The sequence below is a fragment of the Homarus americanus genome, unplaced genomic scaffold (assembly GCF_018991925.1).
Source record: "Homarus americanus isolate GMGI-L3 unplaced genomic scaffold, GMGI_Hamer_2.0 scaffold33468, whole genome shotgun sequence".
NCBI lineage: Eukaryota > Metazoa > Arthropoda > Malacostraca > Decapoda > Nephropidae > Homarus > Homarus americanus.
This window is the reverse complement of record NW_024714177.1, coordinates 7,510,347-7,582,435: the sequence shown is the minus strand read 5'-3', so window position 1 is coordinate 7,582,435 and position 72,089 is coordinate 7,510,347. Positions and strand designations below refer to the sequence as shown.

General features: G+C 40.0%; 2 protein-coding genes across 4 annotated transcripts; one reads left to right on the top strand and one right to left on the bottom strand.

Annotated features, from left to right (window-relative positions):
* Window positions 1-19,953: 19,953 nt before the first annotated feature.
* Window positions 19,954-21,263, top strand: LOC121877692 (tyrosyl-DNA phosphodiesterase 1-like). The gene is made up of 2 exons (XM_042383519.1): window positions 19,954-20,092; window positions 20,245-21,263. Exons 1-2 carry the CDS (start codon window positions 19,954-19,956, stop codon window positions 21,261-21,263), a joined length of 1,158 nt encoding a protein of 385 aa, XP_042239453.1.
* Window positions 21,264-21,347: 84 nt separating this feature from the next.
* On the bottom strand, window positions 21,348-54,542 carry LOC121877671 (E3 ubiquitin-protein ligase lubel-like). Of its 3 annotated transcripts, XM_042383510.1 has the most exons (7): window positions 44,230-44,427; window positions 42,849-43,189; window positions 25,578-26,698; window positions 25,274-25,436; window positions 24,884-25,074; window positions 22,937-23,071; window positions 21,348-22,710 (listed from the first exon to the last, which is right to left on the bottom strand). In XM_042383510.1, exons 3-7 carry the CDS (start codon window positions 26,664-26,666, stop codon window positions 22,477-22,479), a joined length of 1,812 nt encoding a protein of 603 aa, XP_042239444.1. In that variant the 5' UTR covers window positions 26,667-26,698; window positions 42,849-43,189; window positions 44,230-44,427; the 3' UTR covers window positions 21,348-22,476. The 3 variants fall into 3 exon arrangements, with proteins under 3 accessions (XP_042239444.1, XP_042239428.1, XP_042239437.1); XM_042383494.1 differs by lacking the exons at window positions 42,849-43,189; window positions 44,230-44,427 and adding an exon at window positions 54,058-54,542; XM_042383503.1 differs by lacking the exon at window positions 42,849-43,189.
* Between the last annotated feature and the right edge of the window lie 17,547 nt (window positions 54,543-72,089).

Sequence of the window (72,089 nt, the reverse complement as noted above, 5' to 3'; positions counted from 1 at the left end):
GGAAGATTAATTATGATAGGTTTGGTAGGTCAGGTTACGTTCAGTAGGTTAAGTAAGGTATAGGGCAGGGTTAGGTTAGGTTAGGTTAGGTTAGGTTAGGTCAGGTTACGTTCAGTAGGTTAAGTAAGGTATAGGGCAGGGTTAGGTTAAATACGATAAGTTAAATCAGTTAGGTTAAAATGGGTTAGGCTAGGTATTTTATAATAGACTGTGATAGCTAGGTCAAGTTTAACACAGGTTAGGTTGAATAGGAGATGACATGTAAAATTAAGTAGGTCAGGTTAGGTTAGGCTAGGTAATATATGTTATGTCTGTCCTACTTAAGAAATGTGTTATGAAGAAGCACGTGGCCTATCCTAACTTATCCTAACTACCTAAACCTATCCTAACTTATCCTAACTACCTAAACCTATCCTAACTTATCCTAACTACCTAAACCTATCCTAACTTATCCTAAACTACCCTTGACTATCCTAACCCAATCATAAATACACCTAACCTATCCGAACTCAATGCAAAACTAACGTAAAAATCCTATTCTAATGATAAACTAACCTTTTTCTTTTCGAAACTATCTCATTCCTATTATAAACAACCTTACCTATCCTGATTTAAATTTACCTATCCTACATCGTCCCATTTACAGTTGCGGACAAAATTATCTGGACACGTGACAGTATCTGCAATATACAGTAAGTGCTTGAGGTCAATTAGGTGAAGAGGATTGGAAATTTGACGTATTCTCCCTGATTTTTATTTCTATCGGAGTGTTTTGTTTTTTTTTCCATTTTGTGGTTCGGAAAAAATATGTGATGATGTACAGCGTTATTAGATATGTCAATCTTATATAACAAATGGCAGAGAAGTACATGGCAGATATAACCGAGTATTGGGGGAATTTTGTCCGCAGCTGTACCTCCACACTCATCTGCACCATGCCACAACTGCCAGATGTACTTACAATCTTGACGGTTGTGACGGTAGGAGTCATTCATCCACCTATGGGGCTGGTTGACATGACCCAATGGTAAGCCAAACTGTTATGACGTCATAGACAACACAGGTCACTGGCTGAGTTATTTAGAAGGAAGTATAAGGCGTGACTAAGACAATGTAATCCGAGCTTAGTTTATACCCCCCTTTGAAAGCTGCTGTCACTTGAGGTTGACAAATTTAAAGAATTTGCTATTACTCAGATTCAATATCTATACAGAGGACTAGACCACCATCCCGCTTGAAATTCTCGCTGTCTCTCAGTCTTTTGTCGTCATAAAAATATTTGAGGAGTTGAGGTTTATCTGTTTTGTAAATCGTAAGTTGTGTCCCTGTTCACTGGTGTGTAGTGTCCTGGTGTTGCTTTGTTACGTTTTCTTCCCTGCATGTAAAGTTGATTTATTCTTTTCTAATTTAATAGCTTTATTGGCAAGACTGGAGTACAATTTTGCCTAATCTGAGTAGTTCAGTCATGTCTTGGAAATGAGGGTACTGTCACCAATCACTGACATGCAGGGTAGAAGTTATACATAAAGATAATGAAATAGGTCATATTCATTATTTTCATATTATAGATGAAAAGCAAATCAGTGTAGACTAGCAAGTTTGGGATAAACTGCCAGGATACCTCCAAGGACTCCAGATTCAATACAGTAGTTACACAACTCAAGATACAATGATCCAGGCGGTTAGGTTAGGTTAGTGTCACTTTCTATGTAATGTTTAAGAGTTTGCTTTAAAGGAGTACAGTATCACTAAGTTTATATTCCTAGTGTTCCGGTACGGGGAGTACAGTTACGGAAATGTGTTCCTACGCCCCCTGTGGTAACCCGTGTCTCCAAACGGCCAACCTATATGACCAATAGCAAACCTATCCACCAATACCCATTCATTCATAAACAGTGATACTAGTACTGCAACGTTGCCGTTTAGAGGCACAGGTTACCACAGGGGGCGTAGGAACACATTTCCACAACTGTACAGCCTCACTAACTTCCCAGACGTTAACTGTATCTTAGCCTAATTATCGCTTATATATACTACATCACATTGTCTGGTGCTGGCCATACTGGTCCCTCTTACCACAAAATTTATCATGCTTAACAATACTACAACTACCAGACCTCTGCATTTCTCAGTTCTTTTAGAGCAGAGTTATTTTTTTAACTATTATGTTTTTAACTACTGCATTAGATAAGCTATACAACTTCCTCACATGGTATACAATAATGCCTTGCGTACTGGATGGCGACCCACTTTCCCATTTTTCACTGGGTGACAAAAAACGATCTAAAGTTATTTACCCTATTAACGACACCTCCCTAACTTCTCTCACACCCTCCTTTTAGTTCCACTTTTCTTATGATCAATGTGCAAATGAAGCCCAACTCATCATCTTCCTTCTTTTCAACCCGTCACAACAGTCTTACTCCATGCAAGCTCCTCCGATTCAAAACTCCATCATCCACATCCTTCATTCCCTCACTTCTTCCCATCAACCTACAATCTCTTGCTCTACAGATTTTTAAATGTAAAACATATACTCGCCTCTTTTCATACAAATGAACACATTTTAATCTTTCTCACCAATGACATACTAGACAAACCCAACTTAATATAGTTCACCTTATCAGTAGCAGTGCTCCTCAGAGGTCACACAGAGGACACGCAGGAAGAAACACTGCTCTACAGTAAGGTTCAGTGGACCAGTACTTGTTGAGCTACGACAAGCACTTGGCAGACTCATAAATAATACAAATGAAAAAAAAGCGAGTTTGTGTTTGACCTCTATTTTCTGAGATAAGAGTAGAAAGAGGAAGGAGAGAAATAGGGAATAAGTAAATAGGAAGTATAACGGGAGGCAGTAGGTGGATGGATGATAGCGTGGAGGAGCTTGGTATTGAATATGGAGAGGCACGCAGGAGGTTGTGTTAGCCTCTATACTGGCAAGTAGGAGAGTGACTACACACAGGTCAGTAAAGTGGAAGTGGAGTAACGTTATGTAGCAACAGTGAAGTTAGTCGCAAAAATAATGACTATGTGTAATAGTGAAGCAGCGGCACACGGCAGTTGTAACGGTAGTGGCAGCTAAAGCAGTACTAGGAGGCACAGAAGCAGACACAACAGTAGCGACTTTCGAGGGATTTGTGGCCAAAAATGAAACCTACATGTATCTATCAACAGCAATACTAACAGAGGCATCAGTAACGATAACAACAACAGCACCACCACCACAATCAGCACTGGCAGTAATAGATGTAGCTGTAGTTACTGTAATGTTGTTTTCTGGGTGGTCGTGGTGGTCGCCGTGTCTTTGTGTCTCCTCCAATAATAAATGTGAACACTTTCATCCTAGCATGGCCTTCATCTATGAATTCATAGCAAGATAAAGCTACATAGAGGAATCTGTGTGTGTGTGTGTGTGTGTGTTTTGAGGAAAGGGAAGCGGCGTGTGTCGACTGAGGGCGTCTGGTTCTGGGAGTGTAGGTGTGGGAGGAGTTGGTGGGGGGTAGTGGGACGCCACACCCAAGGTCAGGCGTGTGACGCAGCCAACCATTAGCACGTACGCATGCACCACATAAACACAACACCACCGCCACTGGCAGCCACTGTAACGTGCTCGTACTCTGCTAAGGGGGAATTGTGTCCAAGTGTCACGTTAACTCCATTCGGGTTTGTTCTCTTTGCACACATTTCCGGCTTATTGAGACAATCTACTGTAATATGCACTTAAGCATGAACAGTCATCCAAATTAACTAAAACAATAAAACAAACTTCATGCCTTCGGTTAGTACGCCCGGCTAAATAAAAAAATAATTAAAAATTATTTACTATATAGTAGGAACAGGCGGGCTGGGACACACACTCACACACACACGTATAAACATGCTAGCGTGCTGGGAACATCGATCTGAAGCTCCGATTACGGGATCCACAGATGTGAAAACCGCAATACAAACGTCCAATGTCTAAAATTTCAGCTTTATCTTATATCACACAACATTAAACTGTAGTAAAATTGCCTCCCAAAAACATAATTGAAGGGTTTACAATAACAAGATAAGACATGAAGAAGGAATGATGAATCGAGAGTAAAATAGAAAGAAAATGTATGAAAGGGATAACTCAAAGAGATGATCACACAGTGTTTGAGGCAATGTAAACAATACAAGAAGACAGAGTTATTCCTTCCTTTACGGTTTTTTCCTCTATCGTGGGTCAAATTTCTATACCAATCTGTTTAATCAAGACCTCAAATTCCCCTCTGAAGTGCACGAACGCATATTACTTGGGTGCGTTATTAAGCCTATGTGGTTGCATAATAATAATAATAATAATAATAATAATAATAATAATAATAATTAACGATTTATTGAAAAAGTTCTGCAGCCCGAAGGCAGAAAATATACATTGGACATGGACAAAAATGACTTATTTCATACAAAGACATGGGGTGGGTGGGTCGTTTAACAAAAGCTTTCATTGCTGAGAGAAGAAGGAACATGAATTGAACATACAAATTATTATAGTTTACAGTTGATGGCCCGGGCCTGGGCTGGTCATGGAGACATCGGGTGGTGAGGTCAGTTAGTTAGTGATGCCACGGGTGTCAATCGACGGTACATTAGGACAGGAACATAAGGAACATAAGAATGGAGGAAACTGCAGCGGGCCTATTGGCCCATACTGGGCAGTCCCGTTTACACCCAACCCCTATTGCTCATATAAGCATCCAACCCATGTTTGAAGCTATTCATCGTATTCGAGTTAATGATGATATTTGGTAACGTGTTCCATTCATCCACTACTCTGTTTCCAAACCAGTGTTCACCTATTTCACGCCTAAATCTAAATTTGTCTAATTTAATACCATTGTTACGAGTTCGCTCCTGGTTGGATAGTTTGAGTACCTTCGTAATGTCCCCTTTGTTTAGCCCTGACTTCCATTTATACACCTCTATCAGGTCGCCCCTCGCTCTACGTCTTTCTCACGTGACTCACGTGTACACCTGACGTAGGCCCAGTGGGTGTTGGCTGGGCTCTCGTATGCGGAACTCTGCTTAGCTGGGGGCGTCGTGAAGTCTCCCCCCCGACCTGGTGGGAGGGGTCGAGCGCGACTCTGTGCGAGTGGACAGACTGACCTCTCAATGACCAACCTCTCTGAATGATGCCGTATCAGAAGCGGGTATGATATCCAGTTAGCCACCGCTCCTTCACGTGGTGTAGTAACTCGTCCTCGGGTGTTGATATGAAGGACCTCACGTGGTCATGGAGACATCGGGTGGTGTGGTGTTCACGTGCTGTGGTAACTCGTCCGTAGGTGTTGACATGAAGGACTTCACGTGGTCATGGAGGCACCGGGTGGTGTGGGGTGGTGTCACAGTACCTCACTCTGTTGGGTGGTGTTGTTTTTATCTCGTAGTCAGGTGTGAAGCCGACCCACTATTGTCCCCATGGTGGACTGATTAGTACCTCCTGGTCAGAAGATGGTGGTCAGTTCCCAGGGGTGCTTATCTCACTGGTGGGTCACGGCTCTTACTGGTACTGTCTAGTGCTGAATCACTGGCTTAAACACTGTTCATCACTGTTCAACACTGATCCCACTTCTTTCCGAAACGAAATTGTCACTTTTGATTATGTTGATATCCCGGTGGTGAGGATGGTCGGGGAGAGGGACTTGAGGAGGGGGGCCGAACATGGCCAAGGGAGGCCGCTGCTCAGCAGCGCCTGGTAGGTCTTGACCCTCCGATGGTCAAGGATGTACTGTGTGGTTGCATGTGTGCTTTCATGCATGTAAGAATATTTTTTGTGCGTTACTGAATGTTTATGCATATAAACACATGACTCATATGTATTATACCTCCCAATGACTCCTATTTTATTAACAGGGAGTCTAAAACTAAATGCGGTAAGGGAAGGACTCAGAACACGACTAACTTAAATGTATACTACGCGAACAGTAGAAGTATGAGAAACAAAATGGATGATATTAAGGCCTTGGTATGTACCGAAGAAATCGATATAATTGCATTCACTGAAACATGGATCAACCTAGACACACGTGAATTACCAGTCGAATACCAAATTGCGGGTTACAAACTGTTCCATACCGATAGGCAGACCAGGAAAGGAGGCGGAGTAGCAATCTATGTTAGGGATAATCTGAAGTGTGAAATAAATAAGGAAATAAAAACTGAGAGGAATACAGAAACAATTTGGATAGAATTAAGCGACGGTCGGGAAAAATTAATCACAGGGTAATATATAGACCCCCAATCTTGATAGCGTCAATGAGCGACTTATCTGGGATGAAATGCGCAGGGCTTCCATACACAACAAAGTCTGTATAGTAGGCGACTTTAACCTTGGCCAAATAGATTGGACTGTCCTTACGGGTAACTCAGAATCAGAGGATTTTCTCGAGACGATCCAGGACTGTTTCCTAAGTCAACATATAACCGAACCCACACGGGGTAATAATATACTGGATTTAGTTCTGTCGAACAGAGAAAACCTCATTAGCAATGTCGAGGTAGGGAACGAACTTGCAAACAGCGATCACAAAGAAATTCGATTCCAGTTAGATTTTCAGGGCAGACGTAAGGAAAATTCCACTAAAGTACCAGATTTCAGAAGGGCAAACTTTGACAGTTTAAAGAGGCAGCTGAGAGAGAGGTGTCGCGCTTGGCCGTGAACCTGACAGATGACACCGACCTGATAACGAGATCTGAGATTGCCGAGTTCCACGACAATTTAAATAGTGAGTTACTTAATGCAAAGGCAGAACATACCATACAAAAAACTCAGATCAGACAACAATGACCTAAATGGATAAATAATTATTTAAAGAACATCATTGGCCAAAGGAAGGCTATAGGTAGAAGGATAAATCGTGGCGAAATTCACCTCCGGGACTATTATAGGGTATTGAGTAGGGTTAAAACCGAGATAAGGAAAGCAAAGAGGAATAATGAGGTAAGGATAGCAAGGGAGGCGAAGACAAACCCCAAAGGATTCTACCAAATGTATCAAACTAAAACACGAGAAAAGATTGGACCAATATGGTCAGACTCCGGCGAGCTCACTGATAACGACGGAGAAATGAGCAATAATTTGAATAAATATTTTTCAACAGTTTTCACCACCGAAAATTTAAACATGATACCCGAGGCACCGACTCTATTCAGAGATAGTGAAGAAAACAAATTAAGTGAGATAGTAGTGACTAGTAACGATGTTAGTAAGCAAATAGACAAACTAAAGCCTAATAAGTCACCTGGTCCCGATGAGATATTTGCCAGAGTATTAAAGGAATGTAAGGAAGAGCTTAGTATGCCCTTAGCAAAGTTGTTTAACATGTCCTTAAAAACAGGTGTAGTACCAGAATCCTGGAGGATAGCGAATGTAATACCGATTTTCAAGAAGGGGGATAGATCACTATCCTCTAACTACCGCCCAATCAGTCTAACATCAATAGTAGGCAAATTACTGGAAGCAATCATTTCAAACTCTATTCGAAATCACCTGGAGAAGCACAGATTGATCAATGATTCCCAGCATGGCTTCACAAGCGGACGTTCTTGCCTAACTAATCTATTAACATTCTTTTCATCAGTTTTCGAATCAGTGGACGAGGGCACAATTATGATGTGGTATATCTCGACTTTAGCAAAGCCTTCGACAGAGTCCCCCACGAAAGACTAATTAGAAAGGTAGAAGCTCATGGCATCAAAGGTGACATCCTTAAATGGATTAGGGCGTGGTTACAGGACAGGAAACAGCGAGTGAGCATTAACGGCACTAAGTCCCATTGGAGCAACGTCACAAGTGGAGTTCCCCAAGGCTCAGTACTTGGACCATTATTGTTTATTATATACATAAACGACATAGATATCGGCATAGACAGCAACATAAGTAAATTTGCTGATGACACTAAAATAGGACGTGTTATCAAATCTGACGAGGACTCGGCAAAACTACAGGAAGATCTAAACAAATTTTTCCAATGGTCTGAAAAATGGCAGATGAAATTCAATATCGACAAATGTAAAGTACTCAGTATAGGAAATGTAAACAGGGAAACCAGATACCAGATGAACAACGATGCCATAGAGAAATCCGACTGCGAGAGAGATTTAGGAGTAATGATAAGTAGGAACCTTAAGCCAAGTAAACAATGTGTTTTTGCTCTCTCGTATCAAGGCTACATTAAAGTACTTGGGTTCATACAAAGGAGTAAGTAGTTGCCAAGACTAGCGAGGTCATCCTAAAACTGGGTATTCGTTTTTGTGAGACCACACCTGGATTACGCAGTTCAGTTCTGGTCACCGTATTACAGAATGGATATAGAATCCTTGGAAAGAATTCAGAGGAGAATGACAAGACTAATCCCGGGCATTAGGGAACCTTGAGTATAGAGACAGGTTAAAGCATCTTAATTTGCACTCCCTCGAGAGACGTAGAGCGAGGGGCGACCTGATAGAGGTGTATAAGTGGAAGGCAGGGCTAAACAAAGGGGACATTACAAAGGTACTCAAATTATCCAACCAGGAGCGAACTCGTAACAATGGTTTTAAATTAGACAAATTTAGATTTAGGCGTGAAATAGGTAAACATTGGTTTGGAAACAGAGTAGTGGATGAATGGAAAAAGTTACCAAATACCATCATTAACTCGAATACGCTGAATTGCTTCAAACATAGGTTGGATGCTCATATGAGCAATAGGGGTTGGGTGTAAATGGGACTGCCCAGTATGGGCCAATAGGCCCGCTGCAGTTTCCTCCATTCTTATGTTCTTATGTTCTTATGTGCGTGTTACCACCAGTGATTCATGTGTTACCAACAGACTCATGTGTACTTTACCACCAGAGACTTATGTACACGTTACTACCAGTTAATTATGTGTACGTTACCACAAGTAATTCATGTGTTACCACCAGTGACTAGTGTATGTTAACCATCCGTGACTTATTTGTTACCACCGGTGAATCATGTGTTACCACCACTGACTCGTGTTACCACCAGTAACTCGTGTGTACGTTGCTACCAGTGACTCATGTGTACGTTACTACCAGTGACTCATGTGTACGTTACTACCAGTGACTCATGTGTACGTTGCTACCAGTAACTCGTGTGTACGTTACTACCAGTGACTCATGTGTACGTTACTACCATTTTGGAGTTTCTCTAAACATTACAGTATATTTATTTATTTCGTGTTTAATTTGCACATTTACTGGAAATGGCAGCAGTGATGACACGAACATACACGACAGACTCAGATAGGTACGGTTACCTCTGAACTCGACATACTAAAACTATTCGCAACCTTCTTGGCGTATGTTCGTGTTGACCACCTCTGGGAATGAGAGCGACGCCGACGAGAAAGTTAAGACGAGGAGTAACAAAGAAATTAAGAAATCTTGCCTCATGGGAAAAGAGATCCATTACCTCACCATTCCTGGGACTTTCTTTCTTGGTTTTTTGTTTTCCTTTTTCTTTACTGTCACCGAGATTTCCCCCCTCCCCGTCTCTCCCAACAGTGTAGGCAGTCAGGGTCACAACGCCACTCACTGACAATTCATTAGTTTCGACACATCATGTTCAACTTGTCTCGTGCTGGATAAGATGAAGGGTATGGAGGGTCATACAAATTATCAACATGTAACACTTCCCAGAGGAACTAAATGCGTTTGGTAACATCTTGTCGATTTACAGTTGTCAACTTTCTTCATGATTGTTGTGTTAAATATTTATTTTGTACACTGTAAGTATTGTACAGTTATGCAAACCCCCGGCAAAAATCATGATGACCATTCGATGGACGGCCAATTAAGTTTTACTTAGCAATTGCGTGTTTTCTATTTTGTTTTAGAATATACGTCTTCGGAATTGAAAATGTTTAAGTTTACAACAGCCCTCGTTAGACTGAGCTTCAAGAAAAAATTATATAGAAGAAAACTTGTTTCTTACCATTCGAGTATTACAAAAAGTTTGGAGGAATTATTGTAACTCCCACGTTTTTTCTCCATTTTTTACACTGAAGACGAACCTATGTTGACCAGTCACTTTACCTCCTAACATACATATCCTTGGATGAAAGTGCATTATTTTAGGCTAGGTAGGATAAATTGACCTGAAGAATTTACACAAGAAAATGAATAGAACTGAAAGTAATCAGCGTATAAAACTGTGTCCAAAACACCTCAATAATTACCGAACAGCTTACGTCACGAGTATATTAGTCCAAACTTTTGGGATACTCCAGAGGTAGTATATATATATATATATATATATATATATATATATATATATATATATATATATATATATATATATATATATATATATATATATATATATATATATATATATATATATATATATATATAATACAGTATAACTACTAACAACGTTTCGGCAAACTAAATTACTCTTGGCTCTTGATTACTACTCACCTTCCTAGTAACCTCACCAGGCTGTACCTTCACCATCACATCCATGGCCACAGAATGGTGGTAACGTTCATTAACACTTGACACAATTCATCACACACTGTAAGAACACTGACTGGAACATGCATCGTTGGTGACTTTCTTTTCAACACTGTAATTCAATAATTCGCATCGTAAGATTTGCCCAAATATAAAACGTATTTAAACATGATAATTAACACTGGTGAGCTACCCTTAGGGTTTCAAGTACTTTCAACACGCGTTACACGCATTTCATCTGCAGTAAAACGGGGATGTGAGACCAAAACTGTAAAGGAAAACAATGATAAATAATTTTAATTGGAAATCTGACAGATTGGTATATCCCTAAACCTTCGAAATTGACGCATGGTGTTTATAAAGTATTTTGATATTTGCTTTTACAGAGTACCTTGAGGATTTAGTGAAAATGAACAAAATGGTGAAGTACAACAGTACATCTCGATGTTTTGATTGTGTATCCTTCGTAAATATAGCGTATATATATATATATATATATATATATATATATATATATATATATATATATATATATATATATATATATATATATATATATATATATATATATATATATATATATATATATATATATATATATATATATATATATATATATATATATATATATATATATTTTTTTTTTTTTTAAGCACTTGAGTTTTTTATCACATGGAGGCACCACTTTTTTCTTCATATTTTGGTGGATATTGTTGAACAAAAATTACGTAGAGACAAAATAGTTGACCTAGGGTCCAAGACAATGACCTCTTTATTCGAGAAGGCGATTTTCAAATCGAATTTTCGCATTTATTTCGAATCCTATTTATTTGTAAATATATTCTAAGAATCCGGGCACGGCTTCAGCAGAACACTTTAACTCAATTATTATCTGGACGCCGTACTTTTGGGGGTTACCATATTCTGTTTTTGTTTACTAATAAGGAACCGAAAACCTCTTGCCCTCAACAAAGAAAGCAAAGAACCAACGTTACTGAATTATTCCGCCCTTTGCAGCAGCAATACAATAGTTTCACATTTCATGTTGATCTGTTATAATTTGATAAGGTCAACGCTCAGCTTTAATGTTGGTGAAAAAAATTCCAGGATTTCTGCCTCCATAATTTTTCCCTGTAAAAAATTGTACCGTTTGAGAAAAAAACAGTTAATGTTAATCATATGAGAGAGTGAGCGTTCAGTTTTCCTCCTAAGAAAGGATTGCTTGTATTTTTCTCCGTTTTGCTTTATAGCAAAGATGCCAGTTAAGCGATTTCTGGGCTAGTTGTAGCAGTATTCATATGTCGATAGAAAATATAGAAGTGTTTAATACATTCTTATAATTTTTTTATGATTTCCTTATAATTTTCTGATAAAGTTTTGCCCTTTTTGCAGGAGAATTTTGTCTGTGACATTCTAGCGACTTCTAAAGCAATTAGGCTTATAGCGGGTAGCAAAATTAGCTATTAAAATTGTCAACCCTGTTATCCTTTCGCAATTGGCGTGAGGCGAAGTTCAGTGTCTTTGTGAGTGCGTTGTGTCTTGACGTGCACAGCGATGGTTCCTCTAAACTCTACAGTTAAGTTCTTGTTTATCTTGTTGCTTATAGCAACTACCCTCAAACATAATGCCAAAACGCAACTGTAAATTCACTGCAGATCTAAAGAGCAAATTCCCGTTTTTTTTAAAGTAGAAGAGAAGAATGGGAGCTGAATGCTTGGTGTGTAAACCAGGCCTTACGTTTATGTGGTAAATAAAGACATTAATGATGTTCTGTGCTGAAGTAGCTAATGTCTGCAACAGATACTTAGAGTGTTAAAAGATATGGATTAAACCCATGGAAAACTCTTGTCTCAAGTGGATAACCTTGCGTGAGACAAAATTGGACTAGTGGAATTTTGAGTCAAATACCTGATTGATAAGAGGGCACCAGTTGATGATGTGAAGTGTTTGATAAGGTTAGTAAACGTAAGAAATTGACGGAAAAATGTAAGTGATGAAGAATTTAGTAATTTCCTAGCACACCGAAAGTGGACCAAATATTTTGAGAAATCCAAGAAATTGAATGTCACTCAGATCTGTTAAGAATTGCACAGTTCTTCTTTGCTATTCATCTTCACAATGCAAATGTAGAGAGAGTTTTTTATTGATGCAAAGCCAGTGGACAAAGGAAAGGAACAGCTTGACTGTTGAGACGGTTTAAGTGATTATGCAGTACAACTTCAGAGAAACTTCTTGCAGTGTTGCAGTGACTATCAACCACTGCTGAGAAAAAATGCGATCCAAAGAGAAGCATGCACCGGCACATCAAGTCACAGTGAGTAAACACTAAAGGACTGCTAAGGGAGTGGACTCCATGCATATATTGTACAAAGGTAAATGGAAGTTTTACTTTTCACAATATTTTTTAATGTAATTTATAATATATTTCCTCTTATATTCTAAATGAACAGTTCTGTAGTGCACGTGTTATATACTGTATAGCACGTTAATACAATATGGGACACATGCATTGAGACCAAAACGAGGTCTGCTTCCTGGCAGCGTTATACCGGAGGGGGGGGTTGTCGAGTGTGTGTGTGTGCACAGGGTGGTGCAATGCTCTAAGTGGCAGCGTTATGTTAGTGTTAAGGTGCAAGCACTGCCTGCTTCCTCTCGCTTTCAACTACCGCTTCTGGCTAGCCCTAGTGGTGAACAGGGAAGAAGCCTTGCTTAGTCTTCCCCTGCCAGTACACAGCCTCTTCACCATCAAGACTCTGACTTTGCCTCCTCTTGGCAACACAGTAACTGGTTGCCTCGCGGCCCCAGGCTAGACCAACAAGGGATTTCGGAGCAGCAGTAGGCCCCAGATGGGCGCATAGGCCCACCAGCATGTAATTTTGTGAACACACCCAGGTACCTACCACCCACTGCCCTGCAGATGAACCTTGGTAGGTATAAGGCTACGGGAGTAAACCCTGAATAAAAATCTGCTGTGGAGCCATGCATCAGGCAGATATGCCTACAGAGCTCCAGTAAGACCCCAACGACAGAACAGGAGGAAGAGATAACTAACATGGGAACCCAACGACTACACCGGTGGATGAAGGCAATGCTAAATGGACAGTCTACTAAGGCAAAGCCCAACAAACTGGGCAGTTCATTGCAACTCTCCCTCTCCCCAGTCATTGTAACACTTGCTCCACTGGATTAGGAAAAGGAAGAGCAAAGATGTGTGGTTGCAGCCTGCGCTCCCACGTCACCACATAAATCAACTCGTGCACAGCCATCATCCAGCTCATCATACTAAACATCAAAACCCCTAAGCCTCCAAAAGTCCTATGGTGACAGATGAGTGGCAAAAGGGACAGGCAGAGATGACTGCCTGGAGTCTCTAGTCACAACTCTGCACATGGGCGGCTTCTGTCAGCGCTGGAAAGAGCACTACTATTCGCTACTCAGCCAAAACACTGATGTGGATGTCCTGACTTTCGAGTCAGTCCGACTGTATACCAAGGCAGACAAACACCAGCGACGAAAAGCTGTGCCGCTGCTCTCCCGCACTAGGTGTAGCCCTCCACATGTGCAACATTTGTGGACGACCCTGCATGCCAGTCCTGTATCAGTCTCTTGAGTCACCTCAGTGCCCACCAATGAAGGTAACATCTTTAATAACTCATATCATTTTATCATAACTGGATTATCGTCAAACTCGACTCCGAGTGACAGCAATGCATAGTAGTAGTTGTGTGTATGTGTGTGTGCAGATATCATCCGTCCTGTGGTAGCCCAATTAAATTTGATCTAATATCTAGTCATAATAATTTTTTATTTCGTTATGGGCAATTTCAGCATGTGAAATATATGGTAAGCCAATAATGTACAGTAATGAGTTTACCGGTTATTTGCCAATAGAATACTTGTATATCATACAAAATGGTGCATGTGGCAACTGTATTTATTAGTTTATTTAGTTTGTTTTATAAAGTTTTCTAAACATTATATTTTAGATCACCCAAAATTTAGACACCAAACTTTTGTTTCATGTCTGTTTTTAATACAAAAGCCAATATTTTGTACACATCCCACGGACATGTTTCTGATGGGTTCAGGACTAAGGAGTAGCTTTTTCACCATGTTGCGAACTTGCAAGTGGTGTCAGTAACAGCAGTGTCCCTTGAAAGTTTGCAACAGCATAGTGTTTAACCACAATCTTCTGTATAATTCAATGTACAGTACCGTACCATAATTCTCACTGTAACTATATGAAAGAGAAGGCATTTTTGTATATTTACCATTCAATTTCAATTGTTTATTCCTTGATAGAGGAAGCGGGATCCTAGTGCTGTCACTAGGTACCCCTGTACAATAACACCAGAAGCATCTGGCAAGTGTGACAAGTACATACAGTATAAATATTATAAAGGGGCTTACTAAAACCTAAGGAAGGAAGGATATTCCTTTAACACATAATCAATGTTGTTTACATAATATCTGGCCAGTATGGGGAGGATCATCGTGTCTCCGTCAGGGGGTCGTATTTACCATTATGTAATTTTTACTTTATAATCATATTTAATAAAATATTTTTTTATTTAAATTTACCATCTTCTTTTATAATTATGTACAGTACTGTACTCTATGATCATTGTTCTTCTCTTTCTATTTTTTTTATAATTATGAAGAGACTAAAATATCTGGTCTACTCCACAACTATCACCATGTACTGTAATAAATAAAATTGAGAAAGGAGAATTAAAATGATTAATATACTGGTGGAGTTTATTGCGCCACAGAAGTACATAAATATAGCACTCACTCTCCTCATGTTTATGTGTCAACTATCAGTATAATGCATACAAAGTTTGTGAAATAACAAAAGGAGATCATTAGACTCGAGACTCACATTGGAGAACTCTGTATAACTTGGTGATATGAAGAAGAGGCACAGTAAAAGACTAAGAAGTAGATTCAGAATACCGACATACATTAAATGACCATTTCAGTATACTGTATTGCTGGTTAAGTCACGAAATTACTGTTCACAATAGTATAGCATGTCTAATGCCCTTTAAATTACTTGAATAAATTTCTACCTATGAAGTATTTCATGGAGGCTTTACATTCATTTTGCACTTCACATACCAAATATGGCAGCTAAAATAAACCAGTACAAAAGTTTACAAGTACATACCAATCATTGAGCAATATGTGCTTCAGCTAAAGGTTCACATATGACAGAAGGCTTTTAGGGTTACTGATATAGTTTCTATGACTGAATGGTGGAGATTTACATGGATAGTTGGTGACTTTAGAAACTTCTTTCACGACACTACTGGATGGCAGTGGAGGGTCCAATTACATGATGGCTGGAGAGGAAGATACTCTCAATATTGAGATAATACAGCATCCTGTCACCTGAATGATTGGTGAAAAGAAAGGTGTTGTTTGAAGGGCAGTGCTTGGAACCGACATGAAACATTTGGGCTTGCGGTTATGAATGCATGAAATAGAGAGAGGAGGCAGAGTGCAAGCTTTACACTGGCAAGAGATGTGATAATGTGCTCATATTAAATGTGGTGACATTATAGCGTGAAAATATTTACAGTGAAATATGTACAAAATATCACATTTAACTTCATATCTGCTCATTTGGTGTCGCAGGTAACTAAAATTTATCACACTAAGGAGTCTTACTCACTGGCTCATAAAAAAATCTAATATTACTCGTACATAAATTTAAATCCTATAGCACCATTTGCAGTGTAAACAAATGATGAGATCATTGTACTGTAGACAGAACAAAATATTGTGACAAAATAACTATAAAAACAGGCAAGAGAATGGAAATAAAGACCCATTACATAACACTGAAGAGTGCAGTTAATTAAAAAATAAATTGAACACAATATAAAAAATAATGCTTATTAGCTTATGCTCTCCCTGAACAGCTACTACAGTACTTCCTTGCATACACAGTCACACCTAGCTGATAGAAAATGGTAAAGTTCTAAATTGATATCCAGAAGCTCACCTTATTACTGTATCACAGCCAATTTTATTAGATGTAATATTAAGAATAATAAAGTTTCTCAAAATCATGCAAAACAAATAATAGGAGAAAAATACTGTAGTGTACAAATTCAGCGGCGCTCCCTTTTTTAGTCATAAAATACAAGAAATGACATTAGCTCTTCTACACTTGATGCATAAAATGCATGTGGGTCAAGGAAATGTGGATTAGTACAGTATTTGGATACTGTATCGATAGATGAATACAGTACATGTGGCAACAAAAATAAGAACTAAATTTATTTTATAGACTGTACTCTACTGTATATATGACATACCATACATTAAAAGTGAAATTTTCCTCTGGATATGCATGACAACAGTGTGCTGAGGTATATACCAGTACTGTACTTGTATGAGAATAATTGTGTCTACTGGGATTTTTACAGTACTTGAACTGAATTTGGTCTATTCACTGATAATTATCTCACATCAACTAAACGTGTTCATCATTCATTCACATTTACAGGATCAAATACTAAGCTAATGGATTGTATTTTATTCATTATAATCATACACACCTCCCTCAGGTACACTGGACACAGACTGATCACAATTACCTCTTCAAAGTTCTACCACAAACTGGGAAATCATCTAAATGTCTCATTTTGCTGATACAGATAAGAAATCCACAACTTTTGTTCATGTGAGATGTGTAGTAAAGTAAACATTTTGTAGCATGTATCAAGATTCTCCATAACAGTCAAAGTTTTGTAACATAACAAATTTCCTGACAGTATTGTATATACTGTACTTAAAAAAAAATTGTGCATCACAATAAGACAATCATCCAATTAAGTTTCTCATAATAAATTCCATTACACACCCCACAGCTTCAAGTTGTTGGAACTTTCGGTGTTTGTAAAAATGTGAAAGGACTTCAAACATTCCTACCTATTTCACTAGACTGTACTGTACAACACCAAAATGTTGTTAAAATTATACTGAAATTAACTAAATGTGTACATTGCAATTGTTTTATATTTCCTTAGGTAATTCCTTTAAAAGTAAATAGCAAAATTTCTTTTGGGTAACTCCTTTAAAAGTACTGTATATGACAATTTTTTTTTAGTTAACTCCGTTAAAAGTATAATGCACTGGGGCGGGCGGGTTGTGTTGCGTCTCTGTAACAAAGCGTGTTCGGCATTCGGGCCTTTGATGTAGAGCGGCAGAAATTGGACAGTGATTACATAAGATCGTCAAGATCGTCTTAGTGATGTGAAAGTGTAAATCGATGTAGGACTTTTAATGTTAGACGCGATTGTATTTTTGAAAACTCAATTTCCACCGAGTTGGAGGTACAGCCAAGGTCACGAGGCCTATAACCACAAAATCACTGCCACATGACAAAGCTTTTATTTTTATTTTTTTTAAGGAGTTGTGGTCACGGCTGTGATAAAGGCCAACCAGGGAGTGTAGTACTGTACTGTGATTTTAGGTAAACCAGTTCATATTGTCATCAGTGACCGCAGAAGAGACTTTAAATAACTTAAAGTGAATACATATTGGCAGTCAAGCTGGTAAGGATAACTGCCAGCCTATTCGTGTCATAGGTGCCACAGAGACTTTAAATTTTATTTTGTTTGTGTTCACAGAAGAGGGTATTAGAAATAAACTGTCAAAGATAAAGGTCCATAAGAGTCCCAGACCTGACATGGTGCATCCTAGTGCTAAGAGAGTTGTGCAATGAGTTTGCAGAGCCCCTGAAGATCCTGTTTTGTAAATGCCTGGATGAACAAATGGTCCCCAGTGAATGGAAAGTGGCTTATGTGAGTCCTATCTTCAAGATGGGCGATAGTCACTCCACAAACAACTATAGACGGGTGAGCCTGACCAGCATAATATGTAAAGTACTTGAGAGCATTATCAGAGATGCCGCACTGGAACATCTAATACGAAACAACCTTGTAAAAGATTGCCAACATGGTTTTATGCCAGGGCACTCCTGCTTAACACAATTGCTCAAGGTATTGGATATTTGGACCTATATTCTGGAACAGGGTGGTAATATCGACAATATTTACCTAGATTTTGCCAAGGCTTTCGACAGTGTACCCCACGAAAGGCTGAAAATCAAACTGGAAGGGTACGGAATTCGGGGAAATGTCCTAGCGTGGATAGAAGACTTTCTACATGACCGCAAGCAGTGTGTGGTGATTAATGGCACGAAATCGTCATCTGTACCTGTCACAAGTGGGGTACCACAGGGCAGTGTATTGGGCCCGCTGTTGTTTGTTTGTTTCATAAATGACATGCCTGATGTTGTACACTCCTCCATACAAATGTTTGCCGATGACGCCAAGTTATTTCGAGAAATTAAGAACCAAGCAGACTGTGAAGAACTGCAGAAGGACCTCTGTGGGCTCCAGGAATAGTCGAAGAAATGGCTGCTAAGATTCAGTGTCACGAAGTGTAAGAGGATGCACATGGGGCGTACCAACGGTAAGGAGGCGTATCATATGTCCCAACGGGATGAAGAAACTGCACTAGTTGAGACTGTGTGAGAGATGGACTTGGGTGTGTATGTTGGCAATGAGCTGAAGTTCTCAGGCCATTGCGAGAAGAAGGTAAATCAGGCAAATAAATTATTGGGTCTTATAAGAAGGTCGTTCAGATATCTAGACGGTCCGTCCCTCGTAACGATCTTCAGGAGTGAAGTGCTTCCCCATCTGGTCCCCAAGATATGCTAGGGACTGTCAGTTGGTTGAAAATGTTCAAAGGAGGGCCACCAGACTGGTGCCTGCACTTCGGCACCTCAGCTACCCTGAGAGATTGGAGCACCTGAACTTGCCTAGCTTATACTACAGATGGGCAAGGGGGCACTTAGTTGAGGTGTATAAGCATCTCAGGGGTCACTACTCAGTTGAGTGTCCTTACTTGGAGCTGGCGGACGCTCGCCCCACAAGGGGCCACAGCTCAAGATTGAAGAAGCTGCAAGTCCAGAAAACCGTGAGGGCAAACTTTTTCTGAGTGAGGGTTGTAAACTCTTGGAACAATCTACCAGAGAGTGTTGTGATGGCACCGAGTGTGAGCTCTTTCAAGACAAGACTTGACCAACACTGGAGCGGGTTCAGGTACATTCAGGAGCCGTTGCATACCCAGTATTTGCCAATAGTGCGTGACAGAGACGTGACTTATCGCCAGGGCGGCTAGCGAGCCGATCTTTTGGTGAAGATAAACGAAAAGGAAAGTAATCAGAGACGTGACCGATCGCCCAAGCGGCTAACAAGCCAATCAGTGGCGAAGAGGATAAAACTACTCCACCACCAGCTGCCTTGTTACCAACAATATGGATCCTGATGAAAAATTCGCAAGACGACTCCAAGTTGAGTTTGATGCAGAAAACAAAGTTGCAGAAGCACTAGAGCAGCAAGATGCAAAATTTGCTCAGAGCATCGCCTCTAAGTTTCACGAAATGTCCGAGACTGATGATGACGAGGAGGAGGAGGCCAGTAGTCACGGTGGTGGAGCAGGACAAGTGTTACAGTGTGGTAATACAGCAACACAAGCAAGTAAAAATTATTCTGAAGCATCTCCCAGCTGTCATAAAGATGGTGTTACCAACTCCCCGAAAACCCCACCAAAGAAACGACCTCGTTGTAAATATGGATCTTCTTGTTACCGAAAAAAGCCATTGCACTTGAAGAGTTTTATCACCCCCCCCTGGAGGGTGGTAAAAAGGAGACAGTACACAAGAGAAACAAAGAATGTACTCCTGGCACTGCTGGACCACCAAAGAAAAGGTTAAAAGAATCTGTACCTGTTGGAACATCTCAAAAGATAACCCGTTCCAAGTTGCCATTTCCAGCACATCTGTCAGCCAGTGAGCCTTTTAATTATTTCCTCAACAAGACCTTCAGCATAAAGGAGACTCAGGAAGACCCATTGGCTCTTGTGTTTCCAGATCTCCTCAACCCACAGCTTGGAGAGCTTGTAGAGTCCGCTCAGCTGAGCTTCATGGTTGATCTTGAATTCCTAATGGAGAACTATAAGGCCGGACAAGCACACACAAAACCCCTGCTGGTGATGTATGGAGAGATGGAGGGCGACCCTAAGGCCCATTCCTCCGTTGTGTGTAATAAGGTCAAGATACCATTTCAATATGGAACTCACCACACCAAGATCATGTTATTTCAATACAAGACTGGCTGTCGAGTTGTTGTTCACACGGCCAACCTCATCCCTGATGACTGGTACGAGAAGACTCAGGGGTATTGGGTGTCACCTGTCTTTCCTGAGCTTGAGAACGGAAGAGAGAGCCTCCTAGATGGAGAGTCGCCCACTCACTTCAAACGTGACTTGGTGGATTACCTCTTAGCATACAAAGTTCCAGACCTCACACGATGGGCAAACCTCGTCAAGAAATATGAGTTCAGTAACTGCAATGTGGTGTTTGTTGGTAGTGTTCCGGGCTATCACAGGGGGGAGAGCATGGACCGGTGGGGACACATGAAAGTCCGTCGGGTGATGAAACAACACGCAAGTTCCTGGACAACGTCTCTGCCAATCCTTTTCCAGTGTTCCTCAATAGGCTCCTTGGGGAAGGATACCAGGTCTTGGATGTCTGGAAAACTTGGCACGAGTCTTACTGGTGTACCAGGAGTGTGTGCCAGTGCCCCCATGGTAAATCTAGTTTATCCAAGTGAGGATGACATCTGTAACAGTAGTCAGGGGTGGATGGGAGGGTCATGTCTTCCCTATAACTCAGTATATTGTGATCATTGATATCCATTCCTTACACTTAAAACATTTGCTGTACCATACAAATCTGCTCACTCACACAAGGCAACTGAGTGTACACACAGTCTACCCACACCACTGTTCTCTTGTGTTTAATACCCAGAGTGATATAGGCTACAAAGCATCACAGTAATTTTTCACTTTACAGTATTGTGCGTTAATATAGGAATACCATGGGGAAAAAATTTCCTACTGGCTCATTTCCCACAGAAAAGTATTAGAAAATATACCAAATAATATATAAATTTAAAGAAGTGCCATCAGTTACACGAAAGCTCACATTTAGAAGCTAATAAGCAATAGGAATAATATTTCGTGCACAAATTTTACCGGAGTTCAGAAGAGCTTGTGATAGGGTTGATATAAACAATCTATCTGCTTTGTCAACCCTCAGTAGAGAATTTAAAGCAGACATTCTATATCAGAATCCGAAAACAGATTCTTTTTTTTTCAATATAGGGGTTATATTTTTTGTTTGATTGTGTAGCTGTAATTTAATATTGTGTGCAATGCAAGTACAAAGATCCCTGCACACTTCATTTTAAGTACCCAATCCGCTGATACACAAGTCATTCAAATTACATGTTAAAGACATTAATATCATATCTTTATAATCAACACAAGGAAAAACAACCCTTAAGAGCACTGATCAATTCACAGAATTATCAGTCATGTATGCTATAATGTTCAGAAATTTCTCATATCATATATACACCCCACACAGCTTGAAAATTATCCAATACCTCATGGATCCATATTCTTCAGGCACATTACACCTCATCACTCAACTTGATATTCCTGTATGAAATTTGGAAGTTATTCTTCATACAGTACCTGACTTAATATACAATAGGAGCTTAATTTTCTATTTATATAGAAAACAAAACAGCATTATCTTACTGTGACACTTGGAACCCATGTTCATCCACCTAGTCACTGAAAAATCCTTATCAGTTTCTTTCATGATATTAAAGCACAAATATTCTATACTTAATTTCTTCTATTTCCAGTCCACTGTATTTCTTCCCTTATTTTGTATTAATTGTATGTAAGTCTGTACACAAGTCAAGGATTCTTCATTGTGTGACTGAATGATACCATTTGAGCTTTATTATCTTGGCTTCAGAGGACTTCACTGGGATCCCCAGAAAAAAATTTTTCTTTGGTTTTAAACACCACTTCTAGTCTTCATAGTTGTTCAGATGCCATATAAACTATCCTCCTCAATTTCGTGCTTGGAGCAGGGTTTGCATTTACAGCACAGCAGGCATGGTCCAACAAAAAGAAGAAGAGGAGACGCCACTACCAAAAGCAGACCAAAGCCTGCAAATATGCCTATAACCTGAGCTCGATGCCATAAAACTGAAGCACGACTGTGACCCAGCTTATTCTTACAAGGCCCCTTATCATAGTGACGCAGAAGGAAGTCATCCTGTTGGAGAAGAGATGTGCATATGAAGATAAATTTATATACCCTGTACTTATATATATATATATATATGTGTGTGTGTGTGTGTGTGTGTGTGTGAAAAATATAGTCATATCTGATGTTCAGTACAAAAAAACTTACATCATGATATTAAGATGTGCATGATCTTAAACAATATGGCAGTTACCACTATAAAATAAAAATTACAATGTTAATGTGATCAACTTACATCAAGGGAAGCCAAACAATACCAACAGAAGACGTGTTTACACTTCTTGCAAAGCATTTGCGCACACCCAGCATCACGTTCTATCGGTACCTTACAGGAAGGGCACCTCTTTATTGTGTCATCATTTGGTACAGCCTGGAGGAATAAATGTGGATTTATTATTAGGAGACCTGTACAGTACTCTAATTCATTGTACAGGTATTGTACTAAAATAATGTTACTAATTATCACTTTACTGTTAAAAAGTAAACAGAGAAGCAATTTTTAACCGAATCACAGCTAATTTCCATTACAGTAGTTAAAACAATACAGTACAGTTGTACCCCACTTAACGCGGTCAATAAAACCCAGAGGGTACCTCGTTAAGTGAACAACAGAACATATGGGATTAATTCCAATAGAAACCGGCCCGACCCCCAAACTCCACTTTTTGACGACACATAACTATGTTGTAGTAAAAATAACATCTTAATTTTATGATGGTACATGCACACAATTAATACTTAAGAGAAATACAGTCGCCAAGTTAATGTCCATTCAAATAATGGACTCAACTCCCTCCCCCTCTTCTCACACTACACTGCTGGCTCTTCCCTCTCTGAGAAATTTTTGGGGGGAAAACCACTAAATTTTAATAAATAATACCTCAAACTAAAGTTAGGATAATACAATTGACATTGCTGGATTCCTTGTAAGACCAGAAATATTTTGAATATAAATGTCATATATTTTGCACAAAAGATAACATATTTACTCAGAGAAAACATTTTATCTAAAATTTGTATGTCTAATGCAAAATATATGATGTTTATATTCAAAATGATCACCAAATTGTAAGAATTCCAGCAATGTAAATTATATTCTGGCCGGGTAATTTGTATGAATTTTATGAGCTAAAACAAATATCTTCAGTTAATAAAAAAAAAATATTCTTCACGACACTATCTGTCAATCAAAGTACCCCACCTTGCCTCCCCCCCTCTTCCAACCGCGCGGTCAGTCCCAACCCTCCCCCCCACCCCCCCCAATCCTCCCTTCAAGAGAAAGGTTGGGTGAAAAAAATAAATTTTAACATTTTGTATTAAATAATACCTCAGATTAAAGTTAGGATAATATAATTGACATTGCTGGATTCCTTGTAAGACCAGGAATATTTTGAATATAAATGTCATATATTTTGCACAAAAGAGAACATATCTACTCAGAGTAAACATTTTATCTAAAATTTGTATGTCTAATGCAAAATATATGATGTTTATATTCAAAATGATCATCAAATTATAAGAATTCCAGCAATGTAAATTATATTCTGACCGGGTAATTTGTATGAATTTTATGAGCTAAAACAAATATCTTCAGTTAATAAAAAAAAAAATATATTCTTCACAGGGTAACAGATGGTCGGTCGGTCCCTCCCTCCCCCCCACCCCCCACCAACCGTCCCAAGGAGATGTGTGGGAAAACCAGAATATTTAACTTTTTAGTAATAAATAATACCTCAAACTAAAGTTAGGATAATATAATTGACATTGCCGGATTCCTTGTAAGACCAGGAATATTTTGAATACAAATGTCATATATTTTGCACAAAAAATAACATTTACTCAGAATAAACATATCTAAAATTTGTATGTCTAATGCAAAATCTATGATGTTTATATTCAAAATGATCATCATATTGTAAGAATTCCAGCAATGTAAATTATATTCTGGCCGGGTAATTTGTATGAATTTTATGAGCTAAAACAGGCAGTCAGGCAGGGTGGCGGGTGGGGCAAATCTAAAAATAGCGTCTCGAGCCGGACACTCACCGCGTATATGTGGAAAAAATCCGTGTTAAGTGAAAGTTCGCTTCTGGCGAGGCACCGCGTATATGAAAAAACGCGTTAAGTGAAACCGCGTTAGGCGGGGTAATACTAAAGAAAACGGCAAGAATATGCTTCTTACCAGTGATTCTGCTGTGTCCGCATGACAAGGCTGACTGGGGTGCCATGGCTCACTGCAGGCAGCACAGAAGACTGCAGTGCAAGTTGAACACGTTGTACATTGTGGTCCCTCTAACTTGGAAATGGGGAGATTAACCACAGTCTCACACCCAGGCATCGGACACCACGCTCTGACTGGGTCCAAATCTATCTCTGTTTAAAATATAAATCATAACATAAACTTAATGAAGTCCTAAAATAAGTAATGACCATCTCAATCGTCAACTGTGATGGGTGGAATATGAATAAAAATATCTGCCACAAAAATTTCATCACGGGTATATATAATTAGCCTTTCAGCAAGTTGCAATACTAACACATTCTATTTATGCAATACAGAAACTGTACACACCTGTATTCTTTCTAAATTTCAAGTGAAGTTGATAAAGATCACTTCCCACCAAACTCTCCATTTCTTCCAGCGTGAGTTCCCCGCTGCAATCACAGTTTGCATCAGGACACTCAATGATGTAGTCACCCTCGCGTATCTTTAGTGTAACGTAAACAGCCATACACTGTGGAGAAAAATTATACTTAAAAATCTTACCAGGTATAATACACTAATATGATAGAAAGGGCATATGTCCAACAGATGCTTAGCAAGATTTCATTCAAAATAGTGAGATCAGGGTCTACTACATATGCTTCCAACTTACATATTTGCAGAATCGGCAGAGGCACTGCTGTAGCTGATACATTTCTCTAATGTTGATATCTGACAGGCAGAGCTTACAAAAGACTGTGTCCTGAGTAGAGAAGCGTCTAGAAGCCATGGAGGCGGCGGAAGCGCAGCGAGAACACCCGCCACCTTCTCCTTCTAATTCCATCTGAGGAAACAACATGCTTGAGTCCTTTCTTAAGCGCCGTAGATCAGACATGGCTGACATGGCGGATGGAGACTTGACAATTGTCATCTTATTTGATGTAAACACAGCTGATTTGGATGGTGACATGCGTCTGAGGAGGTCTAATTTGCTGCTCTTCTTGTCCTTTACGAGACGAGTCTGCGCAGCATTGCCAGAAGTTGAGGATAACGCAAGTACTGTGTGGCACTTTCGAATAAGTGGTTCTGGCGACGTGGAATCCTCATAGTTTGCCAAACTCTTGACAGACCCGTCCCGAGGTAGCTGATCTCGAGTTTCCTTTTTTTCTTTGGCTGAACGAGATCCCTGCCCCGTCCGAAACAGCGATTTCATGCGCGGCATGATGAGTTGTGACTGTGACTTATTTAACCGTCGACTCGGGTTGAATAGTTTGATAGCAGTTGGTGAAGTGAGCGCTCGGTTAAAGGACGCAGTAGGCACCAGTGGCCGAAAATTTGAAGTGTTATGGGACACTAGACGAGGCTGATGGATGTCTGATGAAGGCTGGTAGGTTGCGACTGGTGTAGAACGTGTTGTGACAGGGGGCTGGTGATTGACACCTGATAACTGACGTGGAGGTGGCTGGTGAATAACAGGTGACAGCTGATGTGTCACTAGGGATGGCTGGCGGCTGGCAGTGTTGATGCGGTTGTGCAGAGGAGCAGGACTACAAGCACCGTACGGCTTGGTTGGAGCGGCCCTGGCAAGGAGGGCAGCCCACCGAGACTCTTGGCTTTGATCAGGTGGGAAAGAGTTCCGGTTATTTAGTTTGGCAGTACGAGAATGGTGTAAATTGGTTGGTGTACGGGAGGAAGTGTGGTGCAATGGTGATGGTGACGTTGGCGTCTGTGGAAACTGCAACAGCAGAGGGATGGCGCTCATGATGACAACCCCCGGGTGCACACCAATGTCCCCTGAAACAGGAAAAAAACAACAAAAAACATTAGCACTAATCTGTGAACCAGTTGAGAGGAGAATAAATCTCCTTACTCTTATGGCTTCTCACAAGAATTAAATGTTTGCATTTATGTTAATTCACAAATGCTACGAACTATCAAGAGCAATAACTGTTATTACATTAAAATAAGTAACTTACAGTGGGGTATGCTATAACGAACGGATCCTACTACGAATATTCCTATAACGAACGGTTTTACCTATAAAATTGAGAATGCTATAACGAACAAAACTCCTACAACAAACAGTATTTAAAAAAAAAATTTTTTTTTTTTACTAATTTATTGTTTTTTTATTACAAGTATTAATGATACTCTTTATTTCAGGGGTTTAGATGCATATTTATGCATTTTTTTAAATTTTTACAATTTTATATTATATTTTTCAGTGTTAAGTGGTTGTATTTGGGGGCCCGGAACGGATTAATGCTATAACGAACAAGGTTCTAGAACCAATTAGATTCGTTACAGCATACCCCACTGTACGTATAACTATGTTCTTTCATATATGAATTCTTCGTTACGTAGTTTACTGTGTTATTATTAATTTGTGTTTATAAACTCCAGTCATTCCATTGTACGTACTGTATTGCATTACAAGGGCGTATAAAAATCCTAACAAATTCCTCCTCACCCTAAAAAAAATTTCCTCACAAAAAAGCTTAATGCTCCACTCACCCCCGACGCAACCGTCTGACTAAACGTACTATCATAATAATCAACTATGCTCGATTTTCCCAGACAAAACCAATTACAACTTACGTTCAGTCATGTAAAACCCCGAGCCGACATACCCCTAACACAAGACCCCCCCCCCCTCAGCAGGTCACCCAGCCAACCAGCCAGTGAAGGTGGGAAACACGACCCCCTGACGGAGACACGATGATCCTCCCCATACTGGCCAGATATTTTGTAAATAACATTGATTATGTGTTAAAGGAATATCCTTCCTTCCTTAGGCTTTAGTAAGCCCCTTTATAATATTTATACTGTATATACTTGTCACACTTGCCAGATGCTTCTGGTGTCATTGTACAGGGGTACCTAGTGACAGCACTAGGATCCCGCTTCCTCTATCAAGGAATAAACAATTGCTATCAAGGAATAAACAATTGAAATTGAATTGAAGGTGGGAAGAGATGTTGAACAGGTTCCTATGATGCGCGACCACTGAATGACGTCACACCCAGGAACACGGCTGCTCTGGGCAAACGAACACAAACACCCACCTCACTCAAAAGTTTATTACGACTTAAAATCAGTTATGCATTACCAACAACGTATAATGGTATAGCTTTACCATTGTAATTTAAGATACTATATAAATCGGTTTAAAAGAAAAATTTGCATTGGACATTTTGTTTGCGATACATTGAGTCTGGTTGTCAAACACAAGCACTCAAGGCCACTCTGGTTTAATAAGAGAAAACACCTGGTCAACCTGAAGCATTTCAACAAAGAAAGTGCATGTAAAATTGAGAATATGTCCACGGTATAACAAGACAACTAAAAGACAAAAAAGAATAATATTCTTCAATCATCAGCCAGACGTCGACATTCCCCCATTTAAGTGTTACCGACAACACAAGTCTACCACGCTCTCAACCTTCCCCATCCAACATGGAGTGGTGTCGCACCTCAAAAATGCTGCCTCGAACATACTGTGGGCCACCAGTTACGACTTTCTAAAACCAAATGTGAGGAGTCTCGGGAAGATAATTATTGTACGTGACGCAATGGAGGGCTGACGAACATTAAAGTTAATGTTAGATGATGAGTGTATATATATATATATATATATAGGGTTGCCATACGTCCGAATTTTCCCGGACATGTCCTCCATTTAGGTCTCGAAATCTTCATCCGGAAGGAATTTTTAAAATTCTTCAAAAGTCCGGAATTTCATCTTCCATCATTTTCTCCACGGAAAAAAAAACATGAAACTGTAATGACGAGAGAGAGAGAGAGAGAGAGAGAGAGAAGGTGGAAACCGTAGAGATCTCGTTCATTTTTTGTCAGCTGATAAGTCACTTGTACGCCTGTACGGTGTTGTCAACTTAGCTGTCAAATATTTGATTGATAAGGGGGTAGAAGTTGATGAAGTGTTTTGACCAAGTTAGAAACCTGAAGCAGTTTGTGGAAAATTACAAGAGTGATGAAGAATTTAGTAATCTGCCAACACATAAAAAGTGGACCAGATACTTTGAAAAATCAAAGAACATTGAATGCCACTAAGAATTGCACAATTCTTCTTCGCTATATCATCTCACAATGCTAATGTAGAAAGAATTTTTTCACTGATGCAAAGTCAATGGACAAAGGAAAGGAACAAATTGAGTGTTGAAACAATGAAAGGCATTCTGACTGTACAGTACAACTTCCGAGAAACACCTTGCAGTGACTTCTATACCTTTCTAAAGAGCAATCAGCCAATACTGAAAAAAGATCCGATCTACAGAAAAGTATGCATGGGCACATCAAGTCACACACACAGTGTGGGAAGAAGACTCCAGCTAAAGAAGATATTCAGCCTTAAGCAAAGGTAATTTTTTTTTTAAGATTTCTATACCATGTATATTGTATATTAGCCTGTGTGTGTGCCGGGAGGGGGATGTCTTCGGAGCGTCCTCTTTTTTAATGTTCAGATATGGCAATATATATATATATATATAGTATATATATATATATATATATATATATATATATATATATATATATATATATATATATATATATATATATATATATATATATATATATATATATATATATATATATATATATATATAAACAAAGATGATTATTATGACATGACAAAGGGAGAGGGACGTACAGAAAAATATGGGGATATATAGGTGAAAAAAGGGTTACCTAAGGTTGCAAAAAGAGGTGGGACCCCCATTCCGAGCAGACCTGGACTATAACTAGAGCTTCTAGGTCTCTGGCCACGGCAAGTGTGAGGTACTGTACTGGCTGGACTACCCCCAGGGGCCCCCACACCCTCCATATAAAAATTTACCATTCAGTACTGTATTTTCTCCCCACCAAGCGCTGATTAGAAATTATTTTTGTAACTTTGTACTCGTTTATGAAACCCCTGTGGTCTTCTCGTCAATGTATTTGTGAGACATTCAAACATGGACATTATATATATATATATATATATATATATATATATATATATATATATATATATATATATATATATATATATATAAATAATCACCGAAGTTCCCCAGTCTCATCTGGCAACACCGACACCTTTCAGCCAGGCTGCCTCACGCTCCGCTCTGACCCCCCCCCCCTCACCACTGCGTCATCAAAACAGGTCCAACTGCCGCCTCCTCCCACGTCCCCGTCCATACTATCGGTGAATAACTGATAACACTTCCCACCAAACATAAGGAAGAATGAAGAGTAACATTAAAGCTTATTGCCTATGATCGCACGGGAGCCAATTTTGTCACTACCAGCACCGACGCTCATGAGGTACTGCCACATGTCTCTTTTAAACATGTAGACGCACATCTTCTGGTATAGCTGTCTAACGATTGTTTTAACCTGTATTCGAAAGCGCACATATAAAATTAATACTGCTACCTTATTTACCTTAAACCAGTATCAGTCATTATTAAGCATTTTGCAAAATGCCCCTTCCGTGTGAGAGGCTGATATTCTAGCATGCGTCGTTACCCTCGTTCTGCACTGGGTAGTTCTAATCTTTTCCGAACTGGCCACGCCTCGTTTCTACAACAATTTTCTTTTGTGATGTATTCTTAGAAAATAATGCTACGCTCACGCAGCCAAACACGCACAAGCCAAAGCAATGTTGATGTAGAAACCCGAGGATACCTTAACTTAACGTTCATTGACGAGTTATAAGTGAATAAACAATATATACCATCCACCAAACAAAGTAATATCCCGCCATCCAACCTAACCCCTAACAGATGATATGATCATCCATCCACTTACACACAAAAATAAAATAATCTCCCCAAAAGCAACACTCATTCATGTCCCAACATGGGGATAGGGTTGAAAATGGTGTACAAACACAAGACGGGTGAGAAGTAATGTGCAGCCTCAGGGAGGGAGGGGGTTAGGAGACGCATGTCTCGCCACAAAAACCAAGTCCGCGTTGGGCCTGAGGCGGCGAGGAGGTGGAAAGTCCGGGATACAAAATACGCAACAGTTCGGAGGTGCAGGTGGAAGTGGGCCTCCAGGGAAGGGACGTGAGCCAGGTGAGGAGAGGGGGGGGGGGAATCTACGTGTTACGAGCAGGGGAGGTAAGACTGTACTGTATGTGTATACGAATGTGCGCACTCGCCTGTGTACATAAATATTTATGTGTGTACACGAGTGTGTGTATACAATCCAATAATCCCCTCAGAATCATTTAATCCCGTTTCCTGCAATACAAGATCACGGTAACTCAAGAACACTGCTTAACCACGGCCATGATACAAGTTCTCCATGACTACCACCTTAACTTTAACTGCAGGCTAAAATGGCGTTGAAATTGCACCAAAAGACTAAGCACGGCCCTAGCTAATGCGTTCTCTCCTCTCCTATCCTGGTGTCCATCTCGCCTCAGCTGAACTACACGAGTTTTCCTGCTTAAGAATAAACCTCTAAAATAGATTTACGCTATGGGTAATATCCGGGGAGTGATAGCAAGTCAAGGGCGCTATTTATGAATGTGGCCTTAGTCTCCCTCTCAAGGGCTATAAATAGTTTTCCTGACGTGATGATAACGGTGTGGTGATGGTGATTTTGATGAAGGTGGAGATGGTGTTGAAGATGATGATCGTGGTGACAGTAGTGATAATGAGTGGTAGTGGTGGTTAATGATGGCGAGAATGGTAACGGATAGCGTAATGATAAGAAAATAAACATCAACGGACGGCAACGTTACTAATAACAAGAAAAAAAAACAACAATCAGGAAACAGATACACACAAGACAACGACCCCGGCCGCCACACAGCAGCAAGGAGGTACTCACCCACATTGGCAACACGGTACCGTATTCAGGGAAGCGAGCTGGGCGACGGCCACACCCAGACACAACACAACCACTAAAACAGTAAAAGTTACATTCATGTAACTACCAGTGCCGTTAGTGGTGATCGGCTGACCTCCTAAACTGAAGAACCCAATGAGCCTGCCACTCCCAGACTATACTGTAAACCGACAATCAAGCTACCAACAACATGAGCAATTAAATCGGAAACTTGCACTCATGACAGCACTCAAGAGCTCTTACAAAATACCGAACATAAATTATAGAATGTAATTCACGTCACATTGATGCTCATGTCAAGAACATTCATCTCAACTCATTTAATAAAAAAAAATCTGCCTCAACAAAAATGGCGTATTCCTCACCGCAGGTCAATCCGTTTCCACCCTCCCCAACAAGCAAATCTATTCTCCCCCAGCCCACGACAGCCAATCGCCGAGTTGCATGCGAGAGCAGTCCCCCCCCTCTCCATCCGTACATAATTCCCTCCGCTTGATCGATCGCATTTCTTTTATTTCTTAACATGATGCAGGAGGGCAAGGTAGTGGCAGCTCTGTGAGCGGAGAGCCAAGATTTATAAGAGTGACGTTGTATGGTGATCCATGACCGATGCCGGCATGAAAGATGGAGGCTGGGATGACTTATTTCAAAGTTAATCTAAACAAGATAGTTGAGGCTTCAGACCTGCTAGGCTAACTCCATCTTAACACAATTTAAAGAATCCCTTTCAACACCACGTCATTAAGCTGTCCAGTTATTAATTACAACATTAACGGAATAAGTCAGGTTCATATATCCCTCACAGGAACGGTGCAATCTTTTTTTTTATGAACGTCTATCTCGGGGAAGGCAAGGTCGCACATGACGTAACCGTGACGTCATGATCCAATATCGGAAGACTCGTGCACGTCAACTTTGTGTGCCCTCAGCCCTGTGTGGGGACGACGCCAAGCACTCTACTCCAGAGAGACAGACCTCTGTTGGGGCAACAAAAACACCAGTGTCCGTGCAAGGAACGTTTATTTTGTTCAAACGCTAATAATGAAAATAATAATTTATAATAATAATAATAATACTCATAATGCTCATAATCAATGAGCAGCATTGCTAGGTTCATTCAGCTAGCGCACACATTCAAGTCCTGAACCTGATAATCGAATGTCTCGTGACAGGCTCAAGGGTCCCACATTTTATTATACCATCATGTTGAACACTTGCATTTTCTTTACTAAAAATCAACTGGGGCCGTTAGTTCATTACCCCCCTTCAAAAGGAGTATACGCAAGTAATAAAAATCCTTCAATAGGTTTCACATCTTGTTCTTAGTTCACCAATACCGGTATATTTGTGTTGACTAAATTGCCACACTCACCCACAACCTCAGTGAACCTTCAGGTATTCCCAGTCAAACTTGCAACATTCCCGCGTTACCCGTTCTGGCCCTGAGTCTGGATTCCTAAGACTCGTCAGTCATATGGTAGATTGACCCCCAGTGATGGTGTAATTTCTTTTCGTAAAGTAAAACAGTTGAAGACGTTATCACACTCAAGAGCCCCTGAAAAAAAAAATAGAATTCTGAAACCTTTGAAAATGGGGTCCTCGGGTGGTAACTGGGTTTGTCTCATTTATTGCCAATTCCGGACAATTTGGTTTTCAAGCACTGAACTATTTCGATTCGAAATCGTAGAGAAAATATCCCGCCTTTTAATATGCAGGCCTACAAGAATATACCCCGAGCAACACAACTGAGAGTAAATATAATATGCTAGACCTAATGTATATACACAATATAATTTATTTTTAAACGGAATGAAAATAAAATTATGACTCGGACAATAATGAAACAAAAAGTTCAAAAGCACACACTTCAAATTTAAAGCATCTGGAGCACTTCGCAACGTATGCATTTAATGGTCTCAACTCTCAAGACCTGAGAGTAAATACCTTGGGTGTTGCTAGAATGACCCTGAATACTGTTTACGCTCCTCTGTAACTAGTGGCTGTTTGCTGTAGGGTAGTGGAAAAGTCTGCGTTTTTAAATATGCTTCTGTATCGAGAGACAGCGAGTGAGAGGGAATCGCCGTAAAACAACAATGGGGGGGTGGGGGTGGAACACTTCCCCGCTAGCCGCCAACAATCGATGACCCCAGCGGCAATGATCCACACATTGGCCACCACCACGCACACACATCTCCCACAGTCAATACGACACACATATCCCATACACTCGCTGCTTTCAACAATCTCCTCACAATTGCACGTTTCTCATGTATCTTCTATTACACACACACACACACACACACACACACACACACACACACACACACACACACACAGTTTCTTAAAACAACCACCACATTTCTCACATCGGCAGTCCTCACCCCACCATCTATACTGGGTTTCAACATGATATATACGCAAGTTATGGGTATCAACATGGTGATACATTTGTACTATAGCGGGCAATGTTAATCGGCGAGTGTTATTCACTAGGAAAATGAAATATTGCTCGCTATATCATATAATATATGCAAACTTCCATTAATACAAGTTATCTTTGAACACTGTATTCCCATAATTCAGTTCCTAGGTACTTATGAGTACTAAATACAAGCTATTCTGTAGCTCACATCGGAGTCACCCTTTTGTTTTAAGATATTATATCAGTGCTAAAGAGGCATACAAGAAGCTGTAATGTCGCTGCAGCACGTAAAAAGGACGAAGCAATACAACCTTTGTTAAGTAAACTACCGCCTCCCTTGGAATACCTTAGTGCCACACCAAATAAACTAGAAAACAATGAGTATTGTGCCAGAGGTCATCAGGGGACTCAACATAACCAGGCGTGAGCGACTTTCCCCACAGTGATGGTGAAACACATATCACCTGAGGGCAGACAGTGGTCGTGGTCGGGTGAGAGAACCTTCAGGCAGTGAAGTAACACACGGCATTGGAAAAATTCTGGCAACACTGGATTTGAGTTTCACACTGCATGAACTAGTTTTCACTAAAATAATGTCCTACCAGACAAAATCCCACCCCGAGAATGAAAACTTATGGCACTTGCCTGTGCTGAGCCATTATAAAACATTCCCATCTACATTGTTAACGTCAGATATCACTAGAATCTGGGAATATATGACTCCATAGCAACAATTTTAATAAATTGGGCAACTTACCGGTCTCAAAATAAAATATTTTATAAAAAAATAAACCCAGAGTAAAAACAAAATTACCTACAGAGTACTGAACAATAACGAATTCATTAATATGACATTTAACTGTAGTTAGAAAATGTAGACGAGTCACCCATTCGATCTTTGTCAAAGATGACGTCTTTGTTCGGTACGACAGAACCCGTGTTTCTTGAACCGTGAGTCAACTACCGACATTCTCGCTCAGGTAGTTATAAACATTCTTGGTCGTTGGAAGCGTTTCACCAGTCTCACTTCCATCGCTGCACCTGCCACATGATAACGAATCCTGTTCATGTTCAGTTAGCTCACTTTGATGCAGCTCCGGAAGACATAAGCTTAAACATGTATCACGTTCATACAAACCAAACCTTCGGTGCTTTATGAATATCCCCCAAGACATCACCAAGTCACGCTCACCAAATACAAGGACAAAGTATGAGTCATCCCCTAGTACACCGATGAAAATCATTCTAACATCAATAGTGTACTTGATTATTCATCAGCGTTATTCCTAATTAAATTATCACAAATATCTTAATATGGTAAATTAACAATATTACCTTCGCCAAAAAAAATAAAAATGTAAACAAAACGTGCGAAAGATCTTTTTTATTATTTGAAAAAATATATTCCCCTGTACCTAAACTAACTAAGCTTATTTTCATACGAGGCTCACAAAACCAATGATCCCTAAACCATGGGTGAAAACAAGGCCCAAAATTACCTTTACACTGTATGTTAACAGCTCTACTCTAGAATGCATTTTGTATTTAATGGGCTATATGTATCCCCAGAATATGACATACACGTACAATATACAGCCTACTACTGCAGTATTTATGTATGAGGTGAGTTTACATGGCCTCAAACCCTCAATAAGAAGACAGAATCGTGTACAGTACTTCTTGCAAGGGATAACTATTAAATAAATTGAAATGAAAACTGACAAAAGAACTAAGGTACGCGCAAAATTTGAGACACAGTTGTTTAGATTCCTTGCACGAGAAAAAAAAAGAGGTTTGCAAAATTGGAGTGAGACGCTTGAGACAAGTTGGCGGGGCTGGGCGTTGAGGAGGGCATCCAACAAAATATTGGTCTGGCAGTTTGCATAATCCTAAACTCGGTCCTGTAAAAATACTGGTACATAGTTGAGAATATTATGACAAAGCGGAGGATTATTCAACTGAGAGAGCTGATGGTGTGTGAGGATTAGGGGTGGAATGAGGGGGGGGGGGATACGTAACTGAGGATGGGAAGGAAGGATGCACATAGAAAAATAGGCCGTTCGGGATTGGAACAGGGAGATAATGTAATGTTTTTTCCCTAGTTAATCATAAAATCAACACCGCCATTAATATCTTATTAGGCAAAAACTACTTCACTCATATTACAAACTTAACAAATGCAAATTAGTATGTTTATCATTTAACGTGGAGCTCATGTAAAGTGGTACACGGTAGAAACATCAGAAAAGACAGCCTTTGCACTTAAAAAAAGGGGGAGGTTAACTTAAGGTGACGTCCAATCTTTCACATTTGGCATACACAGCCTCTAGTGTTGGTGGAGAGGTAAGGGAACACAGCCTCTAGTGTTGGTGGAGAGGTAAGGGAACACAGCCTCTAGTGTTGGTGGAGAGGTAAGGGAACACAGCCTCTAGTGTTGGTGGAGAGGTAAGGGAACACAGCCTCTAGTGTTGGTGGAGAGGTAAGGAACACAGTGTTGGTGGAGAGGTAAGGGAACACAGCCTCTAGTGTTGGTGGAGAGGTAGTTGGAGAGGTAAGGGAACACAGCCTCTAGTGTTTGGTGGAGAGGTAAGGAACAGCCTCTAGTGTTGGTGGAGAGGTAAGGGAACACAGCCTCTAGTGTTAGTGGAGAGGTAAGGGAACACAGCCTCTAGTGTTGGTGGAGAGGTAAGGGAACACAGCCTCTAGTGTTGGTGGAGAGGTAAGGGAACACAGCCTCTAGTGTTGGTGGAGAGGTAAGGGAACACAGCCTCTAGTGTTGGTGGAGAGGTAAGGGGTAGCTAGTACTAGGAGGGGGGCAACGCAAGGGGCAAGGAGCGGAAATCAGAAGGGGAGGAAGCAACACGGAGGGAGAAGGGTAATGGCAGGGAGGGAAGAAGTAACATGTGGGGGAGGAGGACCAGGTGGAGACACGCCGGTGGGGGTGACAGTCAATGCATTATTATCACATTCCGACCTGTGGTGGACGGCCTCACCCGTAGTTAAAATAGGTTTAGTGTGAGTGATACACTAATTCTATTCATAGTTTTTCGGCATTCGTCCAAACTTTCCTCCATCGCTGCTTAACCTTCACCTAATTCTGATTGTGTAACCTGAAAGTATTGCACCACTGCCGTTACAAACATAATGTTCCTGCTGCAAGGCATTCTGATCATCAGTCGACGCTTTCCATGAAGTGGTGCTCCAGAGGATATATCATAGTGAAATATACATCTTAGCCTCGAGTCTAGCCTATTTATGGCTAAATATTTTTCTAAAACCAAAGTAGAAGGCGTACCGAGTCTGGACGTTTATTCATTTATTCAGGGACGATACAAGAGGCAACAATATATTAATATTCTATATTTCAAAATCCAATGACAGGTACTACTGTATTATATGACGTAGTAAGGGCAATAGACGTGTAAGGAATGATACTGTACCGGTGCAGTATTCTTTATCTTTAGCGCGCAACATCCTGCCAAATCCACCAAATCGCATCAACATCCCTAACAAACAAGTGTAGTATCCCGTTAAAAGGAGCCACGCTGGCTACTACATCTATTGCCTTACTCAACCGACCGCAACTATACTTAATGGATGGCTGACGCCCCTCAATGGAAGAAAATAGCCCGTCAAAACCATGAATGAAGTCGAGTAGTCTGCCTGTCAGATGGAATGAAGATTCCTCACACTTTTACACAATGATATCTCGGGCGGGACGACTGTGTTGGACCGCTCCTCTTACTACCAATTCCCGCCACTCAACGTTGATGCCGACTGTCGCAACTTCCCTCCCTCCCTCCCTCCGACTGACTGCCCCTCTTCTGTCTTTTATCTTCTCAAAAGAAACACGGCTATTAGATGTCTATTACTATCTTCATTTAGATTCTCCATGGTGAATCAGCGTACCGTTTTCATTGTGGATCTACATGATATATATATATATATATATATATATATATATATATATATACTGTACACACTGTACACACCCAATACATGATTAAAAATAAAATAAAATACAACTCTCTCCCTCCACTAAATCGGTTCTCCCTGATGTTCGCATGTCCCTGAGATTGCCAGGTTAACCTTGGCTGCCGTCCTTCTACATCACAAAATCACCGCCTCAGTTGGGTTACGTTGCTTATACACGTTACATGACAATATTGGATAAAGCTACCTCCAAAGATTCTCAAATATGTTGGATTAATTTAATTACCCGCCGAGGAAGAAAGTGATATTTAATGACTTACACTAGATAGTTTCTAAGGAAATTTGTGGGTGAATTTCTTTACAAATATACAAATCAGATGAATGAAATCTGTAAAACTTCAGTGATAAATATTAGCCAACGTAATGATTCAGGAGATGAGTTGTATAACAATCCCAATCCTAAGGGAGGTATTCTACTAAGGGCACCATAATTTCTTATATGTAAGCATTAATACGGAAATGGTGGTCTGAACTTTGAAAAAGAGGCACTAAAGAGCGTTTGGCGATTGTGATCTTAAGCTCTTGCAGAGAATTCAGGTTTGCCCTTTTCCTGCAGCCTCACGAGTTTGGCTGGTGATGGTCTCAGCCAAGGATAGGGTTGATACACTACTTAGGTACAGATGACGCGCACTTAGTTATATCAAGAGCCCACTACAATACTTCCTAAAGAATATTCGTCCATTTCCTGAGAAATTTTCGGCTAATCTCCCGTGCAATAGCATGTGACTTTTTCTTCAGCAGATTTGAGTAAACATACGCAAATATACGTACGCTATAGACGTGAGGGGAAGAAGCGAGATCAAGACGCCACCACTCCATTCTGATGTGGTCATGGCTATTCTTGCTTCACAATAACCTTTGTTTACGCCAACACAATCGGCCCTCACACGGTTGACACAATTATTGACAGTCTCTCTTAAGTTAACATTGGGGTGGGGGTGAATTAATATTGTTGCAAGAAACATTGTAGAAACGACTGGTAATATATTGAAGTACAGTACTTTATTACATAACGGGGTTGTTTGTTACACTAACCGGTTGGGGGTACTTGACTGACTGACGCCACTGATGATCCTAGCTCTGCTCTGGTTGCGCATGCTGCTTAGTGGCTCTCTGCATCAACTACTCAGTAGAATTTCACTCCAGGAAACGAATTTACGTATAAATGAGCTATAAAGTTAGGTGAGGGTTATCACAAGTAGGTTAAAACTATCGAGGTTAAATCACTTCATAAATTTTAATACTATATATAAAACACAAGAATGAACCTTTCAAACACTAGACACAATTTGGGTGAATACTGATATTCTCAGTGGCATGAAATTCTGCTCCTCACTAATTAAAACCAATAAGGTTTTTTACTGTAGATTGACATGTGAGGGTGACTCATTTACGTCTTCCAGCCACTTAGAGCAACACCCTTTCTTGAGGCGCCCCAAGGAAACACAACAGCCTCTAACCTATTCCCAGAGACAAGCTGCACTTCGTGAGGAGGTGGAGAGCGTGTGAGAGGTGGTCATGACCTTGGAGGGGGTTAAGGACACCTGCCCGAGGGGGTTGTGGCCGGGTGAGTGGGAAGAAGTGGTCGGGCGGGAAGAACAAGAAGAAAAAAAAAGTGGAAGTTTACCGAAACAAGTACGAATGGGATGAAAAAGACAATATGGTAGTTAGTGAGGGAAGAATGTTTGAGTCACAATAAAAAGCACGAGGAATTCCACACTGAAACCAATGAAGGGAGGGGGAAGAATGGGATAAATTGTTGGCGAAGATGGGACTGAAGGTAGATCCAGGTTATATATGAGTCACCTTCCTAAAAAGGTTGGCCAGGATTTTTTTTTATAGTGTCTTTTGAATGTAAATCCGTCTAAGGCGGGCAAGACAAAACAGCTATAGAGCCTCAGATCTAAAACTCCACTCAGCTCTACCTGAAGCTTCGTATTTTTTACTTCGCACTACATTGGCTGTAATTTCAAATATCAATGAAAAAATTGCAGATCATCTTTCAAAGAAGTGTACATCATTTTTTCTTTACTCCAGTGTGATGTTACTACTTCACTTTAAAATCAAAACGGTGCAAAAACGAAAACGTAGATCTAGTCTCAAGGAAAAGGAATTAATTCAGGAATCCAAATATATTACCTTACGTGGTCACTAATTCCCATTAATCTCTACTTACGTCTTAATCTCTACTTAGGTCTAACTTTAATTATGCCACTCATAAACACACTGAATCTAAACTACATTTTAACATTCCTATATAATTAAAGCTTAATTTTAACTATAGTTCTTATATAAAACAATTTAAAATCTGCAATAAACAAATAAATACAAAGACATTTCACAGCCTCAAGCGCCGACCTTGATTCTCAGTACGTGCCGCTTGAACACAATGGACACAGGACGGAAGATGAGCTACCGATAAGAAAGGAGCCAAACCGTTTTAGACGAGATAATTGAATGTTACTGATTTTCTCAGATCATTGTGCTCGAGGCGATTTACACCATGTTCAATGACCCGAATTGTGGAAAGGAAGATCTGAACTGTTAAGAAGATAGCCAAATAGTGGCAAACAAGTCCAAAATTGCCCCAAGTATTGTTATGTTGATTAATTACGGTTTCAGTTATTTGCTATATATGAGCCAAGTAATTTAGAACTGTACTGTATAAGGAAAACATATTTTACTCAGACCTTCGTAAAAGATTCCCCGGATTGTAAAGGTACCGGTAGCTACAACAATTATAAAAAGAACAAAGACCTAGATTGTGTAAAGCAACCCCTCTAATTTAAGTGAGGCCCTGACTATGCAAACCCTCACATTATGCAGAGCGAAGTTTTCAGTGTTTGATAAACCTGATGAACATTAGCAACAAACTCTCATTTTACCCAATTATCAGAAATCGTTGTCTAATGTAGTAACTGACTTTATTTTAATGCTTCAAGATCTTAATTCTTTAAAGTTGTCTAATGTAGAAAATTATCTTTTGTTCTGTGGTCAAGGGTATCTTAACCGTTGAAACGTGTTATTACTGTACTGAACATTATAACAACAGGAAGAGGATCTTCCTTATCTTTGAGGTATGTCTGATTTAGGTTGCATATTTATAGACCTAATTATTGAAGCACAGAAGTATGTACAGACCCTCCCTAGTGTGTTTACGGAGGGTCATCATATACATTCCACAAATCATTATCATTGAGATATTTGTTTTAATATTGGTTTAATTTGATTCCATAGAACTATATATTTACTATTGCGAGTTTCCTTCTGTCGAATGTAAACAAACACAGCACTGCTACACTGCACAAAACCTGAGGAGCCCCTGTAAATGTACTAGTGAAGGTGGACTGTACATAAAAGAACAACCAACATCTCTATAAATTTAAAAAGTTGCTGTCTAGTGTAAAACCCATTACTTACATTACCACGGCAACGACCTGAAGTTCACAGTTTTAATGATTCACACGATAACCTTTTGCCTGCGGAAGGGGAAAGCACTTCTGGCTACAGTAGTGTCTTGGTGTAAATTTGGCGGCATATGATCTAAGCTGATGCGTCGCTCGGGATGTAATTACCACAATCAATCAATTTTGACCCGTCATATTTGAGTCCTATTTTAGACCTGTCAATGAGAAGTGTTCTTCAACGACTTGCTATTCGAAAAACCTAACTTAAGAATATTTGAGTATTCACCTCCGGAACTACAGAACACGAGTGAACTTTGTAAAATACTTGGTTCACTCCCCCCGTGGTAATTGCAGTGGCCTAAAACAGGGTAATGTCATGGAAGGTGAATTATCGACAATTACTTATAATTACGGTTGATTAATGTCGCAGGTTAGAATTATGTGCACCAAATCGATTAATTGCATGTAACAAACAACTAGGTGGGGATACGGAGATGATAAGGGGTAGAAAGACGGAAACATACACGGATACGATAAAGAATATTTACAGTATATATTAATTTGAAAATATAAGAATCTTATGAATTAACGTCAGTAAAATTTATATAAATATCACCCGTTAACACTATTTTTCAAAAACAAGTACAGTAGGCCTTATCCCCGCAAAAGTATCCCCCCCTCCCCCCAAAAGCATAAATGACACGCATGCTTGACGTATAATAAGGTAATAGATCAGAAAATGAATAAAGAAAAGTTCACTGTACCGGAATCTCTCAAGACTAGCGCCAGGAGCTTCTGCAGTAGGTTCCACCAACATATACTCCTACGTCTGGCACCGCAACACTCAAGAAGATACCTCCTGTCTTCAAAAGTTACGATTTTTTCTCGTCGGCGAGCAAAAATATTGTGGATTAACTCAACCCAGTGGCAGTGAACACGAATACTTCTAACAAATAATTACAATACAGTATTTATAAAAATCATACTTACTCTACATAATTTTGAGTCGAATGAAAATTATTCAACCTTATATCTTCATGCTGTAACACTACTGTACGATGCATTAACTGATAACCAAAATTATTTAAATAAATAAAAAATAGAGAAAACGTATCAGCAAATGTCCGCAAGACGAAGGTCAGTGTCAGAACATCTAGAGTTTACATAAATACAATAATAACAACAGATCCAAGTTCACATGTTTAGAATGAGATAGATGTTAAACTAATGCAACTAAAAATAGAAACACAGCAGCTATCACCTGAGAAATCTATATTTTGATCCAACAGTCTGCATCAGTATTCCAAATCACGCCCCCTCATGCCAGCAGTCTACCTGGTGGTGGCGCGAGCCCGTGGTCCATTTGGCTATGTTGTGAAGATATTAGTTACTTATTGATACGCCAGTGTTAACTAGCGTTCGCCTTATTTTACTTCCATATTTTCGTGTTGCAAACACACAAAGCAGTTAATGTGGAAGGGACATGTTTCAGGGCCAGATAATATTTCAGAGATAATCCCGTCATCGAGTTAGTGCTTAAGGGATCAAGGCTATAAAATGTTGTTCTGAGGTTCGTTGCTAATTCTTTCGTTTCTCTAATTTCTGGATGACCAATCATCTTTTATCAGTTACATACCGTACTATGTTGATTCTAAGAGTAGTCGTCATAAACAATTTAATGTTTAAATATCGTTTTCTCAAATTAATGTCTTAAATTTCACTTTCAGCTGTATTAAAAATTCTGACGAAGAAGTTTCAAGTGCTTCTAGCCTGAACTTCACCAGTACATAGTTTCTAAGTTATACAGTTGTCTGCAATCAAGACCCGAGGGTTAAAGTTATGTGCTGTCTTGTTCCTTCTTCATGTAGCTCCCTGGCCACTCGCAGACACCTTGCACAATTAACTCTAGCTGACTTTACGTTACGTTGCCAAGGTAACTGACGTCTCTGACCTTCTAGTATTACCGGTTATTTATTTAGTCGTAACGTCCATTGGGGGTGGGCTGTGAAACTACTGGAATGAATTTCATATTTAATGTAAATTTTACAAAAAATTTTGTCATACACAATACAGGCATAGGGTGTTTTCATAAAATAAAAAAAAACAAGATCAAGTGCCATTCTCTCTTTACTTTAAGGGTGGGATTTGGTGGACATCGGAATGTCATTTTCGATCGCATGAATATTTGTGACCGCTGTTCCATTTACTGTATACCCTTGTTTTGCGGTGTGTCTACGTTATTCGTCATCTAACTCATACTTAATCGACTATTGTTTTTAGTGATGGACCAGATTTTTAAAGACAGTGACATCTACCGTACCGTCCTTCCTTTCAACGAAGAGGTACCCTACTCATAAAGCTATTTGTTAAGGACTTTCACACTGCATCGTTCCCTTCTGCAAATTTACCTGTGATTTTCTTAAGACCTATTGGCCACTTTAACTTCTTCAATAATACAAGCAATACACCGATCTCTGTAAGCTTCTGGACAGTTTGTCCTGACACACCCTACCCCACGTTCATGTTGCACGCTTCCTCCTCGCCCACCCACACCGCCCATCATTCCCACACACTATTATCACGCCACAGGGAAGGTGTGCGTGAACTCAATCTAACCAACGCACTACGCCATCATCACCTACTTTCAAGATATCCAGCGAAGTCCTATGGCGTTCACGCCATGGCCAGTTACGACCTCTCCTTCAGGTAAACCACCGGGTCACTACACATCACAAACCACCGGTAAACCACTTGAACATCACTAAATATATCGTTCAAATCCCAGTGATGAGGTAACGCATGGGAAGGTGCAGATGGAGCGCGAGACGGTGCACTCTAGCGGGTTGGACTACAACTAGAGGTTGGCTGGGTCCCCACACGGTACCTACCCTTGCTAAATATTGATCCACCACCACCACCACCACTCGCTCTCCTCCTCCACCTCCTCCCTCCCTGCAGGACTTCCCTATTTACTTCCTCAAAACTTGATTGATGCCATATACATTTTAGTTTCCTTTTACATTATCAACTAAACATTTACCCACCATCTCACTAAGGGTAACAGAAGAAAATCTTATCCAGACGGAATGTCTCAACCAGCAATCGCAACTCACTTTGGTAAATAACCAATCACGGGTATACAAAAACCAATCACCACCTAACTTACTGTAAATACACATCACAATAACAAGTTTAAAAAAAATAACATGAACAGTAAGCGTTAAAATTACAGGTTTCACACATAACTTGGCCTAATAAACATTCAAATCCAGTTGCCTATTCGATGATATTCAATGAGCTAAGGGTAATATAAACACGAAAAACACGCACCCAGTATAAAAAAAAGTGAAAGCAAACAGCTATTAACAATTATATTGCATATACTGTTTCAAATAATTCACTAAACATAATTAAATTGGGGAGGGGTAGAAGGAAGACGAATACTTGATGTTATGCAGTGGCTTCCCAATACTGGAATATGGACGGAGGAAATTGGAAGGAATACAAGGTGCCAGGAATTTGTGGAGGCTGGGCGAGGAAATTGGATGAGGTTACAGGGGAGGGGCGGTAGATTGGGGGGAGGCAAAACTAGTAGAACACTACAAGAGAGCTGGAACCAATTTTGTGTCATATCTGTCAATGGAAAATTTTGATAAGGTAAAGCTGTAGATTTAGAGGAGGAGCACCATAAGTATAGGCTACCAGGGCAACGTACTGATAGGAAGTGAAGTAAAATAAATAATGTAATTACTGTACAGATTATATAGCGTATTTATTATTAAAAAAAAACAAGAACTAATCCATTTAGACGTTTAATCCCCCCAAACCAAATAATAAGCTCCATCCACGCTACCATAAAATCAGTTACGCTATTACAGCACAATACAGTATCAAAAACGAGCTAAAATTCGGAATACAAAAATATTCATAGGATGGGGAGGGAAATTAGAGAGAATGGGAAGCAGGGTGTGGGGTGGGAGACTGGTAGTAGGGTTTATAAGTTAGATCATAACAGGCGGGGAAGGTATTAATAATGTAAACCAGAGAGAGAGAGAGAGAGAGAGAGAGAGAGAGAGAGAGAGAGAGAGAGAGAGTTGCTAGGGTGCGCTGCATGGCAGTGCTGGTCGGTTCATCACAGGGTGTTCACCTTTAGTTATACAGAGCATCCCTTTGCCAGTGAGGAACTGTTTTGTGCAACGGCACTGTGTGTACCGGGTATATTTAATACTAAATAATATTCAAGTTAAATCTACACACACACACAATATATATATATATATATATATATATATATATATATATATATATATATATATATATATATATATATATATATATATGTGTGTGTGTGTGTGTGTGTGTGTGTGTGTGTGTGTCTATTACGTGGCCCTTGGAACTCCACTTGTTTCTCTTCTTCCCTTATTCAGGTAAAATCAATTAAAAAAAATGTCCAAGAAAGAGTATTGTGGAAGCGTCACTGTGCTCATGTGGCAGTCGCAGCCTATAGCATCCAAACAATAGCAGCAGTGAGAAAATACCACTATGGTGCCTGTATTTTAACGGCCGGGAATACAATAATAAAAAAACGGTTTATTGAAAAGAACAGCAGTCAGAAGCTGAAAATATATGACAAAACTTACTTACAGTAATAGGTATAGTGAGTGACATTGGGGAATGGAATGTTTAACAAAAGCTTTCAATACAAACTGGAGACATGGAATTAACATACACGTTATATATGAATCACTGACGATTTGTTGTAGAGGAAACACGTTGTTCTGGGCGAGGGGGTGTGGGGGAAACCCGCTGGAGGAGTGGCCTACATTGTGAACACTGTCCACGATAACCAGTTTCCACTGTCCACTTCACTGTCTCAGCACCATGTTTATTCACTGTTATTGATTTCCGTTCTTTTCAAATTGAAATTGACACTTTTGTAAAAGTGATGAATTGATCAATAATTTTTGCACTGACTTTCTGGCTGAATGCCATGAGGGACGTTTCATCACAAGCTTGGCAGACGGTAATTGTGTTTTCTATTAACAACGTGAATGTGCGTACATGTGTATGACCTTTATAAGTGAACGTGTTTATACTGTAAGTTGTAGGGTAATATAAAAGACGAACATAGTGGTCGTGAAAGTGTTAAGAGCTGGAAGGAAGGCGGGTGACAATAGAGGGTCCATTGGCACGCCCCAGTCGTAATATGGCTTCACGTTCTCCCACTCTCCTTCTATCTCCCTAGAGTGAAATCCAAATGGCAGGAAGTTAGGCGACTGGCGCACACGAGTTACTGCGGCACAAACAACAGTCCAGTAACTTGCCGCAGAATTTGCATGTCTCTCGGTCTCATTGGTCCAGATTACGGCGAAGCTGACAGTGGCTCCGATGTTTAGCCCATCTCCGTTTTTCATTACAGAGCAGATAATAACTTCCCTCAACGGCTAGCAAAACAAACCCACCACGCTACATCCATGAATCATTATATAAAAAAAATCGATTATAACATATTCACAAAATCTTATTGGATACACACAACAGATAAGATAAACTAAGACCACCAATAAACGTAGTTGAGTGATCTATATCTTATCAATACCTAGCGACACCTCAGCCATTATTATAATTTGGTTTCCATTATCTGATGGAGGAGTGTAAGATTCCAATTAATGGTGAATTTAAAAACATAACAATAAGAGTATTAACGAATTACCTAAATTTACTTTAAATGTGATTAGAATGTGTTAAACACCCGTGCAGCATGTGACGAAAGACGTAACTAATTGTATTGGTTCTGTTTCTCTCCAGAACCAATAAATTCGATTCGTGTTCGTACACTACAGTAAACCTCCCACCGTTAAATAGACTTCATCTCATATCCAACATTTTGTTTCGTTAATCAATGTAATCATTCGTGAGTTAAATATCTGACATCTCTTATAGACTTATACGATTACAAAAAAAAAAAATAACGTAAATGAAATGTTGTAATAAGCGATAAAAAATCAATTTCCATTATATATTTATTCGTAGATCTACTAGTGGATTACGGCAGTCAGAGTAAATAGCTTCATCAGATGCAGTATATCAGAAAGGTGGGTGGACAAAATCCCCTATGAGTCAGACGCCGCCCTACCGTTTGGGAGGGAATCCCCCTACACCTCATGTGGGTATTGATCTTCCTTGGTAAACGGCGGCTTGGCGTACTATATTTGTGTATATATTCGTATTTGTAAACGCAGAAAGACCATGAAAATTGATATATATGTAATTTACAACTGATCTTTAAGGAAAATACATGCTGCCAATCTTGGACGTGGCTGGGAATCACGTCAACTTCGCCTACAAATTGAAAACAAAGACCCACGAAAATCAAGAATGTTTCCACTCGTAAAGTATATTGTAGGGAAACGAATGCATGACTGGCTCTAAACAATTTCAAGTCCATATTATCCAAGACACTTGAAACAGTTCTGTCCAGTTACGCGAGATGTGCAACTTTCGTGAGATGATCAGCGTCTCCATCGCAACACATAGCTGGATGAGTCACTTGTAAAACTGCCGTGTGAGGCAGATGGACAACCCACCACTCAGAAAACTCGCCTTGTATTCCCCCCCTCCCTCATTAACGTTGCCTCGCATCCTCCATTTTCTTTTTATCACTCAAAGTTTTCCTTCGGTAAAAATACAGGTACAAGACTTGAAAATTTATAAAAACTCCTTCTTAATAATAGAAAGTACATGATACGTGACATAGTATATATGAGAAACTAATTACAAAAACTCAATGATGATAATTATGCACAGTTTTGGATACTATCAGTGATAATATCATATTAACAACGATGAGTGGCATCTTCACTGTCCGCCAGTGAATTCAAGATGTTACAAATATTCATAGAGCATACAAACTACTTCAGCAAAGCTCATGTCTTTTTCCAAATTATGGTATGAACTATGATTCTGGTAAGGTATATCAAGTATATAAATTTAAACAAAACTTCACAGTCTACATAGAAATGACCAGAAATATATACTATGTAATCAACATACCAAACTACTTTTTTAAAGGACATAACAGGAGACAATTTAAATCAATGTGGTACTTTTACAGGTTAGAGCGATGACCTTGTCTTTCCTCGTTGGGCATTACCATCTCTCAACCCCCATTCCCTATAGTGGTGACCCCCTCAGCAGGTGGTCACGTGGGTTGAGTGAACGGCTGTAACTACAGCATGAACTTCTGCTTTAAGGACTCAGCACGTTACTAGGGTTTAACAGAATCCTTAGTTGGCCTAACTTTCGGCTAGAAACTGTGATGAGACGAATTAGTTAAGGTTGATACCGTATTAAATTCTTTAGATTATTATTTTTAGTTGTAAAGAATTTGAACTGCATTTTTAAATTCTCATATAGCTACAGTACACGTTTATTACACGTATGTCCCAATCGGTAACTTTCTGAAACAAAATTTTGACTTGTAACTATGCAAAAATAACCTTGCCTTGCAGTCATATACGTGTTCTTAAATTTATCGTTTTCATGGACAGTATCAACAATATAAATGAGAATGGGACTGAAGTTGACCTTAATATTACAGTGTAGGTTCTGGGTCTTCCTTAGGTTATTGACGGGTTTACTTCCATTTGTATACCTAACTACAGTCTTCTTTCAGTTATTTACGAGCTTAACTTTCGCTACATGTCTAGGGGCTTCCCTGGATTATCTATTAGCCTTCTTACCTTCCGCACTAAAGCCCTGGTTCTTCTCACTGAATTTACAGAGTTGCAGTCGGTTACAAATCTAGTAATTCAACACAATGTTAAAGTTTTTATTGTGCTGTAAATTACCATGATAATGCGACCTACACGTCAACATATTTCATTAACTAGTACTGGACATATTAATTTCACTGCCTAGGATTGAGTAAAAAGATTCAGGTCAAATTTCTTTCAAATTCAGTGTCTTACTCCACTCTGGCTGTCACATCCGGAGTGGAGCACGTTTCTTCCTTTGTTCTGCTGTTGCAAATACCTACCTAGTATCCAGTAAATCTTCCGTTACAGCTATGTCTGACCCGTGTTGCTATCACTAACAGCCTAGTAGAGTAACTAGTTGAAGGTATTACCGCGCACTCAGAGTAAACGTTTTAGAGCTTGATCTGGGACGGGAGGAGACAGGGGGGAGGGGGAATGATATATGGTGAGACGAAGAGGGACTGTAAATGGGGCAGAAAGAAAACTAGGGTGAGAAGTTACCAAAGATAGCCAGGGATCTATGTTAATATACAAGAGCAGCTGCCCAACCCCCATTTGACAACGTATCACACAAACAAGGTCAGATTTATTCACCCCCACCCCCCCCCACTAACACATCCTGTTGAGGTTTTAAGGTCAAATTCATCAGCCTTTGCCACGAAAGATAATTGTTTGATATAATGTATTTCATTTAGTTATGGTTATACTGTAAAATAATATAATTGGATAAATGTTATATCATAGTAGTATTCGTTACCACCCATAAAGTGTAGCGCCATATAATGTTTAATGTTTATTCTTCTACCTTGAGCTAACATTCTGATATACTTCTAACGCTACGGCTTACTTCCTATTGCTCTTTCATGTACGACTAAATCACCATATGGCGCAGTACCAATATGACGTCATCATAAAGAATAAGCAGTTACCAATGCACCTATTCAACCAATGTTGCCATCTTCCAAATCAAATTATTTTATCATGACAACATTTAACTTGGAATCAATAGAGAGACAGGACAAGTAAGAGTACCTGTAGTTGACATTTAGTCCTCCAGCACGAAAAATAAATACCATAGTCCACTAAAAAAGCAAATGAGACGCACCATTTAAACTCTTGCGTGGGTGTCCGTGATGAAACACAACAGGGAACTTTTCCCTCCCCACAACCTGTGCACGTGAACACCACGTCCTCGCTCAAGGTCGCCTTACTAGTGGCTTACAAAATGTTGGGACAATTTTTAAACGCTACACGCTTGCTATCTCACATTTATTTGTAGTACATGACCGAACAAGCACTAGCACCCCGGTGCTAGTTCTTCCAAAAGTTCTGGTTTATTTTCCTTTTTTCATTGCTGTTTATATTTCCACCCTTGGTGTGTACTACATGTTGAATATGTCCATAGTGAAACCCCGATCTAACAATACCTCGTGTTTTGTATACAATGTGTGGCGTGTTCTGGGTACCTAAAATGTTAACATTAATAACAAAACCCTAATATGGAAAACAGCTAAATTATTTGTACATAATGAATAGCTTAAAAACTTAAAATGTTTTCTGAATAATGTTAGTACTGTACAGTAGATATATTTTGAAACATCTGACCACACCGCGTCCCTTCCCAGAATGGCCATGAAGGTTTCCTGTACAATATATTTCGTTTGTTACCAACATGCTCTTGCCTAAGTTCAGGGGGGCTCTTAAATCTGAAGCACACTAGGTTCTAAAAGTACGGTACCTTGAATCTTGTGTTCTTGATTTTTTTTTTGTAGACTGCAAATGCCAGGGTTATTAATTAACCACTCTAAACGTTCTCGGGCTGTTTTAACCAATCCTCCATGGTTTTGTATCTCTCTGGGGACCCAGTTTTAATTTCATTCATCCATCTCAGTCTGCCATTCCTTATTCCCTGGCCCTCCTACCCTCAACTTTGCCAACTAATATTTCTGTTATTATTTCTTCATCCCTAATTATATGACCAAAGTATCCCATTTTTATTTTTACTAATCTTAGTTGTACTTCTTCATTTGTTTTCTTGTCAGTGTAGCTTATTCGTAGCATTCGCTTATTACACATTTCAAAGGCCTGCAACCTCTTTCTAATGTCTGTACTGGAGCTGTACAGTATAAACCGTTCTCAAGTTTATGATATCCCAATTCAACTTCTCCAAAAGGTGTACCTTTGAGTTTTACTTTTAGATTTAAATTGACAAGTATATTGCCTCTCATTTTCAACAATTCGATATTGGTGCATTCAGTACATTAATTTTCCTGGAACAAAATATTTTTTTTTTGGTGATCAAGAAGAAAACATCACGAATATAGCAGAACTGATATATATATATATATATATATATATGCTGATAACCACAAGGAAAGAAGAAAACACGAAGTTCCCAAGCGCTTTCGTGTAATTCACATCTTCAGGGGTGAGTACAGACTAGTCTGTACTCACCCCTGATACCTACAGTGATTTACTTGCATATATATATATATATATATATATATATATATATATATATATATATATATATATATATATATATATATATATTACAGCACCAACCATGACCACATGCCAAGAGAGACGAAGAATCGACGTTATCTCCAAGTCCGGAAGTCACTTCCTTTTCATATCAAAGGTCCACTTTATCTTAGTGTTGTAAACAAGAGAATAAAAGTCACGGTGACAACAGCTGAATCAGACCATGCTGGCACGTGACAACAGCTGAATCAGACCATGCTGGCACGTGACAACAACTGCATCAGACCATGATGACACGTGACAACAGCTGAATCAGACCATGCTGGCACGTGACAACCGCTGCATCAAATCATGCTGGGACGTGACAACAGCTGAATCAGACCATGTTGGCACGTGACAACAGCTGAGTCAGACCATGCTGGCACGTGACAACAGCTGCATCAAATCATGCTGGGACGTGACAACATCAGCTGATGACACGTGACAACAGAATCAGACCATGCTGGCACGTGACAACCGTGCAACAACCTCATGCACGTGACAGACGTGACAACAGCTGAATCAGACCATGTTGGCACGTGACAACAGCTGAGTGAATCAGACCATGCTGGCACGTGACAACAGCTGAATCAGACCATGCTGGCACGTGACAACAACTGCATCAGACCATGATGACACGTGACAACAGCTGAATCAGACCATGCTGGCACGTGACAACAGCTGCATCAAATCATGCTGGGACGTGACAACAGCTGAATCAGACCACTGTGGCACGAGACAACAGCTGCATCAAACCATGCTGGCTCGTGACAACTGCTGCATGAAACCATGCTGACACGTGACAACAGCTGTATCAAACCATGCTGGCACGTGACAACAGCTGAATGAGGCCACGCTGATACGTAACAACAGCTGCATCAAACCATGCTGGCACGTGACAACAGCTGCATCAAACCATGCTGGCACGTGACAACAGCTGCATCAAACCATGCTGCCACGTGACAACAGCTGCATCAAACCATGTTGACACGTGACAGCTGCATCCGAACATATTGCCGAGTGAAGTTGGACATGCTGCACTATACAGGTAGTACGGTGATATATATATATATATATATATATATATATATATATATATATATATATATATATATATATATATATATATATATATATATTATTATTATCTCATTTCCCGAGACAACTCCCACATGGTAAATCCAAACCCAGTGAGGACACCACCAGAAGAGGGTACATGCACTGCGAACGAGCTTGGTGGACGATGCAGCTTGGCTGGCCAGGTGTATGTGCCTGGCCGGGGGAGCCTTGAGCAACCTCTGGATGCCGGCCACGATCATTTGGTGTTCACATGTCCAGACAGTGCCGCAGCCAAGCTGGGCTTACCCATCTAAGTTTACCCAAAATTTTTACAAGCCCTCCCTTAGGTACTGGTTAATGCACAATAAATGTCAAGTCATATGGGTATCTATAGATGAAGTGCCACAATCACTCATTCATTTGTTCAAAATCAGCTTCGTAAATTATTATATTTTACATATTACATCTTCCCAGCGCCAAAGAATTTTTCCGTAATTTAACCATGACAAAGTTGCTCTACTATAAACACTGCATTAAAAAAACGACCTTATATAAACAAAAACCCAATCGTAAATCACGTAATATCGTTATTTACGTATCAATACATATACATTAAACAGTGATGGTGCCTTTTAAGACATCCTTGGGCCGGCTGGCACGTGCCCCCAGAGTCCCTAGCGCGGAATACCAGCTGCTGTGCACGTGATCACCTGCCACCCGAAGGTAAACACACCCCCAAGCTCATTTGTTTGTTAGGGAGCAACAGCTCCGCGCAGTTCTTGCCGCAGGGTTCTAAGTAAGATTCGGGGAGATTTACATAACACTATTAGTGACATTTTACTTTAATAACATATAAATGTAAATCTTTTGCGAGATCATTAAAGTTTATGTCGGATATACAATAGGGGAATGTTTGACAATTGGTAGGTCTCATTCAAATTTGAATCGAGAAAACAAGGCGAATTCAACTCTTGTTCTTGTGAGTCGTTTTATTTGCACTTCAATCGCCATATCCAAGAAACAGAGCAAAACAATTGAGCAACTTTTTCTTAATCCACCAAGAGGATATACACTGTGTACTTACTGTACTCATAACTTGTTCTACAGCCAATAATTTGTACAATGACTTACCTCCATACTGAAGGTGTAACCCTGTAGGGCTTCCTTTTGGGCGTTGACTCAACTAGACAAAGATCTTGGTCACGATGTAGAGTCCTCAACAACAACAACCTGTTGCTATTGTTCCTGCACTTACAAGTGGACCAGCCAGCAACTTGACTAATTTCTCTTCAGAGGTGCAGATTCTTCTTATATACGATGATGCTGATTGGTTACCAACGAACAGTTGATATTCGGTTTAAAGTTCAATTAAAAACTTCGATCATGTTAGAAAACACATTTAATTCCGACGTACAGGTTTCTAAGCATTAACTTTTCGAAGGATTATATACCACTCTGGTATACTGTACAGGTATCATTAACTAGACCAAAACCTGCTTCGAGGTATGAGTTCCAACTGTCTTTAAATCAGCAGACAGAGTTGTGTTATTGCGAGGTGTCGGTTTGGTACCCGTCCTCTCACTTTAAGAGCTGGCGGCTGACTGAGGTTTACTGTGAGTCTGTGACTGAGGGAAGTGTGGGGAACACGTGTGGCGCGAGGACGGCTAATAAGACCGATGTGCGTTTGTTATAATAAGTTAGCTGCCAACTGTAACTACTGCTCTTATTCCTCTTTTCAGCTCTCTCACTGTATATACGCGGAAGACATTAACATTGTTGTAATAGAGAGAGGCAATTACTTCAACATAAAACAAGTATTCATTCATATATGGCTTGCGTAACCTGAATACTCGACAAGTTTGGCGCCACCCGATTAACTCTGAAGTTATACAAAAAGTTACCTAGTATGCTATGAACCATTTTGCCTGCTTTATAGCATTTATTTGTTGCGACTAACATTCGTGATCCAGATAAACAATGTATGTCTGCCTTCATTGCCATATACTGCACCAAGCCACGTCCTTGGTCTTTGACGCCTTCACATATAAGAATAAAAATTAACAGATCATTTACCTACATTAACACTCCATGGATGGATACACTGATATCATTTTAAATATGAATAATTAATATAAAAATATCGTGACATCTCTACTGTTTCCCCACTCCGCCTTGCCACTGAGAAATCTCGTCAGCTGCGGGTAGATTTTTATTTACTTTTTGTCTTTTTGCTTTGTATACAAATTTGAATACTCCATGGTAATGAGGAAGGGGTTTGTTGTCTCCTACCTAATACATTATCCTTGGGGTAATTATTTGCGAGTCACTCGCAGGGCATTTATGAATAACCCCACGTCTGCCCGGAATTAGTGACATATTTGTGGGTTTGACATGTGGTCATAACATTGACACTGGCTCAACCCCGCTATAATTCAGACACCCCTCTTCTCCCCGTCACTAGTCACTGTAGCCAAGGGAAGTTAAGTAAAGCAACCCTGACATAACCAATTAGTTACCTCACTTGTCCAATTCAAAACGGACATCAATTTATAAAGTCATAAAATTCGACTTGGAAAGGCTCTGAAACCTGAGGACTGAGGCATTTCTTAGAACTTCAAGCGAAAACAAAACGGGATATCTTTAGTCGTAAATAAAAGGGAATGCACCATATTTATTAGAAATCACGAGAGAATACTACGAGAAACATTATCTAACATCACAGTGTGGCGGAATGTCTGTCAGTTCTTTATGAAGTGTCTAATACTCCAACAATACCACATGACATTGAAAAGTTGGCCTAAGATACTCCTCTCTAAACTCTTCTGCAAGTCTGGCTAGATGACATCATGGCATGAATTTGAGCTGACTAACGAAACTCATTTGTATCCTGATCACAAGCAAAACAATCGAATAACGGAAAATTTTACCCGTCAGCCTAAATCTGTGCTGTGGTGCAATTGGAGGGAAGAAATAGACATTTCTCTGAAACCAAAAGAGCAAAAACACAAGAGGTTGTTGGTACCTGAGGACGAACACGGATAGTCTTTTCTAGTGACTCACGAAGGGCCTTTGGCAATATGGGTGACAGGATATGGACGGCTTCATCTACGGGTTCTTCCATTATTTCTCCCTAAATGGAGACATGAAAACGCATGTAATTGGTTCACTTCACTTATGGCTATAAGTTGCTTGCCAAAATGATGAAAATATTTTGCAAATGAATTCGTAAAAATACTGCGCGTGGTCAGTATCAGTCCGTAAATGGTGGCTTGGTGGCTGGGTTGAGCCGAGCCAGAAGAAGAGACGAGCAAAAAGTTGTACACCTTGTAGGTGTTGTGCGATGTGTGAGGTGGCTTGGTGGGGTGTTGTTGATGGTACTTTTAACATTTATGCGAGGTTTCTTCATAATGTTTTGAAGCTTTCACTCTTTTGTAAGTGGTAAAAATCCTCGCTAGGGCCTTCTACCCGAGTGTGTAGTGGCTACCGGAGTGATGAGGCCAAACCCTACTACAAAGTTTGCCATGGAACAATGACCCTCGGAGAGATTTTTTTTTCTCATTTATTTGGCACTCCCCTACATCCTTGTGTAAGGTGAAGCGCAGAAGCGTTTACAGCGCCCAACAGGGAAGCATGCTAAGTTCATGCTTGCCTTTATGTCTCATGAGTCAAGGGCATAGAAGCCTGAAGAGTCAATGGTTTATGTCTAAGCAAGTTATTGGAAGCTCCAACAACTTGTCCCTGAATACGAATTCGCAACTTTCGATTTACAGAGAATGAAAAGTGAAAGTGGGTCTCAGCCATAACTGCCCTTTTTACATAGGCTTGTTACGTAAAATTATAATATCTTGTTTCAATAAGTTCTATTATCTTGTTTGGTTTAGTTCTAATATCTTGCTGCCACCAATGGAAACATGTACAGTATCTGTGCAATAGGGGGGGGGGGATTATTTCTGAACGAAGGCGCGAATATCCCAGAGAGTTTATTTGACTGTGTCCACGTACAGTACAACACATCTGAGTTATTGTGGTATATATAAAGCATTTATTTTCCACGTGAACAAATAGTCAAGAGAATTAACAGAGTAAGTCATAGTTTGAGTCTTCATGTGATGGTAGAGAGAGGGGAAAAAAGGCCTCTGGGGAGGAAAAGAAAATCAATTGAATCACCTGAACATTAGCTCCTCCCCTAGTTTATTTTACCTGATGACTATATACTCCCTAACGCTACCTGGAGAGTTGGGTTAGGTTAGGATAAGTTAGATTAGATTAGGTTATGTTAGGATAGGATAGGTTATGTTAGGTTAAGTTTGGTTAGGTTAGGTTAGGATGTTAGGTTAGGTTAGGTAAGATTAGCTTAGGTTAGGATATATTAGGATACTTTAAGTTACGTTAGGATATGTTAGGTTAGATTAGGTTAAGTTAGGTTAGGTTAGATTAATTTAGGTTACAATGGTTAATTTTAAGGTGAAGTAAACTAGGAGCTAATCTTCAAGTGAGCCAATAATTAATTATGATGACAACCATTCCTCGCTTTGGAGTTGCTATATTATAAAGGAACTGTTCAATAATATTCAGGCGAGGGAGGGAGATGTCTAGCCACCCAGTTGTTTATGTAGGAGAGGTCAGTGAGTGGTGGGTGGGGACACAACCACCGTCACCTATGACATTATATATATATACAAGATGGTTTTTAAGATATGGCCATGGCGACTTACATAAGGTGGTGGGCGAGGAGGCGATGGTGGGTGGTGGATGGGTGGAGGTGGGTGGTGGAGAAGTGACAGTGAGTGGTGGAGCCATATTTGGTAGTAGTGGACATAAAATGGGTGTGGAAACGCGAAAGAAGGTGATGGTGGAGGGGCAGAGGTGGGTGGTGGAGGGGTAGAGGTGGGTGGTGGAGGGGGTTGGTGATGGAGGGGGTAGGGGTGGGTGGTGGAGGGTAGAGATGGGTGGTGGAGGGATACAGGAGGGTGGTGGAGGGTAGAGATTGGTGGTGGAGGGTGGGGTGGGTGGTGGAGGGGTAGAGATGGGTGGTGGAGGGGATACAGGAGGGTGGTGGAGGGTAGGGGTTGGTGGTGGAGGGGGCAGAGGTGGGTGGTGGAGGGAGTGGGGTGGGTGGTGGAGGGTAGGGGTTGGTGGTGGAGGGTAGAGATGGGTGGTGGAGAGATACAGGAGGGTGGTGGAGGGGTAGAGGTGGGTGGTGGAGGGGTAGAGGTTGGTGGTGGAGGGATACAGGTGGGTGGTGAAGGGGTAGTGGCGGGTGGTGGAGGGTTTGAGATTGGTGGTGGATTGGTGGAGGTGGGTGGTGGAGGAGGAGAGGTAGGTTGTGGAAGGGTGGAGGTGGGTGGGGTGGAGGTGACAGGTGAGTGAGGTAATAGGTATTGTAATGGTCATACTAATCAAGCAGTTCACCTGAGCCAACAAGGAACCACTGAGTACTGATGGTCACTCGCTTACCCAACAGTTACCGAGGTCAACCACTCCATGACGTGTCTTAAGAATATATTGACGTATTGTACAGTACATGTAAGTTTATTTTTGTTTAGTTATTTCTAAGAAGTCTAAGGTGTTGGGAATTACATATCTCTCTCTTGCTGTATCGCTGCAAAGAATGATAGGTATTAACACTCATGATTAACAGACACGCACATAAACACATAATATAAGCAGATATATGGATAGATGAATCAAATTAAGGTGTTCGAGGGGGTTGATGGGTAAGAAACACCCGAGACAAAATTGTGTAAGTAAGAATTGGAAAGAACGCAACTTGGTAATAATGGTGTTAGTGTTCTAATGTATTACAGAGCTTGGACAATAGTAAGATCTTTAAGTATATATTCAAACTTAGATTCTGCACTAGACATTAACAGTTAACAATTGAGAAAGAAACATTTTTCTGGTTGGTATGGTAAGTAAGTGAGTTTGGTTGGTGTAGTCTGCTGCCAGTGCTGGGAATTCCTAAGACAACGAGACCTCATTTGTTTCTTCTTTGTTTATATTGATTCACTTTGAAGCAGTTTTAGCGATCGTTTTTGTCGTGTGTAGCAGCAGTTAGCCCCTTAAATATAACCGGGGTCCTTCAATTATATGGCTATTGTCGACTTTTCCATATGCACACACGCGAGTTGAGACACCTAATTTAGAGGTGTGAGGTGGCAAGAGGAAGAGGCACAGTGAGATAGCTTCGTCAGCGTGTTGGCACCGTTCAGTGTTTACGTCTGAAACCACTTCCCTGGGCACAATCTATCCAACCAATATTTATAGTCACACATACTACGTGTAGGGTCACCAAGTGCATGTGTCGTAGTAGTGTAACACACACACACACACACACACGTCACTAGACTCCCTATAGAAACTATAATACCATTGCTTATATAATTCATGTTGTTTATGTGTGTCTAAAACATACATTCCAGTGTGACACTTCGCCGACACCCACACCGAGGTATATAGAGGGTTCCCACCCTTCAAAAATTAAAATCATCTTATTCAATCAATCAGAGTACTGTCCTCATATCTGAGGGCTGGCGATCACAGTCCTCCACTCTAAACGTTCTTAGGCTGTTTTAACTAATCCTCCAAGGTTTTGTATCTCTCTGGGGACCCAATTTCTGCTTTCTCCTGGCCCTCCTACCCTCAACTTTGCCCGTTAATATTTCTGTTATTATTCCTGCATTCCTAATTATATGACCAAAGTATCTCATTTTTATTTTTCTGTCGATTGAAGCGTGAAATACTTCGTATATTGTAATCTTTAGTTTGACATGGTGGTATTTTTCTGCGTTTTTTTAGTTTAACAAATTGATTGACAAAGCTTAGAGTACAGTTTGCCTATTCTGAGTAATTCAGTCAGGTCTTGACATTGAGGGTGGTATCACTTCTCACTGCCCCGTAGGACAGAGGTTCATACACAAAGGAATAGATCTTATTCATTAACAGTATATGTAGGTCAGATTCATGTGGGTTGATGTCGCTGTTCACTGCCATGCAGGACAGTGGTTCATATACATGTTCTAATTGAAGACTAATCAGTGTGGGCTAGCAAATTTTGGATAAACTGCAAGAATGTCCCCAAGCACCCCTGATTCAATGTAGTAATTACAAAGTTCATGATTCAATAAGCCAGGTGGCCTGATGTCTTTGACAGTGTCACATTCAATAATATAGTGTTCAAGTGTATGCTTTAAACTAAAAGGTTTATCACAAAGTTTACATGCTGAGTGTTCCGGTATGGGTGCAGCGTTACTAACTTGTATCCTATCCTAATTCTGGCCACAACTATATCACAGTGAATAGTTCTGTCCTTATGCTGGCCATACCGGTACCTCACAAAATTTGTCATATTTACTAATGCTACAACTGCCAGGTCTCTCTGCATTTCTCAGTTCTTCTAGATCAGAGTTCACGATTCTGATTTGAATGTTTTAAGTACAGCATTGGACAGGCCAAGGTCGGTCACGGTCAACATTTTCTTTCTTACATGCCTCATTGGCGAGTCCATCAGCACGGTCATGATACCTAATTCCAACATGGGACGGAATCCACACAAATTCGATACGAGAGTTGTTCTCATTGGCAGTTATCACATTTCTTTTAATATCACATACAACTTTAGACATAGAACCTGACGGGCTGTTCATTGATTTCAAAGCTGCGGTTATCGTACGAAGAATTTGTCTGAATATAATTTAAAAAAAAAATGCTTGCGGCATGGACCAATTAACAACAGTCCCCGGGGAAAACTTTTGTAATTAAATATTTTCCCACCTTTTTACCCGCTTGCAGCAAATACTCTGGCACTCATACAACATTTTCCTGTTTATTTTCCATACATTAGAAAATTCGAACTTAAGCAATCGGGTATTACTCCCATGTTTTTCTCTTGTCTTTTAATTAACACATTAGATAATTATTAGATACTGTCATTCACTTTTACTACTGTTTTAATCACCATGCAATTACAATTCTCAAAATTCTAACGATGACTTTCAAAACACTGGCGTTTCTGGTTTAGTGATGAAAAAAAATTAACCACATACAAAACCGAGTGTGTGTGTGTGTGTGTGTGTGTGTGTGTCACGGCACTTGTTAATACATCGGGAGGCTACAAGGCAAAATTTCGCAAACATAATATAAAAGTCTGCAGGCGCTTCAAACTTTTTATTTTTTCCAGACGGCTGATTACATTAGAGGCGACGTAACGTTATGACTAAAACTTCTCGAGCTGGGCGACTCAGACAAATTGATTTTTGCTCCAGTTCACAACTTGCGCCAGAAAAGAAAGGTCCGTTTCACAGGACCCATTCGTGTTGGACCCGCTAGAGATTTTAGAGAAAAGTAGACTCAAGGTGCTACTCGCGACACCATACGTCCTTCACCAGTACACAGAGTTCTACCTCTCATTGTTTTTAATTGTTGATAGACAAGTGTAGTATCTAGGCTTCTTACGGGCTTCAAGGTCTTTGGCGTTGTAGTGCAGTAATAAACAGTATCATATCAACGTCACCCGCATTAAAATTTTTAGAAGTGTAGTGGTTAGGATTGTTAGTACTAAACACTTAAAAAATTACTTATTACGGAAACCAAGACCTTCATAATTCTGTTGGTCGAAACATTATAAATGTCTTTCCAGGCTATTAATTGAATTACATCATAAGTATATAGATATTAAGCTTTATATTTTTCTTGGTTATAGAACATTCCCTTTTTCCCTGTGATAAAACTTAATCTTTAAAGTGTATATATCAAAACTGTTTTCATTCAATCTATCTTCCCCCCCCCCCCAACCCTTCTCTTGAGCAGAGAAATGAACTTCTCTTACTTTTTAATTTTTGGCTACTAGTTTAACTATTAATCTTGTTATACGGACTTAAAGACATTTGATGTTGAAGCGCAGTAATGCATTATAACATTAACACACCCGTTCCTCCTCCATACACTGTATCTCCTCTACCATCAGTGCACGGGAAAGAGTCTTACCATTAAAAATACGCTGTAAACAATTAAATCAGTTCATATCCTACTGCCCCGTTATGTTAGGTAAATCTGTGTCTCGGTAAGCTAATTTGCATTTGGTTTTGGCTCCTTTACGTTAGGTGAGGCTACTGTACGCCAAGGTCTATAGAAGAGTCAACCCGCACACTGTTCGGTGGAGCTTTGCTGACGTCAGCAGGTAGACTCCCGCACTCCCTTATAAATAGAACATTTTATGGTTCTACATTCTATACTTTGTTATCTCAGTATCCGACATAGAAGATAATACTAGTAGAGTGTCTAATCTTGCACATAACTAGTTAAGGATACCAATCAGAGCAGTGGGTGATACAGAATATACCTGTATATTCAGTACCAGAGAAGGAATGTTTAAAAGAAAAACAATGCATTTTAGTTCTAGCAATGTATTTAAATAAGCGCAGCTTATATATATATATATATATATATATATATATATATATATATATATATATATATATATATATATATATATATATATATATATATAATGTAGGCGTTAGGCGACAGGAGTTGTGACATCACATCACAAGTGTTACTGCCACTGATGCCAGATTATAGGGAGGGATGGTAGTTAGGGCAGGTGATCACAGGTGCTGCCTTTGCCTGCGGGTGTGAGGTGAGGTGACAGGAGTTATGGCGTCACATGACAAGGGTTATCTTCAATGACACTTCTTTCATCAAAAGATAAAACACGTAGACGTTCATGCTCATCCATAGACTCACATTTATGGTACAACAGTTGCAGAACTGCATGCAACACCCCTGGTTCCACACTGAGCTTAGAAATTCAACAATAGAGTGTACCGACTGACGGAAAAGGAAATTTACTTTTGGCAGGCAAGTAGAGATAAGCTTTAGGGCTTAAGCTGCGAAGGGCCAGTGTTTGAAAAATAACTATTTTAGTAGTAGTAGTAGCCTTAATAAAAGCATTTTTTCTATCTGCTTAGGCAAAAAATCCCATCCTCCTCCCATTCTCTCTTTTCAATGAGAAGAGCATCTCTTCCCCTCCTTACTTCTTCAGTTGACGTTGTAGATTCTCAGTGATCAGAACTGGTCTCTCTTCCTCAGTTTCTTTCTCTGGCAGTACATCAGGTGCCCATGTACTGTACACTCAATTTCTTGCACAATCCTCTTTTGGCCTCTTCTCTCAGTACATGTCTTTGATGACAGCCGCTGACTTGTGTGCAACTATTACTGTTCCTATGACAGCAGATAGAGCACATATGAAGAGAGAGAGAGAATTATATTAATAATGTAGACATGAGGTGACAGGGGTTATGACCTCACATGACGAGTGAGCGATATGGGTTGGGTGTAAACGGAGCTGTCTAGTATGGGGCCAGTAAGGCCCTCTGAAGTTTCCTCAATTCCTTCATTCTTATATTCTTAGAGAAAGCAGAGAGAGGGGGAGAGGGAGTGGGGAGCAGGAGAGAGGGAGGAGTGCCCTGGAAACTCATTGCCAGAGGCTGACAGAATTCATTATACAACACTACCAGGGCGCAGAGGTTTATTTGCTTTTGACATTATTTACGGAATTTCTAGTGCTAAATTTGTTATAAACGTATGAAAAAAAAAAATTAAATTCATATTCAATAGTTCTCAAAATATTTTTACAGTGGACTGCAGATTCTGTCAGCCTCTGGCAGCGCTGTTCAATGCCCACTTAGCAGATCCGAGCATAGGTAGTATTAATGTTCTCTTTTCCCTTGAAGAGGTTAATCCACTGTATCTTAGTTCTTCATCTTTAACAGTTGTGGCTGCAGCCTCTCTACCCGCTGACGTCATGCGCGAGCTGAGTCGCATTTTGGGTCAGGTATGGGATGACCTCCTCTTCTATAGACCTTGCTGTACGCTAGGTTTGGCAGCCCCCATAAACGCCGTCGGTACAACACAAGATTACATACTCCAACCGTTATTTTTTTTATCATTCTTTTAAAGTGCGTCGTAATTCCGAGATTATTGGCATGAAGAGATATACGAGAAAGCACCAAGGTACGATTCAATTGTTCCCCTAACTGCAGTTAAGAAAACACAGGGTAATTTCCAAAACAGTTATTACGGGCACCATCTTTGTATCACACCCTAAAGTGTGAACCAGTTCGAGGAGTCACTCGTTAGCTCCAAGTGCAGGAAACTACCGACCTTACGAACCCTTAACTCCTTAAGTACGATGACTTAACTCATTGAGTAGAATGACAACTTGAGTACGATGACTTAACCCATTGAGTACGATAAATTAACCCACTGAGTACTAAGCTATAAGACACCGGGACAATGAGTTTAAACTTGCCGTATCTTATCGTGGAAATTGTATACAATACATTAGCAATCACTCTCAAATTATTATCAGCTTACTGTGGTCGGGCTGAATCACTGTTCAATCCCTCCCTTCTCAATAAAACCAGTTTAGATCGTATCCCACCACGTCTTTATCAGGACATTGTATCCAGAACTGCTATCTTAACTGACAGTGATGACATCGACTTGGTAGTGAGCCAGTTGGAATTTTTTTTTTTAACTGTACTGTACTAGTCTTCTCGTTCCTGTTTTCTCTCTCGGTCTACATTTCTCTCTCAATCATTATTCCTTTTTCGTTCGTTCTCTCTACCTTTCTCCTTCATCTATTTTCTTTTGATTTTTCTCAATATCAATCCTTCCCTCTCACTTCCTTTATTTTACTCCCTATAATTTCTCTATCCCGGTAACAATATCTCTCTCTCACTTACTCTACAATCACCTCTCCAACCTTATCTTCTTCGCTACTATAGCCACAGTGTCTTTGGAGGTGCCGCCCCCACCCGCCCTCGTATCCTAGCCGCTTACCAGAACGGGAAAAGTTTTTATCTATGAAGACTGAAGAAATCTCTTCTTCCTTGACTTCAAACCTTCAAACTTTTGTTCATAAAGCTTGAAACTGTTGAACTTTAGATCATTGGAGCTACAGGATGGGACCACAAATCACAAGGCTTCAAACTGCCACGTTTAAAACAGTAGGACTTCACATCGTCGAATTTACAGTGAATGAAACACAAATCATTGATATCAAATAATAGGTTTAAACATTTGGAGAAGATAAGGGGGTAGGATGACTTTACGAAGTTGAAGGATAAGAATTCCTCCTCATCTAACATAATAGGACACTAGGAACCCCCATCCACACAAAGCTTGAGCTGGTCTTGCTTGTACCTATGGTCTGGTAGGAGTTTGGTCCATGTATCACTTTCCTCCCACGAGAAAACTTCAAATCATATCTTTTCCGATATTGGAACTTTAAATTGTGCAACCTAAGAACACAGGATTCCCGACAGAGAAACTTACCTCGCAAGACCTTTAATTGTAGAGAGTTCAAACTATAGATTATGGAATTGATAATGCACGAGGTTCGCAACAACAGCCTTGGTAAGACTTCGTTGGATTGCACGATAATTGGTGTAAATATCATAAGGTATCTTCTAGTCAGGGAATTACGAGAGTATGTATTGGATAGCGTCAGAGAGGCTAAGGCCAGGTCAACATACTTGTGTCATTATTGTTGTACGTGTAAAGTCATAAATTCTACAACAGCCCGAGGCTTTAGAGTGTTTAGACTCAATAAACCTGAGAACATGCTGGGCCCACGAGCACCGCCCTGAGTCAGCTTATATCTTAAGCTGTAGATTGTCTTAATACAGAAAGATTGTTTATCATTTGTTATGCATGAAAATTAGTGCTTGTGTCTGTTTTAAACACCGAATCACTCGATTTTCGTGTTTGCCGTCTGTCATTTATTTGTCACTGTATAACGAGTTATGTTTGTTTAAAAAAATGCATTATTTTTATTTATCTCTTATATGTCACTGTTGATTCTCTTGGTGTTATTAAAATTATAGGATGTGCTATAATAAAATCGATATGCTATACCTATAACATTTAATATCACTAGCATTAATGTAGCTTAGGTTTGTCGACACCGTAATAACGCGGATAAAAGCACTGACCGTCGTCGTCTCATAACAGTATTACCATCGTTTATGGATACGGCTGTAAACACGTAGTAGAGTTTATGGAAAAATTAATGTCATATAATTTGACTTTAATATATACATTGTCAGAGATTACATAAGTTTGAAGTTAAACCCAATTTTCGTATGGGGTGTTCGAAATATGGCACATCAATTTCAATTTCAATTTCAATTGTTTTTCCTTGATAGAGGAAGCGGGATCCTAGTGCTGTCACTAGGTACCCCTGTACAATGACACCAGAAGCATCTGGCAAGTGTGACAAGTATATACAGTATAAATATTATAAAGGGGCTTACTAAAGCCTAAGGAAGGAAGGATATTCCTTTAACACATAATCAATATTATTTACAAAATATCTGGCCAGTATGGGGAGGATCATCGTGTCTCCGTCAGGGGGTCGTGGAGTGGTGGTCCAGCAGGCGTCACGGAAGCGTTGTGTGTGGGGACATCTTAGAAGGTTTGGCACATCAGCAGACGAGTGAAAATGTTGTCTCGGCGTCTCCTTACACAATTCCTTTTAAGGTTGGTGTATCGGGCGGGCAGGTAACCGTGTGGTCGACGTTTCCCTCCTCATTAGCAGGAAATGTTTTGAACCCTGCTATGATTATTTTACTTAGCTTGTTCTTCGTATTATGCGTATTTTCATTCGAATTACACGAAAGCGACCTCACCAGCCAGGAATCGAACCCTCGACCTACTGGGTCCGCATGTTATATGGACTAAAAATGAAATATATATATATATATATATATATATATATATATATATATATATATATATATTTTATATATATATATATATATATATATATATATATATATATATATATATATATATATATATATATATCACAAATTAGACATCAGAGCGAGCATCAAGGTGATCTTTAAACAAGTGCGTGTTCCTCGTAACGTTTACGCCAGAGGGCATTTTTTTTCATCAGTGAGTGATAATCATTGATGCGTAGTAAACAAACGCAGTAGTGTACGATATAAATGCGCGAGCACACACACACAATCACCATCCTTGACCACCGAAGGGTCAAGACGTACCTGGCGCTCCTCTCGGAGCAGCCAGGTCAACTGTTAAGTTGGCCCATACCAACCCCCTCCCCTGAACCCTCCTCCCCACTGGAATATCAACAAGTTCTCGCCAGAAGTTACAATTTCATTTAGGAAAGGAACGGAACCAGTGTTAAACAGAGGTGAACAGTGGTGAACAGTGCTTAAGTCAGTGAGAACAACTCAACAGTAACAGTCGTACCCAAGTTAACCTTCACACAGTGAGGTCCCAGGTACCCAGTGATAACGGCCCGTGAGACCCAACAACAACCAGCGATGTGTTAATCCGTCTACGATAGGAAGGCCTAAGACCAAACCTCACTCATATAACACCATCTGTGAGGGAATTACTACACCACATGTCCCTCATAACACCATATGTGAGGGAATTACTACACCACGTCAAGTCCCTCATCACACCATCTGTGAGGGAATTACTACACCACGTGAGGTCCCTCATAACACCATCTGTGAGGGAATTACTACACCACGTCAGGCCCCTCATAACACCATCTGTGAGGGAATTACTACACCACGTGATGCCCCTCATAACACCATCTGTGAGGGAGTTACTACACCACGTGAGGCCCCTCATAACACCATCTGTGAGGTAATTACTACACCACGTGAGGTCCCTCATAACACCATCTGTGAGGTAATTACTACACCACGTGAGGTCCCTCATAACACCATCTGTGAGGGAATTACTACACCACGTGAGGCCCCTCATAACACCATCTGCGAGGGAATTACTACACCACGCCAGGTCCCTCATAACACCATCTGAGGGAACTACTACACCACGTGAGTTCCTCCTAACACCATCTGGGAGGGAGTTACTACACTACGAGTTTGCTGTTCAACACCTACATTAATCTGTATGTTCACTGTATGTTCCTTTACCTTTCTCTAATGAAGGCTTTTGTTAAACCACCAATGTATGTAATAAGTCATTTATGTCCAATGTATATTTTCGGCCTTCGGGCTGCAGAATTTTTTCAATAAACCGTTATTTATTATTATTATTAATGAAAAGAAACACAAACACCCTCAAAAGAAACATTCACAAACACACGCCCTTAAGAAGTGTAATACTGTCATGTGTTTGAGAGTAAAATTTTATAAAATATAGTTTAGAGGCGACAGTATTCCCGCCAAGTTGCGAGTGACAAGTGTAGGCCTGCGCTGTAACCAATCATAGTGATCTGTGAAAGTGATGTCATAGGCACTTTGAGTGAATGGCTGAGACCTTTAGCGTGTCCTGCTAAAGTGCGCTCTATAACACCTTTTTCCAAGTCTTGTGTTCATATCCCCAATAATGAAATATCCATTGTCTCGCTGCAAATGAATCGTGGGAATAATACGGTGAATCATACCGTAAAAAAAAAAAAAAAAAACACCTGGACTGCTTCGAAATTCCATCCCTATTTGATCCCCAATACTGCTATCAAAATTTAACACCGACCCTGACAAATAATTCTTAATTAACAATAGTCCCACCTCGCTGAAGGGAGCTCACTATATTGCTCTTACACGTCGCAAATTATATCATACTGAAGCAGCAACTATTGTATGTTGTGTGTTTTTTCTTCTAATCTAGTGCATACTCCGTTTATATTCCATGACACTATTTTCACTTTACTTACATGCTGTGGTGGGTTAAAAAACTGCGGGCTCCAGGTATCGATAACGACATCATCCCTGTAGACTGTAGAGCTCATGGTCAATGTATTGTACATTGACCTTGGTAGAGCTTGTGTTCATAGGTGTCGATACAGATGATGCAGCCCACGTTCTTGGGCCATTCACGCTCTGTAGTCTTTGCGTTCCTCTGTTTTCAGTCGACTTGCGTTCTCCAAAATCCCACCCCGCTGCTCCTTGTTCACCAGCATGAACAGGATCGGTCGCCTTCTGGTCCCCATGCCGACACCCCTTCCTCCCTATCTGCAGCGCGTATCGTTCACATCATGCCGACCTACAATACTTTGCTCCAGATCATGTTGAGCTCGCCGTCCATCCTCGTGCTCGTCAGGAACACTAAGTATAATGATGTTTGCTTCCCTCAATTTTCGGACACTTGCTGCTTAACATCTATTTGGGCTTGTTTTTCTACCCGCGACAGAAGTTCAGCTAATTTCTTGTTCACCACACTCTCAGGGATGCACTAAACTTCTTTAATTCTGCTACCTCATTAACAATGGCGTTAAGCTTCTCAGTTCAGATGACGATAAAATGCTATTTATCAACTCATCCTTCGTCACGGCCTTGAGTTGCTGGCATTGTAGTCTTCCATAGGCTCCAGCAGTGACAGTGACTTGGCTGTTGTATACTGCCAAGCTCACCTTTCTCAATAACAAAGTTGTGTACCTGCTGATGCGTGTGCGCAATGTGACCCCAACTTCACTTTGTCCTGGGATGACGGGCGGACACTTCACAGTTTTTACCCACTCCAGTAGTCAAATTTCACTATTTTCGGGATGCATTGAGTCTTTAACTTACTTTATTCACTAGTTTCACTCAACTAACTTGATTATTTCTCCCATCAGCATATGAGGAGCTTCCGGTTACCAGTCTCCACGCGTCAGCCATATTGCTGTACACAGACATATAACTTGGCCATACCTTAGGTCAAGTGAGTGATGTTGATGTTTGAGAGTCGAGAAAGACGGTAGACGATAGTTATGTGTATCCTGTACAATACGTCTCCAAGGCTGCCCGTGTTATAATGTTCTCCTGGTGGTGTGCGGAGAGTTGGGGGTTGTGTTTATTGAGATGTACTCTGACAAGATGAGAGCATTTACGTTCAAGGTAAATGTAGCATTTAAGCGTTCTACTGGAAGTTCTGTCCGAACATGGGTAGTATGACGAGCAGAATAAAATTTTGTGTAGGTTGGTATCATCAGCTGGGAGGACTAGTGAGATCATTAATATTCAGTAAGAGAATAGGAACACGAAATGAGCCTTGAGGTACTCCAGCACTGATAAGAAAGTGGTGATGATGCAGCTAAACCGTTCACCGCTGCCTAGATATACAACACCAGTTGGGGAGTAAAGAGGAAATCCAAGAATCAGATAAATTAAATGAAGGATGTTTGCCAAGGAGAACCTGATACCAGATTTTCAGAAATTCAGAAGCAAGAAAATAGGATTCGTCGAAGAAGTCAAGAACAAAGTCAAAGTACGAGTCAGGAGGTCAAAGAAAACCATATTATTTTGATTTTGGAGATGGTCGAGGTAAGAGTTGGAAGGAGAATATGGGACAGGAGCAGTTGAGGCTTTGTTTGAGTCATAGCTGAATAAAACCATGGACGGGTTAGAAATTTAGGTTGTGGAAGGGATGGATTAAACTTGGGACACGAAATTCTGGGCAAACACGTAACTAAGAGGACTGATTTTATTATTACCTTGTCCTGGTGAATATATTACGTTAAGTGTATCGATAGTTATACAACGCTAAACTACGTGTGTATTTGCGTTTAAATAAGAAAACCGAGAAAAAAATGCGTTTTATAATTTACCAAAACATTTATCTTAAGGTTAAATCAAGTTAAAATAGTTTGGTTAGATACAGTGTGGATGGACGTCTTCAGTTTGACTCATTTTTCACCCATGATTGTCTTTGTCCTTACTAGCAGGAAGGTATATTTATATTTTGTATGGAGGCTAAATGAGGACCGTGACAATACCATATGGCATCACAAAAAATGTGACCAAGTCCCAGGTTGCTGAGCTGACTTTCTGCCTCAATTACAGAAAATTGGAGGGTTTCAAATATTTTTTCTCTTACTTTGACAACACAACATACATATGTCGTTACTCAGTATTGATTTTTTTTAAATATTATATAGTATTATATTTAATATTTTATTATTATTATTATTATTATTATTATTATTATTATTATTATTATTATCATCATTATTATATTTTCGCCCCCAGGCCCTGATGTGGGTCATTGACCTATGCGCGGATGGGCTAATCCTGTAAAAAAAGAAAAAAAAGAAAGTCTGGCTGCCATAACCCTCGAAACTAGCCCCTCACCCCCTCCCGGCCCTGAACATGGAAGTTGACGATTACTCGTGGTGCAACAGTAGGGAGGGATTTAGTGGTGCAATCTGGTGTTGTTGGCATTTAAGGTCTTTGTGTAAGTCACCCAGCCCCAGACAGTACAGTACATCCCTAACATAACAAAATTAAGTTACCTGACCTAATTTAAAGTTAAGATGAACATACATATAAATCAAGCAACTGTCTTTGTCACTCTTTACCCAGTTTAACGCTTGGTTCAGTTTGTATCTATAGGAGTGAGGGACGGTTGGTTCACCCCATCCCGGCTCATGGTGGCGTTGATAACTGGTAAAAATAGCTCTTAGCCGATAAAACCTAACTCCAGGATGTGATTCAGAGCGTCGGGATGCGTAGGAACGATCTCCGCGTAAGTGTGTTTTCATGCTTCAGATCAATGGTAGTGGGTGCATGGTGCAATCCCTCCTCACGGAATATATTTTCATGACTGTGCTGTATGTTAAGTGCACTCACAGCTAGTACATAGCGATTATAAACACAACACAAAGAGAGAAAAGTATTGCTCCACATTACATTCGATAAGTTTACATTAGTTTTTGATAAGTTTGTCTAGGCTAAGTTTAATATAATAAACTTGGGTTTGGCTGTTTTAGGTTTAGTTAGCTTTAAACGGGGTTGTACTTATTTTCTTGATATCTTAAAATTATGTACAGTTACGGACAAAATTATACTGACAGATATGGTAATATCTGGCATCTGTTTGATAGTTATGTTGACAAGAGAGTTGAAATATTAGATTTTTTTTTATTATGATCTTATGTATGGTATCATAGTGTTTTTCATGTTATTATGACTTAATTTATTATGAATAACAGAGTACACCATCTACAAGCCAATCACATCTTTGACCCGTAAAAATCTCTTATGATTTTTAATTGTTGATGGACTCATGTAATTACTAGCCTTGTTTATGCGCTTGAAGACCTTAGTTTTCGAAGCACAGCAATAACATAGCGCCAACGTCAACAACTCACAAGCAGATGCCAGATATTG

Excerpts from the sequence above, each read along its gene's own strand:
- LOC121877692 (XM_042383519.1), top strand. The coding sequence starts at position 19,954 with ATGTCCGAGACTGATGATGACGAGGAGGAGGAGGCCAGTAGTCACGGT. Across the intron at positions 20,093-20,244 it reads TCCCAGCTGTCATAAAGATG|AATGTACTCCTGGCACTGCT; the intron begins GTGTTACCAACT and ends AGAGAAACAAAG.
- LOC121877671 (XM_042383494.1), bottom strand. The coding sequence starts at position 26,666 with ATGAGCGCCATCCCTCTGCTGTTGCAGTTTCCACAGACGCCAACGTCA. Across the intron at positions 25,437-25,577 it reads TCTGCCGATTCTGCAAATAT|TGTATGGCTGTTTACGTTAC; the intron begins GTAAGTTGGAAG and ends TTTTCTCCACAG. Across the intron at positions 25,075-25,273 it reads GAAATTTAGAAAGAATACAG|AGATAGATTTGGACCCAGTC; the intron begins GTGTGTACAGTT and ends TATTTTAAACAG.